This window comes from Hypomesus transpacificus, chromosome 6 (assembly GCF_021917145.1).
Source record: "Hypomesus transpacificus isolate Combined female chromosome 6, fHypTra1, whole genome shotgun sequence".
NCBI lineage: Eukaryota > Metazoa > Chordata > Actinopteri > Osmeriformes > Osmeridae > Hypomesus > Hypomesus transpacificus.
Window position 1 is genome coordinate 9515986 of NC_061065.1, and position 72089 is coordinate 9588074.

Sequence of the window (72089 nt, forward strand, 5' to 3'; positions counted from 1 at the left end):
TATCTCAAGTATTTCTCTTTTGCATCTGCACATGGGCACACACACCTGGTACCAAAACAATATATTCATGCGGTGGGATTTGAAGCCTCCACCAGCAGTTAGGATTAGTTATGTACCTGGCCTGGGCTGTATATTCTGTCAGGAAGGAAAACGGTAATATTTGAAAGTGCTCTGAGGTGATGAAATCCAAGGTTACTAAAGCAGTAAATAAGCAGTACAGGGGGAAAAAACACTCGTTTCCTCTGGTAAAGTAAACGTCCGTTCTACATTCAGACTCTAAAACTTTGAGAAAATATTGAATAAACCCAATAAATTGCAGTCATTTCCACAAGGCGTTAAGAAAAAGAAAAAAGGAGAAAAGCTAGCTCTAAATCAAACCCTCCCGATGATTATCCCGGGGCATGCTGATGAATGTCTCTCTCTGTGAGGCTGTGTGCTTGCAGTGCATTACAGAGGGCATGCAGGAACACAGAGACACACGTCTCAGAGCAGCTCCATGTCGGTGGCTTCTTGATTTCCCTGACTGTGGCCTTGCTCCAAGGAAATAGAGTTCAGTGACAAACACACACCCGCACTTACACGCGCACACACACATTCTCACACACACCCCACCTCGGGGGACCTGCGTGTCTTCATATCCGAGGTTGGCTTGTGGTGTGTGTCTGTGTGTGTGTGTGTGTGTGTGAGTTTGTCACTTTACTCCCAGGGTTGACACTGTCCTGGTTACAGCCAAAACACCCTCACCCCTGCTGGGTGTCGCCTTGCCCCTCCTCCTCTCACCTCTCCTCCTCTCCCTTCTTGCAGATGAATTTTAATAATTCAAGGTGATCTTAATCTCAGCCGGCCCAGCAACTGTCGCCACCATTACCCCCGGAGGAGCTGAAATTGCTTTTGCATGAAAAGACCACCGACAGGCGTCCAGAGTCAGTAGCTGTGAGGCAGCCCTGGGGGGAATGGAGATCTCTGGCCTGGTTGTGACAGGAACACATCGCCCTGACACCCAGCCTGGAGGCCTGGGGAGGGGGAGGAGTCCCGGGCAGCCCGCGGCACGCCACAGCTTCATTCCTCATTCAGAACGTTTTCACACACTCGCGAGCAAAGGGTCTAACGATGCAAATCTGTTGTGATGACAGCCTGAAGCTGCTGGGGAGCACACTGCCCTGGCGACCCATCAGACTCTTGCCACTTCACTTCTCTCTGCAGCTTTTCTGTCGCACGGCGGAAGACATTTTGCGAAGAGAAACTCTGCAACTGCCGGGTAAAAAACGTTTTGAGCGTGTGGGAGGTAGCGTGTGTGAGGGTGTGTGTGTGTGAGGTTGCGTGTGTGTGTGTGCACCTGCTTGTATGTGTATATGAATGTACGTATAAGGGTGTGCGTGTGTTTGCGCATTTGTGTGTGAGGGTGCGTGTGCATGCGTGCGTGTAGCACCCACTGTGAGGGGAAATGGAGGGTAAAAGGTTGGTCTGCCCTGACTCTCTCTGGATGTTCATGTTGGTCCCTGTGGGGGAACTGTGAAGGCTAATCTAACACCCACAGCTAACTCATGCATCTGTATTGACCTGCACACACAGGAAGTCGCTTCCAGCGGGGTGACAGATTGCATCAGGCCTCAGATACAACGAGTTCACCAAGATGACCGCTATGGACAACCGTAAAATCATAACAGTTGTTAACAGAAAATGTGTTTTTTTACCTTCTGGCAGATGGGAGAGATGTAAAACTGTTATTGAAGTTGTAGGTTAGGATTTAGGTTTATGCTACTGCCACTTTGGTGAAATCAGCAGAGGTCGCAGGTGCTTCTGGCTGCAGCTGTTTCTCAAGGAATCTTCAAAGACAAAAATGTTAAACCTTTCAACCTGATGAAGAGGTCAGAGCGCTAGCCAGTCCAGTGGTCATTAGTTCCTTCCTGCAACCTGATTTAAAGTGACAGACTGACCTGAACGAGTTGAATCTGTCACGTTCGATCACTTAACAGGCTTGGTTTCATGACTGTACTTTTTAACCATCTGCTTGTTGAGTCTTAAACAAAGGCATGTTGGCACATCGTTAATTCAGCTTTACAATCTGAGGGAGAGACGCAGCCGATTTTAAGTTGGTAAATGATCTCATTCAGGATAAACAATAATAACTCAATATAATATACATTAAAATAGCTGTGTAATTGCAAAAATATTGCACTGGGTGTTGTACAGAAGAGTTAACTACTGTAAAGGTCTAAACCGATTTTCTTTGGCTCAATGAGCAGCCAACCCCCCCCACATCCTCCCACCCCCTCGCAGAATGAAATGCTGTCTCCTAGAAACCATGGCAGTTCTGTTGGATAGCAGCACGTGCAGGTGTGCTGTCCCAGTAATCAGAGCAAGGCCTGAGTCATCATTCATCCCTCCAGTAGGAGATCACCTGGAGCAGCTTGCCATAAACTTGGCTTTCTGTACCCATCTCTCTGTACCCATCTCTCTCTCCCTCTCTTTCTCTCTTCCTCCACCCCTCTTTCCTCCTCTCTCTCCCTCTCTTTCTCTCTTCCTCCCCCCTCTCTCATTCTCTCTCTCTCCCCCTCTCTCCTTCTCTTTCTCTCCTTCTCTATCTCTCTCAATTCATCTCTTTCTCCCTGCTTTTGTCTCCTTTCTCATTTTCCCGTTTTCTTTCAAAGACCGAATTCCAGTCATGAATTTGTAGAAGTTCACACCTGCCCCCCCCCCCCCCCTCTAGTAGAGATGAGAGTTGAGGTGTTAAATATTAATGGCGAGGCCAGCTGCCTGGCAGGCCGCTGGCGTTTATCTGGTGGGACCAGCAGGACTCTGCCCTGGCAGGTCCATCCGCAACCGGGAGGGTCTCTACTCCTCTGCATGGTTTGGACCTGTTAAATGATTACATCAGCACTGAACCACAGCAGATCCATGGCGCCTGGGGAGGATAGCGGGGTGGGGGTGGGTTGGGGTGGGGGTAGGTTGGTTAATGGTGGGAGAGATATGTTGGGAGATGGGGAACGGAGGAGGGGAACAGACAGTAAAACAGCGGGAGAAGGGGAGGAAGCTCTCAGATGGACGCTCCGTGTGCTTGGGAAAACATTTCCTGCTGTTTACCTCCCTCTGTGTCTCTCCCAAGGGCAAACGTCTGCCTGCCTGCCTGCCTGCCTGCCTGCCTGCCTGCCTGCCTGCCTGCCTGCCTGCCTGCCTGTCTGTCTGTCTGTCTGTCTGTCTGTCTGTGTCTGTGTGTCTGTCTTTCTGTGTGTCTGTCTGTGTTAGTCTGTCTGTCTGCCTGTCTGCCTGCCTGCCTGCCTGTTTGTGTGCAGATGATGACCTCCCTTGGCCTACATAAGTGGTGATAAATCCCACTGGCTCCTTGAGGGCCTCAGACTCCCTGGACCCCGACCTCCATCAGGCCTCCACAGGGGCCCTGGTCACAGCCCCACTCGTCTCCATCTCCTTCAGCAGCAGGGCCAGATAATGAGAGCCCTTTTGGAGGACGATGGGCTTACACTGCCAGCCGCTGAGGGACAAACACTGTACCTTGTTCTTCCTTCGCTCCCCAATTCCTTCTTTCCCTCCATCCCTTACACCCTACCTCCCTCGCTTTACTCACGCCCTTCATTCCATCCCTCCACCCCTCCCTCTCTACTTTCCTCCCTCCCTCCTTCCCTCTCTTCCTTCGCTCCCTTTTTTCGCACCATCCCTTCCTTTGCTCCATTCCTTCCTCCCTCGTTCCATCCCTCCCACCCTCTACGTGCTTTTTTTTCCGGCTACAGGAAGGAAGAAGGCCATCCATCATCGTGTTAGCATCTGTGCGGATAGCATGATGTTTCAGATCAGCTGGACAAGCTGTTGACAATGAGGGTGAGGGTGTGGGGGGTGAGCTGAAATGAGCCAACCAACTCATAATGTAAAGTGTGTGGAAGGTCGTAGGTACATAGGCATATCACTGGCCCAGTGACTCGAGTGTTGATGATCCAGGAATGTGTTTGTCTTTTCATCGTCTGCTGGAAAGAACACAGACGTCACACCTGATCATTTTAACTCCACCTTCAGGGACCAGAAGATGAATTGCCTGTGCGATTTCAGGGTGGGCAGAATGAGGGGTTGTCTCCAGAGTGCTCTGGTCAGTCCAGCCGGCAGAATGTGGATAGGAGGATATTCCCTAATCTCTGATCTCAGTGCTTTGGCAAAGAAAACCTTTTCTTACCGAAAATGTTTTGTTGTTGCAATATCTGAAATCCAAGTATGGATTATTTTATGGACTGTTTCCTCATTGTGAAGCAAATGGAAATTATGGAGAAGTGGGATGCATCAGCTTGGGGTGCATTCATACCTACACAACAATGTCAAGGCTTCTCTCATCCTCCACAGACCACAGACCTCACTAAGCGTGCGCGGGGTCAGCACCGGAGGCAGGTGAAGGTCGTGACGGATGAATCTCCATGTTGCAGCATACAGCAGATGGGCGTTCCCAGTGAGTGATGGCCTTTTGAAACATAAAGGTGTTGTGTCAATAAACGATGTTCCGCGCAATCCATCACTGCTCTGACAGAAACATGTGCACATTTTTATCGGCTGCACCTTGCACATTTCTCTCCAGGGTTATACATGCGTAACCCCCTCCTCCCTCACACACACACACACACACACGCACGCACGCTCACACAGATGGATACACAAACAAGTAGGTCCTATTACCGTTGAAGCTGGCCACATGCAGTGACGTGCTCTGCTGTCTTTGCTTGTCTCTGTTCTACAGGTTACTCCGAGGGGAAGGTGCTGATAGATGGGAAATATACAGCCGAGAAATCAATCTTGGGAACCAGAGCGTGAAGGTACTGAGTCAGACCCATGTGTTGACCTGGGTTACTGGTTTCAAAGATTTACCAGTGGTGTTATATAAGATCTGACCGACAGCATACTGCTCAGCGGTTTCGAGGAAAAAGCAGAGAAGTACTTGTTTCTCACTAGTTAATTTATCTACTATGTTTTTTGTCTTTTGTGTCTTTTCTCCATTGTCTTTTCTCCATTCTGCCTGGAGAAAGGAAAGTGAAAACCACATTTAATTCCAGAAGGTATTCCAGTATATTACAGTAAATCAAATTGACATCCACAAGGTTTTCTCTTGTTTTCTATCTGTGTGGCAAAGTTGAATGCCAGACATGCATCCCGTGCTCACCGAGCAAGATACGACTATCCCAGAACACTATATCAGAATCAGAATCCACCTCCAGAGGTGAGACTCTGAGGAATCAGACCTTGGGTTTAAAACTAAACGAGGGTTTATTTGTCCACGGTACACATGGCCTTCCAGTGCTGGTGAAGGACAGTCAAGGGTGAACTGTTGGATGAAAAATGTACCTATTCAGTCCCCAGACTTGGAACCCAGGGAAGATAACTGCTGGGCTTTATTTGCTCACATGTTCTGGTTCGATACAAGGAGTGCAGTTGTGGGATTTCTGTCTGTAAATCTATTCAAACTGCTATGTTTTGCTATTTTTTTCTTCCTGTTTTCTGTGTGTGTGTGTGTCAATGTGTGGTGCTTGGAATGCTTGTAAACATTTGTTTAGCCTTGAGTTGTCCACTTTGATATTTAGGACATGTCTTTTACTTGATGCCTCTCAGGGAAAACGTTTACTTTATTCATAAAAAAATGTAAGATATGGTTTGACTAAAATAGGAAAGAGCAGCCTTTTGGGTTTTCTTCGCTTTGTTTGTTTATCCATGTATTAGCTCATTTTAATGCTCACAAAAGATCGGAATGCAAGGGTTGTAAGAATAAACATTTGCAGTTGAAAAATGCTCTGGAATGCTATAAATGCAACAAACACTAAATAAATGGCCACACATATTACGATAAGTATGTGAATCCGTATGTGAATCCGTATTTCCTGTCTGAGCCTGTGAGTTAGACCATGGTTCTAATGTATTAAACAGACTGTACGCCATCATGCTGGACTGGTGTGTGTGTGAGTGTGTGTGTGTGTGTGTGAGAGTGATGGATGTATGTCATTCCATATCTATGTAACTACTGTACTATATCATACTGTGTGTGTACAGTATAAATGTGTGTATATACTCTACTGTATGTGTGTGTACATCTCTGTGTACAGTATATGAGTGTGTGTGTGTGTGTGTGTAGTTTAAAGTGTGTGTGTGTGTGTGTGTGAGTGTGACCTGGTAGTAAAGGGACTGTCCGTCTGAGGTGATGCAAGACGCCTCACCTTCGGCAGCCGTTAATCTAGAAGGCAGTTTCAACTCTGTGCGCAATCTGTTTATATCCATAATGATGAAGGACTGGCGGTGGGGAGTACACACTGGCTGGTGCTAGCCGTGCCAGGCAGCCACACTGGGCCACGCACCCAGGAGAACATCCCCTCTGTCTACCATGAAACATGCTTGTACTGACTGAAGAATCGGTGTGTTTGTCTGTGTATGTTTATTGATCGAGTGGTCTGTTTATTTGTGTAGATATTGTGTGTGAGTGTGCGTGTGTTTATTGCTGGGCTAATGTGAGTGCGTCCGTGTGTCTGTGCATGTTGATCAGTACATCTGTGTATATGTCGGTGTGTGTGTTTCTTTCAAATGTGTGCTGTTTTACTGATCTGTTTTGATCAGAAAGTTCAATCGTATAATTGTGTTTATCTATTTGTGTGTGTGTGTGTATATTGATAGAGAATGTGAGCACAGAGAGAGACAGATAAAGTAGGCAGGGAGTGATAGTGGTTGTCTGTGTGTGAGTGGGGTACACTTTGGGTGTGTGTGTGGCTGAAAATAACTGAATATCTATCTAATGGACTGATAATATTAATGAGAGCCCATTAATCACAAGGTAGAATCCCTTACTTTGATTGATACAAGCACTCTAAAAGTAGGACTGAATTGAAATGAGGCTCCCTGTGCAGAACTGACATTTCAACCCACCAACAGTTTTTCTACAGCATGTCCAGCATCAACCGAAATCAACAAAGAGAACATACAAGAAAAAAAACTCTTATTGTAAAAATAAAAGCACAGTCTCTGGTGAATCCTTTACAGATATGATCAAGACGTAGGAGTCATCTTGATCCCGCTTTTAAGTTTAGGAAACACGTTTTAATTAGAAACAGTTAATGAATTGGTCCCACAGTGGTCCTTTCTTCCTAATGATCAGAGCAGATATGTTCATTACTATGGGGGGACGATAAATAGATGCGTGCATAAACTAGGGAGGAAGTGATAGAAATCAAATGAGAGAAGGCTAAGCTAATTAAAGGGATGTAACATTAGCTGATTAGTCAGTTGAGGCCTTAGAAGAAGCAAACCTCCCTGAAAATAAATTGACAAAAAAAAAAGAAAAACACAATTAATTAGTCGAGAAGATTCCAAAGCTTGGCTTTCGGAAATAGATGCAAAATGTGCCCACAGCAATCAAGCCAATAGCTGATGAATAATCTGCCTATTAGGACTTTGTTTACTACTTCTTTTGGGGATTTAAGGTATTTTAAAATGAGTATTTCCCCTTAATTAACCATCACAACATTAAGTTGGGGAACTAATAGAATGTCCACAGATGTTAGTTACTGTAGAAGTAACAGTGGAATCAGTTGATGTTTAGTTAGGAGTGCTTGTGCAAGGCACACTATCTTTATCTCACATATATATATATATATTATTATTTATTATTATTATTATATACACCTTAAGTCTTCCCTCAGTTTTTGCAGTACATTGACATGAAAGGTGTCAAAATGTGTGTCTTGTTCCAGAATGAGTTGCTATTACTTTCTAGAAGGTCACGTTGCAAGGTTTAGGAACATTTCAGCAACAAGGACTGTACAACACAATATTGGTTTAGGGGAGAGTAAAGACTAAGGTAGTGAATGATAATCTAAGTCTCAAGCCTTTAGCTTCCAAAAGATAGCTGGCTAGCTAGACCTGCAGACTAGCTGCTGAACCATTCTCCAAATATTTGGACATTTGATATTAGTTTAAACAATAGGTTTGGTGGTGATGTAGTTAAACACACTGTCCCCAGCTCTCCAGTTAGTGATTCATGCAAACTGCCCAGTACATTTCCCAAATGAAGTTTCCTAAAACACTTTTTTATGCATAACCTAGAATGTACTGGATTTCCACAGCAGTTGTACCCTCTCTACTTAGTGATTCATACAAACTGCTCGGCAGCCTGGCTGTATGTCTGGAAGGTACAAGACCCTTTCTGACTCAGTTGGAGATTGAGGACGTTTCCCAATTGAAGTATACTAAAAAGCTATGTCACTCCAAGGTACCCCCTCATGCGATACATCGTCAAATTCTCCCTTAAACCATAAAAATTGCTGTTTTTTCCAACAAAGTGACGTACAAAAGGGGAAGTTAACCTGCATCCTTTTGATTTGACGTCAAATGTCCTAACTCTGACCCATGCCCACCCCCGTCCTCTCTCCTGCCTTCAGACAAGAATCCATCAGACTGTCTGAACGTCTAGGCTTGGTGATGTAGCAACAGGTGGGAAACCATTCTCAAGACGGAGGTGATATTTCAGCGTTGGAGCGTATAATTACAGAGTGGGAAGAATGCATGCTTAAATCATTCTACACCCCGGGGATTAAGGGTTTCGAGCATATAAGTGCAACAAGCTAATTTTTCTTTTGAAAAATATGTCAGACGTTTGTTCGCCTCTCTCCCAGCCACTTTGATTCTGGCCGACAGACAGACAGCTCGGAGGAATAGTGGCGGGACAGAGGCGAGAAACAAAGGCTGTGAGAGGATCCTGGAGTCTGGGTAGCAGGCCACAGGACTTGACAATTCAGCAGCTTTCCAGGAGAAACAATCCTCCCGTCAAACTGACTTAGCTGATGACTGAGACTCTCTCTCTCTCTCTCTCTCTCTCTCTCTCTCTCTCTCTCTCTCTCTGTTCACACATCATGTATTTTAGCACCTAGTGTTCTTCCTGTTGGAAGATAGGAGGACATGCCGCTGGTCCTTCACCTCCTCGGTATGGAGTGGTGACAAATAGGAATGTCCCGCCGGGAGCGTGTGTGTGTGTGTGTGTGTAAATATGTGAGTGTGAGGATGTATGTGTGTTTGTATGTGTGTGTAAATATGTGAGTGTGAGGATGTATGTGTGTTTGTATGTGTGTGTAAATATGTGAGTGTGAGGATGTATGTGTGTTTGTATGTGTGTGTAAATATGTGAGTGTGAGGATGTATGTGTGTTTGTATGTGTGCGGGTGCATGGACGTGCATATATACTATGTGTGTACACTATGTGCATGTTTGTGTGTGTGTGTACTGCTTACAGTAATGTCTGTATGTGTGTGTGTACATGTTTGTGTGTATATGTATGCGTGTGCACATGCGTTTATATTTGTATGTGTGAGAGAGAGACAGAGATCGGCCACCCTGAGGGGATGATTCCAGCCTCTCAGAGGTGCAGGTTAGAGCTGGGGTCAGGAGGCTGAGAGTGGAGGCTCAGAGCCTCCTGTCCCCATGCACCTCCACCTTCATCACTCTTTGAAGAGGTGGAATCATCCTCGCCATGTTCAGACACATCCACCTGCTCCATAACTCACCCCCTGACAGCCCCAGTGTGTGGTATGTGAGCGTGTTCATGTCTGTGTGTCGGTGTGTGTGTGGTATGTGTGTATGTCCATGCTTGTGTGTGTATGACGTGTGTGTGTGTTGATGTGTGTGTGGTATTTGAGTGTGTTCAGGCCATTGTATCTGTGTGTGGTATGTGTGTATGTTCATGTCTGTGTGTGTGTAGCGTGTGCGTGTGTGGATGCGTGTGTGGTCTGTGTGTATGTAGCCAGTGGCAGGTGTGTTCTTGCCTGTGTGTGTGGGTGTGCCCCCCCTCCACACACACACACACAATGTGCTCTCTGTTCTTAACAGAAATGTTTCACAGTTTCCTCCTGTGGACATGACAGGACAGGTGTGAGGGGGGTGAGGGAGGGGGGTGACGGTGAGGGGGTTGACGGGAGGAGGGGGGGGGGGGCGTCGGGGGAGCTCAGGCTGTGACAGAAGGAAATGTAAACATGGAAGAATGTGATCCACATCACAGGCTCCGCCCGGGGAGGGGGTCAACCCCCGCCCCCCAACCCCCATTCCCACCATGCCCTCCCTGCCCCCCCCCATGCCCCTGACATAACCCCCTCTCTAGCAAAAGAGATGAAACATTATCCGTGTGGCAATCCGACCCAACTGAAGTTGCCCTTTTCACGCAATTGCCAACGTCTGTCAACTTGTGCTCGCTAATGGAGTATTAGTCCCAGTGGTGATTAATATGGGCGTTATCAGGCCTTACTTTGAATAGTTGACATTCTTGGAAACGGTAGACTCAGCATGTGTCCAAGTGAGTATGTTGAGCTGTTGAAGGGCTAGAATGATGGAGAAGACATGCTGGAAGGTTTGCAAGCAGAAACACAAACTAAATAAGTGGTTTCAAGTTATATATGTTAGGAAAGGAGACACAAGCTTGGCCACGATGTTACAGTTTAATCAATGCAAAATTTGAACTTGAGTTTTCTTTTTGGCCTGATGAAGTGATGAAGTGATGTGAAACAAATCATGAATGGGAGGGTGGTTTTCATCCCCACTTATTACATTGGCATTTTATTGAAACTTTTGGTAACGCTTTATTTCCCCTTGGGATTAATAAAGAACCTACTGATCTACAATACCTACCTGCCGACCGACCAATCGACCGAGGTGTCAAGACAGAGAATGTCCTGGAGGAAGAGGTCTTGATTGATGAGCCTCCCTGTCTGAAAGCTCATCTGTTTGGTCCGACAGACAGGAAAGCCGTTGGGGATTACACTCTTATGAAACAGGCAATCCCTCTCCTTAATTACAGGTGTTGTTGTGGAGACAGGATACCGTAGCCATCATCTCAACCAAGATATCGCCGCACAGATAATTTACTCCAATGACAGAAGAAGATGATGAGAAGGAAGAGCGAGAACAGTGGGAGGTGACCTTTGGGAGCTCCACACGTTTCTAATCATCTTCATCATTTGTTTGATCTCATTTCTGAGAACTCGTTTCATTTTGTCCTCACCAAAAGCGAGCCGAGTGTTCAACAAATATATGAACAACAAGTAGAAAAGAATCATTCTCCTAAATGATACCTGATTTGTTTGACGCTTCCATAGCGATGGATCTGCACAATCTTTTCACAATATTCTTTATCCTACCATAGTTTATAGGATGGCTGTAGTACCGTGAACAATACTTTGGATGTCAGTTGTACAATGCAATGCTTCTCCTTTTACGATCCAAAGTGGTGGAATCATCTCCCCATTGAACTAAGCACCTCTCCCTCCCTGTCGCTCCTCTGACGAGATCTCAAGAGGCTCCTCGTCGTCACCATCTACTCTTCGCTTGGCCTCAGGGAACCGAAAGCGGCACTTAGCAATGCCCTAACTCCCTTCTTTTCTCTGTATTTTGCATTTGAGATCCGGCTGTACCACTCTGCTGTCAGAGACGACACTGTACCACGCTGCGTCAGAGACAACCCCCACAAAATAGTTTCATGTTGCACATCAGATATAACGTTCTGCTGCACTATGCTGTGCTTGAGATGGTAAGTGTTGCTTTGTAACTTAGATATTATTTATATTGTTCACCATGCCTGGTATTTCAGATGTGGTTACTTTGCACTCTGTTGGGTAAATACAGATGTGGCAACCTTTCCTGGACTCTAACCACCTAAATACAGTTGGAACTATACACTTCTTTATACTTGATCTCCTGCTGTGCTATTAAAATGTACTATCTATTTGTCACTTTGGAGATCAGATCGGAAACCTAGTGAGTAACAGCATATCCAAAGTACATAAGAAAGTACATAAGAGTATTGGTCAATCTTGAGCACGGCGTTTATGAGAGAGGGCTCCTCCAGTGGGTGCTTGTACGCCCTACGAGTCTCAGGTGATGGTCCTGTGGGATCCCAGCATGAAGTCCCAGGTGATGGTCCTGTAGGGTCCCAGCATGGAGTCTCCTTTGGAAACGGACTCACAAGGTCGAGCTAGGCTGAGTCTTGGTTGAGAAGATATCGTCTCTGTATGCATGACACTACTGTTCGCTGTAAACTACTTGAACACCCTCCGACACTCCCACAACCTATAACCTAATTTGTATTTGATTACATATTACCTGTCAAAATGCCTATGATGTGTTGCTCAGTTCGTGCTTCACTTCATAGCAATCAGGTTTATTGGGCACATGGAGAAGAAGGTTGCCAAACACATTGCTACTTGTCTCCCACTATCCTGTTTCCAGAAGCGTGACAACACAAGCCTGCACTCGTCATGACATGTCAAATGTGTCCTTTTGACTTTGTCTTTGAAGCTGTTGATGCAGCAGCTGATGAACAGCAGCGCGCCAAACTGAATTGCAGAACGGGGCAACAGCCGATTTGCTGAGTGATGCTTCCACAGTGGGACTCGCAGTACGCTCTGTAGCGCAGGCAGCTCGCGATGTTGAGATGTTACTGGATGTTTTGTGAGTGTGATGGTTGGCACAGCCACGGCTGGAACAGGGAAGGGAAACAGCACATCAAAGGGCAGGTGAAGAGTGAGAATGATAGGGGCCGACCCCAGACACGGGCTCACATCTCCAGATAAAAGGGACGGGTGTCGCAGACACCAAAACAAACCCTCTGCTCTTTCCTTGCTTGGGGGTTCACCTTGTACAATATTGCCATCAAAACATTCCATTTCATCTTTGGCATCAATGTCTGTGTGTGTGTGTGTGTGTGAGTGTGAGTGTGAGTTGTGCGTCTGTGCCTCTAAAGAGGTTTGTGTGTCTGTGTGTGTGTGAGAGTCTGTATTTGTGTGAATTGTATTATGTACCTCTGTATGACTAATCATGATAATAATTTGTGTATGTGTGTACAATAATAGTATGTGTGTGTAAGTGTGTTGCATGTGTGTGTTATCTGTGCATGTCTTTATCAGGGCTCTGATCCTTCGTGGTGGCTGCAGTAGAAGCTGCTTGTCTGCCTGCCCATCTGTCTGTCTGTCTGTCTGTCTGTGTGTCTGCTCATCTGTCTGCCCATCTGCCTGCCTGCCTGTCTGCCTGCCTGTCTGTCTGCCTGCCTGCCTGCCTGGTGTCCTTTAACCTGTCTGTTTCTCCTCTCTGCTCCTCATCTGTCTGTCTGACAGCGGGACATCTGAGCTTCAGAGAAGTGTTCCCTTGTTCATGATCAGCCTGAGGACCAGAAACTGTTATACTTTTCACTCTTCCGTCATTAGTAATCCCAATAGAAAGCCTCGCTGGTAAGAAAGTTGAATATGAGTTGGTGTTATAAAGACTGAAGTGGATCTGGCAGAACAATAAAAGAATGATGATTTCAAACAGTGTGCAAAACAAGAGAAGTGGGCCTGCAGGGAACTAATGAAAACTCAAACTGTTCAGTATCTATGGAGGGGTACGCTATCTATAGACATTATACATCTTTGAACCTGCATCAACTACATATATTTATAGACATATTGCATTCATAGATATGCTTCATCTGTAGACATCTATGACATCCTTAGACATGCTACACCCATAGACCTGCTGCATCTTTAGACATGCAACATGGAGATCCCAGAGAACTCTGGTGTCAGGACATCGTCAGAAGTTTTTTTTTTTTTCATCCCAGTTCCTCTTCCTACACCAGAAGGAGTTCACAGTCAAAAACACCATCTGGCCCCTTCCCTTAGGCTTCAGATCCGTGTAGGATTTTCTCTGAAACACCATCTCACAACTGTTGCAAGCGAGCTGAAAACCCATGCCTGGTAGCCACAGAGACAAAGGAACTGCAGCAATCGTTCAACACCCGGTGACATATTACAGGTCAACATTGATGAAAAGGCAAGTTTTTCTGCTGTTGTTTTTTGTTGTTTTGTCTGTGTTGTTCCATTTCCCCTCTAGCACAAAAACAAACCCTACTGGTGTGTGTTTCCAGCCTTCCGACTGACACCCCTCTCAGATCCATGTAATGGCCGCCAAGCTCCCTCCAGCCAGCCCTTGAGAAGCCCCTGGGTGGGGGTTTTAATGATGCTCATCCTGGAGCAATTCTGTCCACTCTCTGAACCCCCCTAACTTAGCTTTTCTCTCTGCTAACTGCAGGACGTGGTCAACATCACCTGCCAGGATCCCGTTGGCTGGGCCGAGACAGGAGGGAGAGAGACAGAGCAGAGAGGGGAGGGCGGGGAGAGAGCAGGGAGAAAGGAGGGAGAAAGGATGGGGAAGAGAGAGGAGGGAGGGAGGATAGAGGAGGGAGAAAGAGTCAGGGGAGATGAAGAAGAGAGAGAATTAAAGGGCCGGAAGAGAGAGAGCACAGAGAGAGAGCAGATCCCCCCAAAGTCAAAGCCTGTTTAAGAAGGAGTTTTCTGCAAGTCCCAGACCTAACTAATCACAGTGAGGTGAATGAGATCATCTCAGTGGGACCTGTGAGCGTTGATGGGCTGCCATGCCTTCACCACAACACAGTGTCAGAATCACAATGGCTCATCGAACACACAAATACAATCTTTTGCACACTCAAAAAGAGGGTCCGGGCATATTGTGACAGTCACCTTTTCATCCGTTCTGGTACACCTTGTACTGTATCTCTCCCCGTCCAGGACAAAGGAAGACACGCTGTGCTTCACTCTGAAAACCTTCTTTCTGAATCCCTGTGTTCTGTCCGAGTACGGAGGTTTCTTGTGTTCCATTATGCATCACTGCAGAGAGACAGAACAATGGCACAGAACAGTGTTGTCCTACGGATGGAGTGACAGCTGTCATACTGGGTCTGGTCCTTTCCAACTGACACTGATATCTATACTGATATCAGTGTCTGTAAAAGTGAAAGTATCATCTGATACTTTCTATGAAAGTGCACAAGTTTCTCATAGTTACTTTGCTATCGAGATTTTTATTATTTTGGAATACACTTTGGTATTGACTAACTGTAAGTAAGTGGTATTGACTAACTGTAAGTAAGTAAACCACTCAAACATAACTGATGTGATCCCAGTGTTGTGCAGGCAAGTGAGAACCACAAATGTTCTCCTTTCCACACTTTTTACAACAATTGCAAGGCTAACAGTTTTCCAGTATGACTTTATGTGTCACCGATGGCTTAACAGTTGAAACAATTTTTCAAACCAGATCTCAAATCAAAACATTTCTAGAAAATTGAGAAAATGTGTTTACTACGGAGCAGTGTAATGTGCCCTATTAAACTGCACCCACACCCTCAGCATGTGATATGTTCTCTGTAGCTTATCAAGGTTAGTAAATTGTTTATTCAAGTGCAATAGCACAAACGCTTGATACAATTTGAGCGGGGACATGATAAGCCAATGAAGTGTGACTCACAATACAGCCTGCAAGAACTGGGCCCCAACGATCAAAAGCTCTGAGAAACTCAAAGCACTTGTCAAGGAAAACCAAAATAAGCAGCTTGAGAACAATAATGTTGCCTCTCAACAGACAAAATTACACTTTGCTCGTTTTACAAAGCTGGAATCCCCAAACTCATTTCCTGTTTATGTTGATTGTTGAGATCCAAACAGTTAAGGGGAGGATGTCAATACATTTTTTATTATTTGGTTGAAAACTAAACATCTACTGTAATTACACTGTGGTCACACGTACGCCTCCTCACACACACACACACACACACACACGCACACACACACACACACACACACATGCACAGACACACACATGGACGGGCACACACACACACAAATACACACACTCACTTAAATGTGTCACCAACACGTGTATGTGAGAGCCAACAAAAAAGCCTTCAGGGTAGTTCCCATGGTCCAGGTCTTGAGTTGCAGTGACAGACCAGGAAGTAAGAATAGGTACTTGGCATGGAACTGATATCTGTGTCTTTCGCCTGGAGAGGGTTCACGTTCACAGTTGAATGATGTGTTCACATGATAACAGCCTAGTTCAAGTTGATGATTACCAAGATCTACAGCACTGTGGCATTGAATATCACCTTTTCAAAATAGCTCCATGTGAACTTCTAAAAGTATGGAGTTTGCACACACACCCTATTTCCCAAACATTCCCTTTTCTGAAAAGGGTTCTTACTGTAAAATAATCTCTAATCCCACAAGATCCAATTTAGCTGGAGGGGATCCAACCCAATTCCCCAATTGGATGCCCTCCAGCTAAAATAAATATATTTTGTGTTTCCTTATTTCATTTTTCACAAATGCATGTTTTAAGTCATGAATCTGAATCCAAAGGACGTCATTGATAAGACTTCAGCTGCCGCAGGTGTTTGTATGAAACAGATCTCAAGCCTCATGTTCACGCGAACCCAACCTGTCAGTCAGAACGGACCAAGAGAAACGTTGATTACTCTTCTGCACACAGCAGCCTTTGTTGTACCTCTGGAGTTTACGCAATCAGACAGCGTTGCCGCCTGCACTGAGGAGTTGAGTTCACCCCGGGCTGTGTTTGACAGCTTTAACCCTCCCTATCAAACTACAGTTTGTCATATTTTCCTGAGCATTCACTGGTGGCGAAATACCCCAGCACTCACCAGCCTCTGGTGTGAAACATGATACAAAAGCCTGTAAAGTTTGAATTTAACCCATGGCCTTATAAACTAAAACACACACGTAAGCTAAACTCACAGTTGTGAAAACACAGTTTCGGTGCAAAGACAACTGGGAATTGTGATGTCAATCAGAAGGAATCCTGAACTTTACACTGTACTGGCATGGTTTTAATCTGCAGATCTCAAAAAAGGAAATGCAGATATTCTTCCCTGACAGATGATTATAATCCACGCTCACAACCAGACTATTCTAACCTGCAGACCTCAAGTACAGCCAACATGCAGCATCAAACATCAACTACCACCACAAAATAACCCTGACACCTGCTAGTACTGGTTGGGTCGTTAGAAAGTATCAGGCCCTCTATAGGAGGGGCATGTGATGAGCCAGGAGCAGCTCATTTGTTGCCACAGGGTAATGGTACACTATCAGACATGGGCACCAGCTGTCTGCTCTGGCCAGCCTCTCTCTCTCTCTCTCTCTCTCTCTCTCTCTCTCTCTCTCTCTCTCTCTCTCTCTCTCTCTCTCTCTCTCTCTCTCTCTCTCTCTCTCTCTCTCTCTTTCTGTCTCTCTCTCTCTCTCTCTCTCTCTCTCTCTCTCTCTCTCTCTCTCTCTCTCTTTCTGTCTCTCAATCTCTCTCTCTTTCTCTCTCTCTCTCTCTCTTTGTTTTTCTCTCTACCTCTCTTTCTATTTCTCTTTCTTTTTGTCTAAATTGCACCTTCTTTGCCTCGTTGTGTCTGACTCTATTTTTCTCTTTTTTATCTTTGTCTCTTTCTTTCTCTTTCTCACCGCCAGCAGCAGCGCAGCAGCCATTTTGGGACTAATGCATTCAACAGCTGGTGCTACAGCCAGGCCCACGGGGAGGAGGAGAGAAGGGGGAGGGGGGGACTGACAGAGGAAAGACAGGACACAGAGCATGTCGGACAACAGGCAGACGGCCAAATGGGAAAACAATGTCTGGGGAGGAAACTCTCCTGCCTCCCTGATCTCTGTACTGTACATACATGAATACAGGACGTGAATACAGGACATGAATACAGGACATGACGACAGTTCACAAAAACAGAGCCTTAGAGTACATTATTACAACACATGCAACAGTACATGAACACAGTACAGTACTGTGTCTCATCATTTCGCCAGCTTTTCTGAGGCCTGTCCTGCCTATGGCTTTGCCCCAGCTTGAGTTAATGTTTCTTACCTGCCCTAGTGTTTCCCTGCATTCTCTCTGTGTGATTTCCTGCACCCGTGTCCTGTTGTGTGTCTGTGTCATGTTTTCTGTTTGCTCGTTCGTTTGTTTCTCCTCTGTGTTGTTTCGTCCTTGTGTGTATATAGTGCCTTTCTAGGTTAGTCTTTTACAGTTCCTTGTCGTGTCATCGTACATGTGAGAAGTCCCTTCGTGATCCCGAGTTTTGTCATTAAATACCTTTTAGTTTTGATCCTGCCTTGCCAGCCTCCCTTTCGCCTTGTATTGACCACTTTCCACACTCACCCTGACAAGGCCTCTGAGAAGCCTAGGAGTAATTGGCTGTGCGCTGCCTGTTTTGGAAGCCTCAGACCAGACTTGGCCATCGTTCACAGGGCAGTGTCGCTCCCAACCAGGTGTGGACACACTGAGACAATGCACCACTTGTGGCTTTTTAGATCCACAAACTGTTCTTTAAAATAGGGTGTGAAAACAGTTGACGCGCACCCTTCTCTGTGTCTTGTTCTGGTGTGTTTACACAGAAACAGCCAAACGGGTTTCAGATGGTGGAAGGAATCTGTCCACTCAGGTGTTTATGGGCACTGGCAGGTTGTGGAACGTTTTTCTTCAAACGGGCATTGTTGAGCCAAACGAGATCCTCCAGTCTTTAAAGCAAACTTCACATCTCATTACCTTTGCTCCAGTGTTCATCTGTAAATGTTTAAGGTCGTTTGTGGACCCTGTGTCTAGCCAGTGTTATATATATATAGGTCTGGATGAGAGAGTATCATAGGTGTGGCTTCATGGGAACATGATTCAAATGCAGACCATTCTTGGGCAGACAATGGGCACGGCTGCTGCATGATTGCCAAGGAAATGACGTGTCTTTGGGTGTGCGGTTTTCAACCCCCCGCCAGCCTCTACCTCCGCGACCAGACCAGGCCACAGATAAGCTTAACAATAGCTTTAATCAAGACCCAGGGTGGACAATCCCGAACCTCCAGACCCTATCAGAGCAGGGAGCAGACCTGGATCTCCAGGACCCTCCAGGACCCAGACTTAATCACTTGAGTGTATTACCCTGTAGGCTGCTATTCACTCACATAGTAGCAGCCCTATACGGAATCACACTGTTTAAGGAAACGAGATAGATTGCAAGAGTTCTGAGAGTGAAGTGACTTCTCACTCGAGAAATCACGGAGCACTTTTAATCAGTCAGATCAGATGGTGGACAGAGTGAGACAATTTGTAATTTCTTATTTTTTTTTGCCTTTTTTCATCATAATGGAAACAAAGCTCCTCTTCATTTAAATTAAATTATGAAACGTGACCTTTTGTATGAGATGCTATTCAATACACACTTCATCTGTGACCTGAGCAGATGAATATTTCCGAGGGTCGAGTGGATCCCATCTCTGAGGGAGACTTTGGTAGAAAAGGTAATAGAGAGGGTATAAAATAAATAGAAATAACCATAGAAAAATACAAAATATGTAATATATACATATACAAGAGAAAAACCACAAAATACAAATATACAACATACTATAAATACCCAATGTAAAAATGCATAGGGCTGTGCATGGGGTAAAGCAGGGTATAATCACGGGATGATAAACAATACAGTAATAAAAAACATTTGAGCACATTTCACCAACCGTCTCTGGAGGAGGGGATCCCTCACTGAATTGCTCCTCCCAAGGTTTCTTACATTTTTATCCTTTGGTGAGTTTTTCTGGGAGTTTTTCCTTGTCCTCCCTGAGGGTTTAGGTTGGTTGAGGGGCAGTTCTATGGGCCTATGTGAAGCTCTCTGTGACATGCTTGCATGTAAAAAGGGCTATACAAATAAATGTTGATTTGATTTGAACACAGGTGACTCACAGGGAAAATATAACCAACCTAAACACTCCAGCCTGGTCATGTTCACCAACCCTCCTCTGTAACAGTAGCAACACAAGGACTGCATCTAGTCACACTAAAACATGCTTGAGAGGTTCCAACTTCTGAGAGTGTTTTATTCAAGAGAATGCACAAAGACGAAACGTGATCCAGTGTTTTATATAAAGCTTTGCAGTGCTGGGCAGGATTAACAAGGGGGAACATTGGGGCTTGGGTACACCGGAGCCAAAATCCAAGACTCTGGAGTCATATGAAGCATCCATTATTTGAATATGAGTGGCAGTACATTATCGCAGGCTGCTAGCTTGAAATCGGAGAGAGACACTTTCAGCTGAGCAGCAATAGAGCCACGAGCGCTATTCACAATATCTGGGCCGTCTCTTTAGATCAACGATCTGTGTTATCAGTCTTCATCACGTTTCATCTCTTTCCTCTGGGATGAAAAACCAAGCGGCATTCGATGATCTCTGCGCTGTGTGAGGGGTGTGGTCCTTCCTTAGTTTTTCCAGAGAGAGCTTGTCAGCCTACGCACTAATAACCCCCTTATCCACCTCTTGTAAATCTGCCCTCTTAAGTAAACACGTCCCCGCCGGCGACATTGCAGAGCGTGTGCCTGTGGCCGTTGTCGCCATGGTACCCGGCCTGTCAGTGGCCGAGCACAGTGTCGCCATGGCACCATGGTTTTGAAGCTTTCCCTTCTGTGGCGACGACAATCTGTAGCAATCCATATTTGGGAACACCTACATTCTGAAGGGTGTGGTGGGGGTGCCAGGCGGCTGATTGTCTGATGGACATCTGCAGCGCACCACACAAAACCATCTGGAAGTTCAGACTTCAGAGGGGCCTTCCAGAATTTCACATTACATCAAAATTCACTGCAAGCACACTGTAAACAGATCTTTATGGAAAACATGGCAGAATGTATGGGTCAGATCAAATGGATCGTTTTCAAAAATATTTTTAATTCTGATAGTGATAGTAGTTCTTGATCTGATAATTCTCTGCAATTCAGTAGTGGTACACTGTGTGAGTAACTTATAAGAGCAACCATTGACCTGTTTATGTGTGTGTGTGTGTGTGAGTATGCATGCATATGTGGGTTGTATAGGGAGTACCAGGATTGCTTTCTCTTTCAGTACCGTACAATATGTTCAGTACAATATATAAAAGTTTATATTGAAGCTATGCCTTCCACTCCGGCCAGGAAACCAGTTTTATTAATACTTTTAGAAGCATGCCAGCCAGAGTGACTTATTGCCCATGAGAGCCAATGTGAAGGTGCTATGTCAAAGACTTTTAACAAATAAAAAGAAGGAGAGAAAAATGAAAGAAAAACAGACTTCCCCTGTGGAGCGAGAGCCTAACTAGCCTCAGGACGGAGGAAAGGGAGAAAGAGTAGGGGAGGAGGAGGAGAGGAGGGGAGGAGGAGAGGAGGGGAGGAGGGTGCTCTAAGCCCAACCTACTGCTGTGTGTTCCAGGTGTTGTTTTTTAATTAGCTATTTCGTGAGCAATAAAGCATTTCAGTAACTTTCTCCCGTAAAGTGCTTTCATGCCATCTCTAAATGATGCAATTACCTAGTCATCCTACTCCAGAGAGGTGAAGGGGTACATGCTGGCTGGACCCTGCCGTGACGGACTGCTGCTAGTTTTTTTTCTTTATTTCTTTCTTTCTCTTTCTCTCCTTTTCTCTCTCTCCAACACTGTCTTTCTTTCTAACTCTCACACTCTTCCTCTCTTTTCCTCCCTCCCTCCCTCCCTCCCTCCCTCCCTCCCTCCCTCCCTCACTAACTCTCTCTCTCTCTCTCTCTCTCTCTCTCTCTCTCTCTCTCTCTCTCTCTCTCTCTCTCTCTCTCTCTCTCTCTCTCTCGCTCTCTCTCACTCTCTTAATCTTTGCTCCTCACTCTCGCTTTCTCTCCTCCCTCCCTCTCTCTCCCTCTCTCTCCCTCTCTCTCTGAGACTGTGGGCTCACAGTAAGAGGCCTGTTGGGGGTTTCCTGGAGTATGTTTTCATTTAGAAATCCAAACACCATAAGAGAGGTAGTAGTTTTACACAATAAACGTTCACTTTAATTTCATTTTCAAACCCCCCTTACCTCTTTCCTTCTACTGTGGTTTGACTGTGTGTGTAACATGTTGGAGTTGGAGAATTTAGGGATGGTAATGTTTTCTTTGATGTGTGGAGTAAGGCAATTTTTACAGTAGTTTTTGGGACATTGATAGCAAGAGAATCTGTTGACATTTCTAACGATTCATGGTTGCGATAAACCTGCTCTATTTAGTTTGCGTCATCGTTTGAAATTTGGTAAAGAATAACTACGGTAATCAAAGCATTGATTAATGAATGTTACTATTTTTGGGGGGATAACGATGAGGCATAGGGTTCGGTTACCATGTCTTGCCATGGCAACCTGTCATTTCTAATAAATGTATTCTCTTACACACCCCTCAAATAGAGATTTATGAAAGGGCAGAAGGCTCCAATTACAAATGCTGATGAGCTGTGTGAACAGAAATTGAGATGCTGTTATTTTGAGGGGAAATGGGAAATGTTTATGTAGTGTGGAAATTCCCCAAAGACTGAGCGAGGTCATGACCGAGCTTGGTGTTGGTAAGCTAAGCGTGTTAAGACGAGTAACACTAACCTCAAGTCATTTGCTTAAATTAGACGTAACAATTCACAGGAGGATTGTGAACCTCAACTACAAGTTTAAAATGTCAAGACGTGGTCTAAAATTAACATAGATCTCTGCTTGATTAGGAGCAGGAAGACCACGGAGCAGTGAATGCTTTACTAAGTAGCTTACGTTAAACTCCATGAAGTTACTTGATTACCAGGCACTTGGAAAAGTCAAGGTGAGTAAGGAATGCGTTTTAATGGGCTACCTGGCTGTGTTTTTATTGCATTTGAGACGTCGTCAGTGCCTGTCAGTATTCCAGCAGAAATATCGCCAGAGAACACTGAAACAAGCTGTTCGCTTTATCGCAGGGGTTCCCATGGGAACTACTGCAAGGGTGTGTCGGCACCAGCTCTCATCGGCACAAACATCAGCAGCTGCAACAGCCTACCTTAACACACACATGCACACACACACAGATACGGCAATAATACAATGCCAGTCTTAGCTACAGTACAGAACCTTTTTCATCCCCCTAGAACAGGCCTCTCAAACACAGGCTATCAACACCAGCGATTACCCCCGTCCCACTTGTGAAAGGGGCCACCAGAGACAGAGGGATCAGGGTTCCTGAGAAGTCGGCCCTGCAGTGCTAGTTTGCACACTTCCTCTCCTTAATGGAGAACACATATTCCCTGAGGCCCCAGTGCAGAGAGGCTGGCAGCAGGACGGAAAGCTGGCAAAGCCATGACGGGAGAAGGTAAACATCGAAGAGGCAACACCCAGCCAATAAACAAACACATATGCAAATACTACATATGCTTGTTGTGGTAAATTAGCTATTAGGAAAAAATAATGTTTTAAATCTCTCAACTCAATCATCTTGTTGCAGGTGACTCTGTAATTCTTCGTGTCGTTTAGTAAGACTCTAGTTTCTGGAACATTCCCCCCCTCTGTCAGTATGAACTGTAAAACATCTACCTCTCAAACGATTTTCACTGAGACGCAGTAGCAGGAGAGATAAATCTTTGTCCAGCGGAGGGTGTAAAATGTAGTGAACACTCTCCCAGTCTTCATGTGCTGCCCTCCAGATCCTAATCTGTCCCGGTCCTCTCAGCGCCCCAAGCGTGCCTGAACCATGACCCCCATAACTCCTCCTTTGTTCTTAGCGATTTCCCTGATCCCTCCTGCCACCTCTGCCCCCCCAACCCATAACCCACCCTCCCATCTTCCCCCTGTCCCCGCTGCGCCATGCCCTTTGACCCCCCCCAGCGCCTCTGCTTCTCTGCGATTTCGACCTTGCATTCCTGTAAGGCACCCGGGCCCTGAAACACGACCCGCTGGTGAGCTCATCGACAGGCGTGGAGGCAGGAGTGAAACGATACGCGAGAAAAAAGAAAAAAGGAAGAAAGAAAGAAAGAAAGAAAGAAAGGAAAAGAAGAGAAAGAAGAAAGGAGACAACCATTGGTGTTGGACAGGCTTGAGCTGGTTCTGTTTGTGTGTGAGTAAGTGTGTGTGTGTGGGGTATCACCAGCAGGGTTTTTCAGAGGTACTGCTACGGTTTCACTGCACAGCGAGGAGAAGACAGGCGAGCAGAGTCTTTCTCTGCCTCGCTGGTCTGACTGCTGCCTGCTGCTTCCTGCAGACACGCGGCAGTCTCCTGCGCCCGCCACCCGCTCCTGAAAGTTAACGAGACGCCTTGTTGTTCTGTGCATCCGGGAGCTGTCCTGGGATGTGTGTGTGCTTTCAGGAGGTCACAACCCTGCGGCCTCGCTGACCCCGCGCTGACCAGCAGCTGCCTTCAGAGGGTAAGTGCCTCGCACTTCATAACTGTCTGACAAGAGATAGGGGGAGGGGGGAGGAGGGAAAGATAGAGGATATGGTCAAATTAAGCAACTGACAACATGAGAGAGGATGAGTGACAGTGACTGAGTGAGAGAGAGTGAGAAAGAGATGGAGAGAGAGAGAAATAAAGAAAGAGATGTGAATTCTCCCCAGATCATTGAGATTCAGCAGATGAGGTGTATGAGATCCACCAAGACGCATCTTAATCACTGCAATCATAATTAAACCAATCAGTGTGTCTCCTTCTGGGGTAGATTCAGAGTTTTGCCTCACCACAGATTGCAAATAGACTGTCGGGAGTGATGGATCCACCTTTTAAAAGTTTAACAGGACTATTAGATGGAGTTCGTCAACATATATATTATTCAAGACTATGTCATGTCTTTTTCCAGTTCACTGACTACAGTTCACTGTTCTTCTCTTCGACACACAATGTATAATATTGACTAGTACACTTAGAAATTCATGAGGTAGGATAACATGAAAGAAAACTGAAAACTCAAGTGGCTAAAATTAATAAGATGTAATGACACTTAAAAACATTTGATAATTTTCGTTATTACTGAAATTACACTACTTAATCAGATTCGAACATTTGTGTGGATTCTAAAACTGTAATGAGGCAGTCACAATTATCTATTTTTCTACACAATTAACTAATTATCTATTCAGAGTTAGGGTGTAATTGGTTTGAAGTGATTCTTATTGCTAGATTATGTATATTTTTAAATGATGACGTGATACATGATAATGATCAATTATTTAGATACTTCAGTCCCAGTGCAGTTACCCACAGTGTAACTACTCAAAAATACAGGGATTTATTATGCATGGATGAAAGTCAAAAGTTCATATGAGCCTGTCTTCATAGAGACCTTTGTGCTTCAGTTTTTCTAAATTGCGCTTTTTATCCCGTTGTCGGATTAATTCTAAACAAACATGCCAAGACTCAGTGTGTGGCTACTGACACACACAGTTTGATTGATGAACACTTTCCTTTAAAAGCATGGCTCGTTTTAGTGGATGGATCCATGCACTTGATGTTGTATTCACCCCGTCTGAATAACATTGAACTGCTTTGCTTCACACTCACACAGCAAAGAATTAAGATGTTTTCATTTTATTTTGTCTCGTGAATGTCATAAGCATTACTCACATTTACAGACATGGCCGTGCTTGCCAAGGGCAATGAAACTGTTGAAACAGCCCCAGAACCCACACAGCAAGCCAGATCAATCTAATCAATCCAATGACCCAAAAAAAAAAGATTATTCCTGCTCATTTGAAACTCTACTTCAGCTCAGGTGCATGGTGCAGAGTGATCTTTGTCTCTGAATAATACGGGTCTCTGCTCTCGGACGCCTGGGTATGGGACAGTCCCTACTACTGTCACATGACCAGCAGGAAACGTGAGCCATGGATGACACTTTGACCAAAGCTCTATTTGGCCCAAAGGCACAGCTTAGATATGCTAAGAGAGAGGGAGTGTGGGGGAAGACAAAGGGTAGAGGGCATGGAGACAGAGACAGGCAGAGAGCCAGAAAAAGAGAGAAAGTCAGACAGAGAAAGAGAGAGAGAAACTGATGTACTGTTAACTAAAAGAACCAGCACAAGGAGATGACTGTTCTTCTCAACTTCCCCTGCTCTCTCCTCTGGGCTGGGGGAGAGAAACGGAGATGGCCTGCTCTGGAGGAAACATAAATAGAACTAAATACCAGCACATAATACAATTACAGTTTAAGTGGTGGGCAAGGGTTCATTGAACTAAAATTTCAATAAAAATATATCATATTTGCAAGCTTACCAAGATCTCGGACTTGGGTCTATTTTTTCGATTCCAAATAAACATTCAAAGTATTGTAATAATAGCAAAACTATAATGTAGTGCAGAAATTTAAAACCGTGTTTCAATGATACATAATTATCTGTACGGTACACAACACAACACACTGTTTGAGCACAGCCACTTATATTCTCACATTATCTCAGAATCCACTTTCCACAGATCAGCACACTGTCACACATTCAAAAGAGCAGAATAATATAAATAAATAAGGCTTTAATCGATTAAAAGACGTATGCTGGATGCGAAATCTACAACAACAAAAAACCACTGCATTTGTGCGAGTGGCCTGCTGTCAGGTAGTCCCTGCTCCAGGGTCTTGGTACACACGACTGACTAAAGGCTTCAGAGAATCGTTTTATGGTCTGTGAGCAGACCAGCTCTGGAGAGACCGTTGTTGTTTGTTTTGGAGCTTTCAGAAGGCGTTCAGGAGAGAACCATGGAGAAGCCAGACGCTTGCCAGCGAGCCTAGCCGTGCCTGTCAGAAAAGCTCCAGTGGTGAAGCTCTGCTCTAGCCCTGGTGAAGCTTGCTCCATGCTGCTGACCTGTGACTCTCCCGCTTGTGCTTGGAGCCTCTCCCAGCTCCTCAGCCAAAGACGCCAGACATCGCTCACATTAGCTGACAACACAGACTCCCCAGAATTATGATTCAGGGAAGGAGGTCGAGAGATAGTTTATTCACTATCACTTAATAGCTGAGCACACATCCAAAATAAACTTTGTAGACTTTGTGCAGCCCTGTGCTGGGTGATGCAGTACCCAGAGGGTGCTAATGATGACAGTGTTTCTGCACGCCTGTCCAGGCTTAGCTACCTGTCGTTCTCCGGTTTCACCCCGACTAGCTCAGTTTGCAAAAAGCAGGCTTCAGATAGAGGCTTGGCCGTGACAGAACTCACTTGAGGAGAAATCTGTTAACCCCCTGACCCCTGTTCTGAGAGGTGTGTGTGTGTGTTAGTGTGTGAGTGTGTTCATGTATGTGTGAGCGTGTAAGTGTGTGTGTTGGTGTGTGTGTTAGGGTGTATTGGTGTGTGTGTGTGTGTGTAAGTGGGACTCAACATATCACAAGAGGGATGAACATGCTCTCTCTTTCTGACTGTCTTCTCCTCCAGAGTCAGAAAGCGCTGGCCTTTCTGCCTCACAAAACCCAGCTAGCAACACTTTCACATGACCCCCAGACCCGGCCTGGAGCGACGCTACACGAGACCCTGACACACACCTCGGTTTGGCAGACTGATTCCCAGCAAGCCCTCCAGCCAAAGAGCTACTTACTTCCTGGCTTCCACAACTTTCCTGCAGCCTGAAAAGAAAAGAAACGTTCCTGATTTCTCAGCCTCGTCTATATTCTGTCACCACCAAGACCTGCCAGACTTGACCAGGAGACTTTACATTTTTTTTGTTTGTCTTGTTTTCCAACGTCTTTCTCTCAAAGCAAGAGAGAGAATTGCCTTTCAGGCTGCAAGGATGGTTATTACTAAGGAGAGCGAGGAGACAGAGATCCACACAGTATGTGAATCTCATCAATAACGGTGAGAGGGCATCTGTTTGAATAATCCACATCAAACAAGACGCCGTGTCAGAGGAGGGTTATGCATATATTTTCCTGGTTATTCCTGTCCAACACCAATAAGCAGGTTGGATAGGCGATGAAAGCAGAGCAGAGGAGGAAGGAGGGATTGTTTTGATCAGCGAAAGAGAGGAGGACGCAAGGAGAAGAGGAGAGAGCAGAAGCCAGGATGTTGTTTCCTAGCCTCGCCAGGTCATATGGAGGATATTAGGCTTGTCTGTTGTTTTTCTCCCCCCCCTCCTCCTCTCTTTTTCATTCTCCTAAAGTCTGACACTGCAGCCCCAGTGAAACATGACTCAGGATGAATGGAGCTTTTAGAGCTTGTCGTCCCACACATTGTTCTGGTATCTGGTACTTTTTTATTTGTCCGTCACCCAATAAAACACGCACTCGGCCATTTGATACCACTTGCTGACCCAGCCTCGCTTCCCCCCTCCTCCTTACAGACAACCAGGCCTTTTTAGGATACTTTTCTTTTCACTGTTACTTGTAATTCATAAATGAAGAGCTTGCCTCATCATGTTTGGCTTCTAACCTTGTAAAGCTTACATTCCCTTACTCCTTCTGTCTCTGTTTCCAAAGCTCCGTGTGTACCAGGACTTGGTGAATCACAGAATCTGAATGTGATTGAAACAGCGAATGTTTCTGTAAAGTGTAATGGACCGCTTCCATCCCAACCCAGGCTGAGAAAGCATAAGTGGAACAAGAGAACGCAATGTCATGTAACAGAATAACGCGGTGTGTTAGCGTTTTTCATAGCGAGACCCAGCAGAGACCAAATTACCTGTGAGAACCCCATACTCAGAGCTCTTGTTTTGATTCTGTCTACTGTTCCTGAGGGTCGGACTCTTATTAGATTCTGTCTGCGTATCCACCCGCCGCTCAGACGAGCCCTCTGACAGCCTTACTCCAGTCGACTTTGGCCTGGACCCATCAGCTTCACATTCTCTCTGGTTATCCTGCCTGGGGGGTGGGGGGGCCAGGAGAGGGTGTAATTTATGTTCTCTGCACCACCTGGATCTGGAGCAAACAAGCTTGTGCCTCCACGCAATTGGGGGACCAGCGATGCGAGTAACGCCATTAAAATCCCCAAACCATCTTTTTCGTAATTTTGAGTGTGTGATTAGGCAGACAGACTATTTTCTGCTGTGCTTGTTTTTGTGTTCCTGCGTGTGTTAATGTGTGTTTTTGTGTGGGTTGGTGTGTGTGCGTGTGTTGGTGTGTACAAGGCGTCTGGCTCCTGCGGTTCTGAGGCAGTATCGGCTCCATTTGTTCAGCTGGTCCGATACAGGATCAGGTGGCCGAGGTATCCCCCGAATCCCTCGAGTCCCTCTCCTTGAGGTGCCCCAACCCCCCTTACCCCCCTTACCCCCCCCCCCCCCCCCACTCCAGACGGATCCCGTTTCCACCCCCTCAGCACACCAGCCCCTGCAATCATCCCCTACTGTCATTTATTATGGCAAAATGAAAGATTCCAAGCTGTGAGTTCGTTTGCGTTGGCACCGACGAAGGCTCTGGTCATTCAAATTCCCCACATTTTACGACTGAGGACTGCTGCAAGATTATACACACAAATACACGCACATAGAAGTACCAATGCACACGCCCACACACACAAGTACACACACAGGCACACACACACACACAGGCACACACACACAGACAAAAAGCCGTAGCCTTTATCACTTTTCCAAAACAATATCCTGGAGCAGGAGATGGCAGTATGCCATTTGGTTTGACCCCCGTCAGGCCTCCCACCTCTACCCACCTATCCAGCACCAAGTCCCTGTGGTGGGGCAGTAGAGGGCCCACTGGGACCTGGAACACCATGGGACACAGCACCAACTGCTGTCATTATGCAAATCCCCTTAGAACACCTGGCTTTAATCAATTATCCACAAGATATCTGTGTCTTTGCCTCCCACATGTTGAGACACGCATCCTGATAGCGAGAGTCACAGAGAGAGAGAGGAAAGAGAGGTTGAGAGAGAATGGAGAGAGAGAGGCAGAGAGAGGGTGGAAAGAGAGAGAGAGAAACAGAGTGGAGAGAGGGGGAGAGAGATATGAGTGAGGCAGAGAGAGAAAAAATATATATATATTGACAGGCACAGTTGGAATCAGCCAGAACAATCCCAGAGGGAATGTGAACAAGAAAAAGCAATACGAGTTGAAAATAAAACGATTGTGTTTTAAGCACTTCTGTAAAATTGTCAAAAATACTGCCACAAAGAGAGGCACTGAATGACTGCAGAAAGAAAAAAAAAGGTGCTTATAATCTGTTGCTAAAATGGTTGCTCTCCATGAAACCCAAAGTCTATGAATACCAAAATAGTGCATCTGTCTAAAGCAATCTGAAAGGTGGAGTATTATATTGGCATGCATTATCAGAAAGGTATTTTCACATCCATAGAACTGTGCACATCCCTTTACACAACTGTTTCGCACGGCACAATTTTAAGAGCGCCCGGGATTGGAAAGTGTTTTGCTTCAGTTAAATGTCACACAACACAAAATGTCAAGGGAGGAATGGGATTAGAACCCCTCACGTCCTGGTTTTATGCGTTGATCAAAAGAGTGGCAGCTTCGGTTTTCTTATCTGCAGATGAGAGAAGAAAAAAAAATCATTATATGGCAGAGGGGGGGAATGGGGCGCAAGCTTGACTGGGGTCACTGTGACTGTGTATGGTACAGGATGTAAAAACTGTGTTTGTCTGAGCATGTGTGTGTGTGTGTGTGTGTGTGTGTGTGGGCTGTTCACCCTCTCAAAACAGCTAAATGTGCATGAACATGGAGACCAGTGGCGATTTTAGACCTTTTTTAGGGGTGCTCAAGCATTTCATATCAGCACCCCTAAAACAAAACAAACAAAAAAAAAATATATATATATAATTATAATTTGATGTTGGTAGTTCATGAAGAAAGGCAAATCCTTAGTTTTTTCATCCATTCAATATTTTGCATAATAATACACAAATGTATTAATTGTTATCCAGTGAAATTGGAGATTTATTAGCAAGGGGGTTTTTCACTTTTCCAAGGCACTATATTCATCTCACATTCTCATTGGGGGCTGAGCACCCCTAAATGTCTGATCCTAGAATCGCCCCTGATGGAGACAATACGTGGTCAGGTGTTCACTTCTCCCCCCAGACTAATTCTCTGACGGAGAAATGAGGCCAGTGACCTTATGAAGGATTCTTCCCTGTCTCCTTCTGGCAGGCACTGGAACCTCCAAACATCTTACCAGCTGAAAATATGACCATGAGACTTGATGGAGTATCAAATGAAATATGGAGATTGTTATTAATTCATGGGGAAGTATGGCAGTGAGAAATATTTTTCAAAATTGTCTAGCGTAGTAGAGAGCAAATTCAAAGGAGTCTGAATTTTTGTTCTTTCAAACAGTGGAAGAATATGGAGAAAAGTGCTGCAGCACAAAAGAACCAGGCATACATTCAAATATAAGTGTGACTTTTGGATAGATAGTAACAACAGTTCCAAAATAAATATGCAATTTACAGTACCAAACAATTGTCTCACTTTCTCAAATTGTATTGTACACACACACACACACACACACACACACGTGCAATAGTAAACTTTTTTCTTTTAGTTCTTTCACGGAAATATTTAATGACCTTGTCAGTTTATTTAATTCCAGAGCATAAATAGGACTAATTATCCAATCAATTACAGAGAAATAGTTACCTTGTTTGACAACCCATATGTGGGAGAACATTATTCATACCCTGCATTACTGTAACATGAACAAGCACAGTAAATTAGACTGGAAAAGGATGGGTCCTCTCCAACACCTTCACTGCAGATGTTCTTCACCAAAAAACCATAGGCCTTCAGACAAAGCCAAATACACTACTGTTGGATGTGAGCATCTTTATAAGTAATCGCAATGATATTTCGGTTTGTTGGACGAACGCAAGACACCCCTTTTTGGTGGTTGTGAAAGGGAGACTGGTATTAAGGTTTCCCATCTGCTAACATTCGAAGCTCAGTAGCGGCTAGCCTGGTTTCCCGTCTCGGTATCCTGTGGAGAGTTATGTGAACGCTGATGAGTCGGGAGCACGGAACTGGAAAGACCTTGTCTGGCGAGAGGCCTTGAGCCGCTAATGGAAGACTGTCAGAGTGCCGAGTCATTAGAAATGCCTCATTTTCACTACGCTGTGTAAACGGCCGAATGGCCTCCGTCTAAATTAGCCCAAGTCTCCGTAGGGGAAATTGAATCGGGTAGCTAATAGGAGGGAGGGCTTCAGGTGAAGTTAGCATATCTGTATGTTTACTGACTGCTGGCCCATTGAACTTCATTTAGGAAGAACAGGAACTGTGAGCTTTTGGAAAGGTGACAAGTTGCCTCTGTAAAACGTTTAAATGGCAAGGAAACGCTCATGTTACCGCAATTGCAATTGCCACCATCATAGCCCTAGTCAACTCCGTGTCTTGGAGTGGAACAAAGGTTGTGCTGATCCATGGCGCTTGACAAACATTGGAAAGAGGATCACTCCCTCCATAAATATGGCCTGAAAGACTTGAATTGCTCAATCAGCCTCAGTCAGCTTGCTTCATAGCTGCGATAAAGAGATCACCAATATAAATGGTTTATGCTCTTAAAATGTCAAATTAAAACCTAAATGGAAGTGTCCTTTTTTCAGCCAAATAAATTCAGATAACATGTAGACCTAACTGGAAAATAATTTGAATGAAGTGAAATCCCACGGTTGATGTGTCTTCTGCCACAAGTCTGGGTAACAGTCAGTCAGGTCAGAAGGCTCGCATTCACAAAATGGATCTGTACGTAGCATCCATGGGGTTATTTATAATTGTATAATGTTATTCACATATTGGGACATAATCTTTTTTTCTGGCATACTAAATAGTATGGCAGCATGGGTATTGGAATAGTATGGTAGATACCATATGCCAGTATGGGTATTGGGGCATTCTACTGTAGATTGTAGATGCATACTTTATGAGTCTGGGGAAACACTGTTTCCCCTTCATATACTGACACTTTTGATCTTTCCTCATGTTGCTAAGACACTCATAACCTTTGAGTAATGGAGCAATTTTGCCTTTGTGTGGGTGTGTTAGTGTGTGTGTGTGTGTGTGTGTGAGAGATAGAGAGAGAGAGAGAGAGAGAGAGAGAGAGAGAGAGAGAGAGAGAGTGAGAGAGTGTGTGTGAGGTACTCGGGCTAATATCAGAGCTGGAAAAATGGCACAGCGATGACACGAGTGAAATGCTGTAATCGCAGGGAAGAGGTAGTGTGAGAGTGAGAGCGAGAGTTACCTGACAGTTGCCTGTTTGTAATTAACTGCTGTCAGAAATCTTTGGCCACGTTGAAAGATTAGTGGGCTGACGTGTGCTGGGTCTCTCTGTTTGCTCTGCCTCAGCACTACCGGCACACGAGCCAAAAACAACCACCACCACCCCGGTTACAGCACTCTCTTCCCCTCTATCACTACTTAGATCTCTCTCTTTCCTCCTCTCTCAGTCCAACTCAAAAACCCTCTCACCTTTCACCCCCCTATCCCCATATATACAGCACCCTCTCTCTCTGTCTCTCTATTTCTCCCTTCCTCCCTCCCTTTCTCTCTTCCTCTCTCCATGTCTTTCCCTCCCTCTCTCTCACTCTGTATAGCTCTGCCTGTCTGCCTCTTGTGTTGTGCTTGGAATAAATAACAACAATGACTTGCCGGTTGTGTGTCTGAGGTGCTGGATGAACCCAGAGGAGCTTGAAGGGCTTTTCTGGTGTCAGCACTCCTATGACTCCTGCGAGCTACGTGTGTGTGTGTGTGTGTGTGTGTGGTGCGTCTGCATGTGTGTGTGTCTGTGTGTACAGACAACATAAAGAGCCCCATTGATAAGAACAAGTTCTTCTTGTTAACCTATCAGGGGAGCTGAGCCGATGCCAGCTCTTGAGTCCCGAGGCAGATTTCTACTCTACCCCAGTGTGACACAGCCGAGCCCCAGCCCAGACTTGCACACGGTAGGAGGAGCACACGTGGAAACACTCACATGCCAGGAGATCCAGCGAGCGAGGAGGGTCTGGAGCTCTGTCTGACCCTCCCGCAGGCCTGCACCTCTCAGGGCTGGGCCCTCTGTTTCACACTGAAGAACACTTGCATGTGGCATTTGTGGCATTTCTAAAGTGTCTTTCTGATGCATTCCACTTCACGAAGATACCTGATCCAGTGCTCAGGGGAAAACAGATACTCATGAGAAATACCTGCTGGCCTCAGTTGCCATAACAGGTTTCAGTAACGCAGAGGGGAATTTTAATAAGTCCTCACACGTGTTTTGCTGTTATTTTCATTTTCTCCGAGGTTAAAGGCACTCAGTTTGTTTTATTACCGCTGTGACTACAGACTGGACATCAGCTGCAGCCAACAGTTGTTGAGCACACCCGTTGTCAAATAAAAGTGACAGGATGAAGGTCAGGGATGAAACAAAGCAGGGTACTGTGGAGAGGCCTGCCAGGCAGACTTGTCTGCCCACCAACAAATTAGCTTGTTTTCACTCTTTTTCTGTTTGTTTAACAATCACAAGGCTGTGAATGTGAGACCAACTGCTGGTGAAATCGACATTCTCTCTCCGACACTTACACAAATACACACAAGCTTTGACTATTGGGTAAATCCAACCCCAAACCACATAATTAATCACAACAACAGCCACAACAAGTGGCTCAAAATGACAGATTACTGTGGGCAGTACACACTAAGGGGGAAAAAGCTGTGTTCTGTAAGCACATCAACATTACCTCCAACCCCAGCGTGTGTGTATTCAAAACTGGAGGATATAGCAGAATGAAAAAACATATACATCGGCTGAACATTACAAAATCTTAAAGGGATGATTCTCTCATAGCCATGTGTTTCTACAGATAGATTGTGCAAATTGTAAGGGCTTAAACCGCAGTTGCAAAGAATGTAGCACCCAAACCACGATGATGGCTAAGAGTTTAGTTTTCCATCTCTAAATATAACTTGACATAGCCTGCAATTCCTTTGATGTAAAAGAGCATTGGATATTTGCATGATGGCTGTCAACAGAAGAACTTGAGTGAAAATTATATCAAAAGGATAAAAAAATATATAAATACCCAGACAAGCGTAAATCAGCATAGATTATTTGACGTTTAGCTTCTACACCATCTTTGAAACCAATTGCAAACTGTATATCCTAACCCAGGCAAACGTCTAAATGTAGTAATAGCTAAATGTATGCCTCAACTTCTCTTAAAGTACATTTGATGCGACAAAAGCCTAAGAAGTCCAGCCTTGCCTCAGAAAAGAAGGGAAAAGTCCACTGCCCGGAATTGTACCCCTGGGCAAACTAAATAACACTCACATCAACTCGAATAGATGTACCACATACATTTCTAACCGTGCAATCAGGGACTTTGCCAAGTCAGTGAACGTAGCTGATCAGTCTGATGATACGATAGGCCTGCTGCAGTGAGGCTTGTTCCTGCACTATGAAGTTATTTGATGTTCATGACTCTGCTGGTCCCTCATTAGTTATTTTCAGACATTCTTGTGATTCTGTTTAGAAAATTGTCTGTCTGCGGAAAAAAATGGAAACCCAGAAATATCTAATCCGCCATCCCCTAATCAATCCCAGGAATGAGAGTGTCTATCCCGTGAGATTACAGTCCATCTATCTCATAGGCACCAATTACAGTATAGCATCTCTGAGGGAAAGTAAAAGATGAGTCCTTTACAGTTTTACCAGCCTAGTGTTTGTGTGTTGACATGAAAACACAACTATATCAATATGACACCATAGCCTTGGGGGTTGCCAGCTAGTACAAACATGTACTTGATGATCTTACGGCGTCCTCAATCATCTTTTACTGCAGTTTTACATGCCTTCCCAGTGAGAATTTGCACCATTCACCCATGACTATTACAGGCCTTTCTCCACTTCTCCAACACTGTAATTCACACACAGGGGCCTTTATAAATAACTAATGGTGGCTAAAACAAAGATCTCTATATCTTAACGTGAGGTGGCAGTGGGACAGGTGTGCTGGCTACGCTGGCTCTCCCAGACTAATGTAATTAATCTACTTTGTGCCATGTTAAAGGCACAGAGGCACACTGGAGAAAGAAAAATGAAAAGGGAAAGTCATGAATTATACAGTGATACTAGCTGCACAGCAACTGACCTTAGCTACTTTTCCAATTTTTTATTAGATTTCCTTACTTTTTTCTTTGTCATTCTTCTTCACTTTCTCTCGTGGTAGGCATTTTTTTTTATGAGAGGGCACCTGACACAAAGCCCCATGCACTCTGTCCCCATGAAGGAGCAGGGAGGTGATTTTGCCATCTCTCTGAGAAACTGAGAGGAGACATATTAGCCATATGTGATTCATTTATGATGCCATGCTTCAAATAATCTGCGCAGGGTGACAGACGCCAGAGCTGGGCCCGGTGCCACCTGAAAGAAAGAGCGATGCACCAGGGTGTCGTCACCGCTCCGTGAGGGATGAAGGGATTAGACAGATCCCTTTCATCAATACATCTGAGGTCATCACTCAGCGCCGTGACCAACCCCATCTCTCCTATCCTCCATCTTTCCCCCCTGACCGTCTCCGTCATCGCTTCTCTTCCTCCTTTCTCTTCGTATTCCTTCTCACTCTCTCTCCTCTTGTGGGGAGATGAAAGAATAGAAAGAATAGGCTAGTTAAATGGAAATCTGGACCAAGGTTCTGCTATTCATCTACACCCTGAGTGGGATGTTGAGTGATTGGGAGTGGGGACTAGATGTGGAGATCTGGGGGAGACAGCCCAGGGATGTTTCCTAAACTATTTCTAACTGGGGAAACTAGCCGTGGCGGTGAGCGGACGCTGGAGGGAAGCGGGATGGTGAGGGTTTAGCCGCGGAGAGCAGATGGAGGTACAGATTGGTATGCACATGGTTATTGCCTTAGTGGAGCCATATGGGGAGAAAATTATATTTCCAAATATCTGTTGTGTTTTTGTCAACAGAACTAGAAGAACATGGTCTTTTAAATGAAGGATCAGCACATACAACCAACATCGCTAGACACTGAGGTAATTTTTTCCACATCAGTACAAGACTACAGTATGACTGTTATTATTTCGTTTTTTTTACAGTTACAATTTTAGAATCAATGAACAAAACAGATATTCTGGACTTTTATATTGATGAAATCCACACATCTTCAGGAAGACTGGGTTATTGTTATTAGTTAAGGTCTTGTTTTAGTCAAGTCAGTAAGGCTGAGCAAGGGAACCGAGAACAAGAACAAGACAGTCAAGCTACTGGTCAAAGGAAGTGGAATCACTTGAGCTTCCAGATCACGACAACAACAACAACAACAACAACAGCATCAAACTTCTGTAATCAGAGGATTAGACAACGCCTGACAGCCTCAAGCACAATTTCACCTGTGATCTGGAATTATCCACAATCCTCTTGTAGTGAATATCAGACTAATATTTAGTCTGAGGACAAGACAACATATCCAATGCCCATACCCTGTGAAATAATAATTGTGCATCTCCCCAATCAGACTTTTGACAGTTTTAGTTATAACCTTCCACAAGGAATTAGCAGATTAACAACAAGCGTGCTAATCCACTCTCACTGTCTCACTAATTCTGAATGAGAGCCAGACCAGCAGAAAGCTTCATTGGTAATGAGGAGAATCTCTTTGCTACAGATGTTCTCCAGGGGTAGAGAGTGAAGCGATAAACAGTGAATTTGGCCAGGCAAATTAAATCGCTTGTCTAATTGATGTCCCAACTTTCTTTTTTGTCTACATTGCTTAAGTACGCGTCTTTCCCCTATCTTCTTAAAGTGAGCATCATCCGTCATATAAGTACCGTGGATGTCTAATAAATAAGCAAATCCCAGACGAGGTTGCAAATTCACATTAATTATAATACAACAATTTTATAACTCTTTGGGGTCATTCAGCTGTCGATTGGGTTGCGGCATTCTTCACCCTTTTTTAATTAGTGGACAGTCTGATAATGAATGTTCCTGTGAGCAGTAAACACTGAAGAAAGGACGTACTTTATGTGAGTGTGATAGTGTTATAAAATGACCTTAAATAAACATAACTCATGATGTGAAAGTTGATAAGAGACAATCAAAACAAACACCAGACCACAATCTAACAAAGCATTGACTTATCGGTTCTTGGGTCCTACCTAGTAGTACTCTCGGGCCCACATCTGATTCAACTAACACAACGTCGATGGTAGTTGTGTTTATTTCCTAGTCTGCATCGGTCGGAGTACACAACTCGGTTACTCTTCAGTTTCTCTAAAAACAGACACACTGCAAACAGAGTGGCAGTCCTTTTTCCTGCTCTTTTCAACTTGTTTTGTCCAATCGTGCTCCTCAGAGTAGCCCAGCAGGAGAAATCAAAACACAAGCTGTGCATACAATGAAAATGCAAAAAAACATAAATGGCTCATTTAAAACCATTGCCATTATGTTCAGGAACTGCTTAAAAGTCAATCATACTGTATGAGTTAGGGGCTGGTCTGGAACTACAACCTGCAGTTATCTCGGTGTTCAGGAGAGATGGTTTGCTTTATGTTTTACATTTTGCATTTTCATTCTTTTAGCATGCACTTTTATCCAAAGCAACCGACAAATAGCATACGTAAGTAAAGTGGAAGGTGAAAAATCTGAAGTGCATTGCTCTAACAGTACTGAACTCTATTTGATGAACTTTTTTTTTCATGCAGTCTCTTCAAATCACTGACTCGTCAAATCATAGATAGCCAGCTCGCATTGTTCAGCGTATGGGTAAGGGTTGGTGAAGGACGATCTGGACAATAGCCCTTCAGGACAGAGAAACCCTCACACAGTCTCAGTATGAAGTGTCTAGCCTTCAGGGTAGAAGCTAGAGCCCACATCCTCACCAGTACAGCCAGGCAAAGACTTCCTCTCCCTTCAGTTCAGAGGGGGAAATTCAGCCCAGATGTGACTTCAAACAGAGGGAAAAGCTTCAGGGATTGGAGAAGGGATAAGGCCCATCCTTTGCGTGACCCTCAGACCTGTTCCTGGCGTGTATCTCTTTTTCTATCCCTCTCCCCTTTCTTTCTTCTTTCTTTCTTTCTGCCTTTTATTTTCACACCCTCTCTGTCCATCTCTCTTGTTCGATGTTTTGTTCTTGTCTTTTCTGTTCCAACAAAATCCTTCTTTACTTACTGTTTCTCGGTTGTCTTTTCTCTCTCTTTTGCTCTCTCTCTCTCTTTTGCTCTCTCTCTCTTTTGCTCTCTCTCTCTCTCTCTCTCTCTCTCTCTCTCTCTCTCTCTCTCTCTCTCTTGTCTACTTCTTCTCTCACTGCCTTTACTCCTTAAATCTTTTTTCTCAGTGATCCTCTCTCTCTATCTCCTCGCCTGATACAGGGCCGGGCCCGTCAGTGGTTGTAAAGCCTGACATTAGCATTGGGCTGCAGTGGAAGAGATGAAGCCATAGCATTCATGTAGCCTCACAATTCACATCTGAGAAAACTCACTGAACACTGATTGAGCACTTTCGGCCTCCTAACAGTGTGACAAGAGCTTTCATCTTTAAAACAGACGCCGGTAACTTCTCGTCTCTTTAACTGGACAGAACAAAAAACATAACAACCCCCATGACTGAGCATATCAGGGTAAAAAAGGGTAGCAGGAACGTTTAATAATATTCATATTGCGCTCTTGGAAGTGACAGTTGGAAATTGGACTTGCCTCTCATGAGACTTTACATTACGAATGCAGGTATAGAAGGTTGATTGGGATTGAACTGACACACTTAAACATGATTACCGCGCGAAGATTAATGAACATATTGATCAGCTGTGAGCTAAAAACGTAATCAGCTTCCCTGCTCCCTCTGAAGGAGCCTGTGGTTGGTCTCAGTCCATCTCTCCCTGCCATAATCACACAAACACCAAGCAAAACAGGAATGTCATACCACAGTCATCATACTGCTATCTTACCAATCACATTCCACGTGTTAAACAGGGATGTGGAGTTGCTTTGAAGTGTCCAGATGTAAACATACCAGGAGAAACACGCTAAGCTAATGATGTCTCCTGGGCCTGCTGTGTGAATGTGGGTGAAGTAAACACCAGGGCCAAGGGCCCGTATCTGTGGCCTCACTGTAAGCTCTCAAACAGGGTTACTCTCTAACGTCCAGTCAGAAACAGACACCATGTTGGACTTTGATCTGATCTCAGGAGCGGGCAACACCGGTTCTCCAGTTTCAGCAGAACAGTGCCCCTGTAAACATCACTCGCAACGCTGAGAGAGAGAGAAAGAGAGAGAGAGAAATAGAGAGAGAGAGAGAGAGAGAGAGAGAGAGAGAGAGAGAGAGAGAGAGAGAGAGAGAGAGAGAGAGAGAGAGAGAGAGAGAGAGAGAGAGAGAGAAAGAAGGAATGAAGAGGAGAGGAGAGGAGAGGAGAGAGAAGGAGAGAGAAGGAGAGAAAAATGTATTGACAGAGACAGAGAAAGGAGAGAAATGGAAGATTGGTCCCAGGTCTGATGCAAAAATAATATTTGGATTTATAAAAGATGTGTAAAATTGGTATCCCTTTGAAATCAATACATAAAGCATGACTTGTAATTCAGTGATTCAAGATTAGATCAGGAATTTATCTTTAAGTTTGCTCAAGTGACGAAACGGAAAAACCTAAATATTTAACTGGAGTAACTGGAGTCCATGTTTGCATTTCTTTGAGATTATTCTATTTTACATTTATATTCCATTACTGATGACTACAATATGCCAATCTCTCAAGTAAAGCACAGGAAAGCAACTTTTTTGTAATACAAATTACCTACTTGCTGCATAAAGAATTCAGTTTGAATCCGACACGGTATGTAGTGTCATAGTTTGTCAGACCAGGAAACAATGCCTTAAACATCCCTGGACTTCAGACAATTATTGTAATAATGTTGAAATGTGCAATAGAACATGTTCATCCACTGCAAAGAAAAACTGCACTGTTGCCTCTGCATTCTTCACATGTCCAATATACTGTATAATTCATGCTGTGTACAGCGACCTGATTTATGAAGAAATTAAATATTTTAGACCGGGCACGGCAAGGCAGTCCATCTTTGTGGCATGGCAGCCACAATTAAACATGAAAGGGTGAATGAAACCAACCAAGCTGAGGAGAGATGTTGATGTAGTGGCAGATTGGTATGGCATTGGGTGGATTCCTGTCCTTGGGAGGGAAGGAGAGGGATTTGAGATGTGGCCATGTCACAGTGTCAGTTGTCAGGGGACCTGTAACATCTGTTTAAAAGTTGTCCATAGTTTACATTTGTTAATCAATCTGCTACACCAATAACAATGAGTGGGTGGCTTGTGTTTGTTTTGTTTTTAAGATGTGCAATTTGGGTGAATCTGTACCTAACATGTACCTAAATAGTCATGGAGTAGACTCCAGAATGTAAAATAAAGAGATCTGTGATACACACATGCCATTTCAAACTCTCCTCCTCTAGTAGTAGGCTGTGTCTGTGTATGTGTGAGAGAATATGTGTATTTGTTTGTGTATATGTGAGAGAGAGAGAGAGGGCGGGGGGGGGGGGGAGAGAGAGTGTAGGGCAAAAGTATGCTGAATCTGAACTTTGTCGGATGGCTGAATAGTCAAAAGACGCTTCTTCGGTTGACAGTGCATCTGAAAGCTTTACATTAGGTGAAAATGACGCTGACAGGAATATCAATCCTTAAGTGCCCTCGGCCTCATAGGAAAAGTTGTTAACCACAAAAATGACATTAAACGAAAGACTACCAGGGGACCCATGTTCACTTCATCAGCGCATTTATAATTATTAGTTGGAGAAACAAATTAGACCCGGTATAGCCTATGCCTATATCTATAGACAATACAAAACAATTTATAATATAAATACGCCCCAGATATGGCCAAATACCTGGAATACAACTTGCTATTCTATGTTAACACCGGTGTGCGGGCAGCAGCAGCGGGGCGGATCTGTGGCTTAAAGCCACCCCTGAGCTGCTCCGGGAGATGCATTCTTTAGCAGGGAAGGGAAGGGAAGGAGGGACCAACAGAGCCGAAGAGAGCGAGACTGAGAAAGAAAGAGCAAGCGAGTGAGCGAGCGAGGGAGGAGAGAACGAAGTGGTCGGTGCACCGACATCACTATCAACTGAACTTATCTAACGTAACAACTCTCCGGGATTCGTAGCATTGAAGGCAATTTTTATCATCCCAAAAAACGCAAGCCGTCATGGCTGGGGCATCAAGCGGATACCATGGCAAGTGCGCTTTCTCTGTTCCAGGGGATTCTAACGTGGAAACTCTTCGCTGTTGTTCTGGTCCCACTGTAGTTGTAATGCATTACCGAAGATTTTGAAGGAATCGTGGCCGTAGGTTGAGCTGCGGCTGAACATAAAAGTGCGGACAGTGTTGTGGACTCTCTACTGGGCTCGGGCAGTATGCCGACTGATAGACTCATGGGTGGCAGAGCGCTCGGAACCGATTCGCACAAACAGTACCAAATGGCACTGGATCGTTGCGCACTGTCACATTCCAGGATTGCATGAAGGACAAAGCAATAGAGAAAAAGTTTAAACGTTATTATGGGGTTCACAATGGATGTGGATATAGCGCCGTCTAAGGTATGGTGAACTTGAAGGCATCTTAACAATCGTTATTCATATAAAGCAACGATACCGAAATAAATGGTATGGGTACACACATATAGGCTACACCATGTTGGGTATAAACATAGTACTTTAGCGAACGACTGCTTTTGCAATGTAAATAGTTTTTGTTCAAGTGTAATTTCGCAAAAGTGCGGATTCTAGGCTACGTATTTATCTGCACTTGCCGTAGCCAGCAGGTTATGCTTTACATAGGCCATGTAAGACTTTTGCTATGAATTAATTTTTAATCTAGGTTCAATCGTAGATCTGCAGTTTGTCATCCAGGCAGGAAAGGTGACCAAGTTGACGTAGGCCTATCAGAGAGATCAGATAATGTTTTAAATAAATGTTTTATTTATGTATTCGTGCGTTAACTAATTTAATCGTGTCTGGGATCAATGCGCTACAAAGCACTTTAATTTTTTCCTCCATTGCCAGCAAATAAAAAAAAATGAAAAAACTCGATATACGCTTGAGGTTTCAACGCACGGTACGGCTCTCAATCCCTCTTTGTAATAATTCATTCAAATGAACACCCCTTGCTGGGTAGGCTTTGATGTGTACCTGATATGCTTCTTATCGCCTTTTAAATACCCTATCAACTTAAAACTTTTAATTGCATTTCTGTCGTTAAATCTCCAGTACTTGGCTAATCGGATTTTGTCCTGGTGTGATATCACTTTGTTCATCTGTAAACTGCTCTCAATAAAATACAACACCTTCAATTTTCATTTTAAGCGTCTAAGGGTATGTTCTGCCATTCAGTTCCGTTTTTACAACTGACATTACATTTAGTGGTCCCTGGCCCTTAAATACGTACAGCGAAAATCATTTTAGATGCTGCTGCCGTGGCACATTTTTTTTGCGGTATGTGCTTGCATATTTTCCCGGTATCTTATTTGATTAAATGTTGTCTTTTCAATTTAGAAAAGTAGATCGCAGATGTATTTTATGTTTCTTTTGTTTAATGTTCCATAGAATCCAACAACAAACCAATTCACGTGAGAGCCGAGGCCCTTCTAACCCATGGTTATCCTGCCCGTTTAAAATTCTAGACATTCACGCCGTTATTTATTAAAAGTATATGGGCCTATTGAGCATTGACTAGGGGTGGCGCTCCTGTTAAGTTGAAAGCACAGGATGACAAGCAGTATCTTTCAATCATCAGGGAAGAAAATGTGTTATGGGCTATAAAACCTGACTACTGCACGAGGGGATCCAACGCATTCGCATGGCCTTGTGGTGACGACTCCCGACATCTCATTGAAAAATAGCCCATATCGATCATTTATTGCAGGTTGAAGGACTAAATTATTTTCCAATCCCATTTCATTTGACAAGCTGCGTATGTCATTCTAGCTTGATGGAGAAGCTCAACTGGACTACTCCACCCCACCTTACAAAACACACACACACACACAGTGCTGTGTGTAATATCATGAGCTGGAAGTGTACAAACATCTTGTACAGTTAAGAAAAGACAGACTCAATTTACAGTAAGCACGTGTAGCAACATCGACATCAAACTCTTCAAAATTACAAAGACAGAAAATTGCTTTTCACATTTGAGAAAGGGCTTGCCATATGGTGTAATGTTCCTTGACTTGTCTTTGACTTTTTATGTTTCAAACAAACTCGACTTCTTCCTTGGTGTTCTTGTTGTTTTGTAGTATCACCGTGCTGTTGGAAGTACAGAGTGAACATGGTGTGCTAGCAGTGCTATTTTCTCCTCGGATAGCGTAAAGGAGCCATGAAAGACTCCATTATATCTCTTAAACCGGATGTGCCAGAGCTGTCCTGCATTTTTATCAGATGGTTTGCCATTTTTGAAAGAAATAGCCTGTGCATAATTTCAAAGCTGTGGGAATCCGTGTGTGTCTGTGTGGGAGGGGGCAGGGGGTATAGATGTGTGTGAGACTGTGTGTAAATGGTGTGTGCATTAATCTTGAGTCAAAGTGTGTGTGGTGGGGGGTGGGGTACGGGGCAGGAGAGGGTTCTGTGCCTGGGCAAGAGAGCGAAGCTCTTTTGACTGAGAACAGACCACCCCTGAAAATACTAATCCAGCCATTCTTTTGTTGGAACAGGTCTCTGGATCCAAATGTCACCCCCCTTGGACACTACCTCAGGAGGGGAGCAGGAGAGTGTGACGGGTGGGCGAGTGAAGCCTACGAAGGCTCACCGCTGCCAGGCTACTTACTGGTCCAGACTGGGCCCGCTGCAGTGAGACAGGACCCCTGCTACGGTCTGATATCTCAGCATGGATGGAGCCAGTCAGTGGAGAGGCTACAGCAGCAGCTAATGAGACCATTGCTCTTCAGCTGAGCACTGGCAATTACAGGGGGATTACCCTTGCGCCTTCCTCCCTTCTCCACCCTGTGAACTGACGCTTTATCAAACTCTCTTAAAGGACTCTGTCTTTATAGTGGATATTCTCCATTGCCTTTTTCAACCCTACTCGTACAGGGAGGTGTGACAATTTTTTTTTTTCCTTTGCTCAACTTTGTTTGTTTTTTGGTTTCACTATGGAGTTTTTACAGGCCAGACTGTGGAATAAAGACTGGGCCTCATTTGTGAGATTCTGGCTGACGGTCCTCCTGAGTCTCAACATGCAGTTTAGCTCTGGTGCTTCCTGCCCTGTGGAGTGCCGCTGCGACAAAACGTACGTTTACTGCAATGAGCGGAGCCTGACTTCAGTACCCCTGGGTGTTCAGGAGGGCCACAAGATCCTCTTCCTCCACAACAACCAGATCAACAACGCCGGCTTCCCGCTGGAGCTTCACAATGTCGGCTCGGTCGAAACCGTGTATCTCTACGGCAACCAGCTGGACGAGTTCCCCCTTAACCTGCCCAAGAACATCCGGGTTCTCCACCTCCAGGAGAACAACATCCAGACTATCTCGAGGGCTGCCCTGGCCCAGCTGCCCAAGCTGGAGGAGCTCCACCTGGACGACAACTCCATATCGACGGTGGGGGTGGAGGAAGGGGCCTTCAGGGAGGCCCTCAGCCTCAAGATGCTCTTCCTCACCAAGAACCACCTGAGCAGCGTGCCCATCGGTCTGCCGGAGGACCTGACTGAGCTGCGATTGGACGAGAACCGTATTGCAGTCATCGCCGAAGAGGCCTTCCAGAACGTGACGCGTCTGCAGCGCCTCCTGCTGGATGGGAACCTGCTGACGGACGAGGGAATCGCACCCGGAACCTTCCAGGAGCTCACCAACCTCCGTGACTTGGCGCTGGCCCGAAACTCACTCACATTCCCCCCGCCCCTCCTCCCCAGCCAGGCCCTGGTCCGGCTCAGCCTGCAGGATAACCAGATTGACCAGATTCCTGTGGACACCTTCTCCCAGCTCCAGGGGCTGGAGAAGCTGGACATCTCCAACAACCAGCTGCAGATCCTCACGCAGGGAGTCTTTGACGGACTTGTCAGCCTAAGGCAGCTCACTGTTCGTAACAACCCGTGGCGCTGTGACTGTGCCGTCAAATGGGTGGTGGTGTGGCTCAAGTCGTTGTCGGCCTCGCTCAATGTCCGGGGCTTCATGTGCCAGAGTCCGGAGAAGGTGCGTGGTATGGCAATCAGAGAGCTGACCCTGGATGTAATTGAGTGCCCGTCTGGCTCCGACGTCCTGCCCTGGCCCACCTTGCGCTCCACTCCCCCTCCAACCACCACCACCGCCATGACCACCAAGCTCACCTCCACCCCCATCCCCACGTCCACCCCCTCCTCCCTCGCCTCCCCCTCCCCTCTCCCGGCCCTGCCGCCTCACCCCTCTGGCCCCTTGCCGCCGTATGAGGACCCTCTTCGCATCTCTTTCCACGTGGTCAACTCCAGCTGCATCGAGGTAAGCTGGGACTCCTACTACACTGTCACGGCCTACAAGGTCACCTGGGTGAAGATGGGCCAGAGCCTGATGAGCGACGTCACACGAGAGAAAACGGTCAGCGGAGACCGGCGCCGGCTGAGTCTGACGGGCCTGGAGCCTCGCTCTCTCTACCGGGTCTGCGTGTACGTCCTGGACACACTCAACTCCTACCGGCCTGGGGAGGATACCATCTGTTCCGAGGCCAGGACCAAGTCTGCCTCGACCAACTCCAACAACAAGGCCGCCGGGTCGGAGCAGGCTGCCCCTCAGGACATCAATTCCACGCTCCTATTGGCTGGGGTGATCGGAGGGGCGGTGCTTGTCGTCCTGGTTACGCTGCTTGGCCTTTTCTGTTGGTACATGCACAAGAAGAGCCGTTCGTCATCGACTCAGTGGAAATACAACCGGGGACGCAGAAAAGATGATTACTGCGAGGCGGGCACCAAAAAGGATAACTCCATCCTGGAGATGACTGAGACTAGCTTCCAAATAGTCTCCCTGAACAATGAGCAGCTGCTCAAAGGGGATTTCAGGATCCAGCCCATATACACACCCAATGGGGGAATAGGCTTCAGAGACTGTCACCTTAGTAACAATAGCTTAGCCTACTGCAAGAGCAGCAATGTTCCCAGCACCGAGTTCTGCCTCACGTGATATTGCACTGTTCAGGACAGACGCACTGCGTCCTCATTCACCACCCTTTGTTTGAACCGAAAGCAGACAAACACACACAAAACAATCTTAGTTAAAATATACTGTACCATATATATATTTCCTAGTTCTGTCTTACATGTAATTTATATATGGACAATAATGTGGAATCTGATATCTTTTTTATTCTTAGTAAAAGAGATACAAATGGTTTTATAATCAGCTGGGGTTTGAAAGTTGTTTTATGCTCAAGTAGTGAACATGAGAATTTGTACAATCACTGCACGCTGGTGTAGTTCTGACGAACACGGTCAGGTCTAGACGGTTGGACTCATGAGGGCTGGGATTCTTTGCTAACCACAGAAGTGAAAATAAGGCCTTTGTGCAGAAACGAAGCAACCCCTTGCAGCCAGAACGGCAGTTAAGATAACACAGCGGTCAAGCAATACAAACACTGCTGATTAGACGACCATGGAAAAATAGCACTGGTGGTATTTTCTGAAAAGAATTGAAGTGCACTTTTCTCAATGCATCAGAGAGCATAAGCAGCCATTCAGGAAATTGGCATTTTTTTCAGAGGAAAACAAATCAGACAACAAACACTTTTCAACACCCCTTGGCCCGCGTAGGATTAAGTAGACAATTTTGAATGTGGTAGGTGTTGGAGTAGGAAGAAGTACAACGTCGGTGTTGAGCTGAACAGCCTCACCTCAGTGAACTTGCAATGTTATGACAGCTGTGACCACTAGGGGGCAGTTCTTCTCATTCAGCAAGGAGGTTGCCTGAAAGGTGTGTGTGTGTGAGACAGAGAAAGAGAGAGAGGGAGAGAGAGAGAGAGAGATCTTACCACCCCAGAATCCATTACCTCAGCTGCATGGGTATTGTTTGAAGTGTTGTTTAGCTCATCGAGCTACTTAAAGGTGTGGAATAATTTAAAACTAACTGTGGGATCTCTGTTCAGGGGGCCAATAATCCAGATTTTCTTCTACTCTGGGCTTGTATCGTGGTGACATCTTTGCCCCTGTGGGGGTGGTGTCTTGTCTGCAGAGTTTGTGAGGAAGTGATGGATTTGTTGTACCGTAGGAGATTAACTGACATCACTCTCCATACACTCATCCATCCTGTCTTTTTTGTCGTTTCTTTTGATGGTTAGACAAATGATTCACTCACAGCAAACATATTCTTATGTTTTCATTGGCCTCACAGTAGTTTGATGAAGGAGCTGTCCCTCATAATTGTTCTCTTCATTGTCTGGTCAGTCTGAGGGACTGGCTATTTTGTTTACTGATTGATGGTCCAAAACAAAGCGGGGGCTCAAAATGGTGTTAGATTGATTCAGAGGGAGAAAAAAAAAATCTAAACAAAGACTATTGACCTCTACTGATGGATTTACCCCAACTGATCCCCTTTGCTGTCCCGGCCCTCAGATCCCTGTGGGAGCTCAATTAAAACCCAGTCTGGTGTGGCTGCTGCAGCTCTGAGCATGTGGAATGTGGTGTGCCAGTGAGAAGTCTTCATTATACATTTCTTACTCAGACTTCATTTGCTTTGACAAGATTTTGTTTTGCGGAGACGAGTTCAAAGAATTCCTTCACCCCTGCCCTTCTCCCTCAACCCCTCTTCCCTCTCCCCTCTCCCCTCCCCCTTATCCCATTCCCCTCTGCCCACCCAACCCCATCTCATAATCCTCATCCAAAAAAGGGAGAAAAATATGCAGACGTTATTTTCACTTGGCTGTATGAATCACACGCAGAGAGGGGGATGAAAGCCAAATGACAGACTGCACTCTTTGTAGGGTGCTAAGAGTCAGTGGCACCGACACAGCAACGACACCAATTTTAGCAACCCACTGAGAATGTATGGTTTGAAGGTGCAGGCTAAGGAAGTGATTGTAATGACCGTGCTTGGTGTTTGTGCTTGAGTATTCACTCTTAGGAATCTCCTGTGAGGATTTACCATGAGGCAGTTGGTGTTGTGGAGTTACAAATACATACTCCTGGTTTTAGATTGTGTTCTATTGAAGATCATTTCGAGTTATGCTAACTACAGGCTCTCCCAGGTTTTCCGTGTAACACCCAAAAGACAACTTCTCCAAATGGTCTCATTCCCTTTATATAGCAGATATACATTACATTTACAATTAGTCATTTAGCAGACGCTCTTATCCAGAGCGACTTACAGTAAGTACAGGGACATTCCCCCCGAGGCAAGTAGGGTGAAGTGCCTTGCCCAAAGACACAATGTCATTTTGCACGGTGGGGAATCGATCCGACAACCTTCTGATTACTAGCCCGACTCCCTCACCACTCAGCCATCTGACTACCGTATGTACCATATATCGAGCTACTGAAAAACATTCAACATGGCAGTTGGTGTTCTGTGGTTGTCAAAGTATCTAAATTGTTCGACCGATACACACGTGTTAGCACACACAAAACTACACACTACACACACTGTTACTACTACTGTTCTCTTTATCACACACCTGAGTTCACCTGGGTTTACCTGGGTCCACCTGACTTCACCTTGGTTTACCTGGGTCCACCTGGGTTCACCTTGGTTTACCTGGGTCCACCTGGGTTTACCTAGGTTCACCTAGGTTTGCTCCTTGGTCCATTTACAACTGCTTTGTGGTCCTCAACACTTGCTTGTGACACACATTAATAATCTGACCAATTATCCCATTACAGGCCTTGAATCCTTCATTTCTGTTGTCTGTATTAGCCTTGCCGAGACCCAGAGTCAAACATTAGCACGTTAGTCATTCTCTCACATCACATATCCTAAGTATAAGAATGTTGTAAGAAGAAAAAAAAGAGGTCCAGTTATTGCCTTACCTTTATGCAGCACTGTATAACTAACCCCAGACAGTTCATGACTTTTTAGAGATGGCTTAGAATCAAGAGGTGTGATACAGATGAGAGCAAGCTAATCGAATGGTCCTTGAGTGGAAAGCACACTTTTTTTCATAATTACGGCAGTGAAAATAGACTTTGAACTAATGAGAGAGAGGGGTCATCCATACAGGAGGAGGGGAGGTGGAAGATAGGAGGACTGGGGCTGGGTGCCACACTAGCGCCTGGGAGGCCTCCCCTGTCCCCTCTCTCTGTGTGATGAAAGAACACAGACTTCATGACGTGACCAATAGAATTATATGAACCGCATTACAGACTGAGATGGAATGCAAAGTCCAGTTCATTACTATTTCAGGCTTTGGAGTAATTTTCTTAAAGCTCATTGATTCACTTCGGAATAATTATGCCGAATTAGAGAGAGGTCAATTCAAACAAAGCACCCAAATGGATGAAATGTAATACGTTTAAGTTGTCTTTTCCTCCACTACCAAGTTTTTCATTTGAGGGAAAACCCCAAATTGCAAGTATTTATTTGTGCTCTCACTCTGTGTCATATGCAGTTTAATTGATTGAATTACAAAATATCTGGATATAACACTTATCATACAGCAACCGGGTTGAAAGATGCATTTCAGCTAAGAACAATAACACAGACTGTTCATATACTGTAATATTTGAAAGAATAAGTGTGCTGAAAATCAACAATGCATGTCATTTGGCTATTTAGGGAATACCTGATATTATGGCTTTTCATTTAGACATTGCATACAGTTAATGACATAAACCAACATGCTACTTAGGAACCAAAGTTACATTTCTGTTCTCATGTTGAAATATTGTTGTTGTCCCATGTATGTGCCTTGAGGTTAACTTACAATGTAAAGTCCTTGAAAAACCTTTAAATGTTTTTGCACAAAAAAATGTATATAAAAGTAAAGCTTTTTGCAAATAAAAAATCCATGGGATTTGATCATTAATTATCATTATTGTCTCAAAAGTAAAACTTTTTTTTCTTTCATATCCAAAACCCATGCACTTCTGCAATGCTATTCTAATGACCGTTACAGTAATAATAGTTGCTGAATTTAGTTTTAAGCATAACATTCTGACCTTCAGTTAGTTATAGAAACACAGTGAGTTTGATGTGTCTTTTTGATTGTGTAGCATGTGGGACAATATGGTAAAGCATGGCCATAGGTTTAACTCAGAGGTTAAACATTTGACTCCAAATCAAGAGATTGTAGGTCTAGATTTCTTTCTGTCTGATTTCTTTTTTGTGCCGAGTTGTGTTCTTATTCCCACGATTTATGGAGCAGAAATTTGTGGGAGCTCTAAAAACGTCAGCTACCGTAGAGCTTTGCTAAAGAAAATCCCATCAATACTTTCAATTTTTGTCTGTGTATCAAAGGCAAGGAGGCTACATGTATTTTGAAGAATACTCACAGTCCAGTTGCAGGCTGTTTGTCCTAATGCTCAGGGGCGTGTCCAGGGAGTGGTCCGGGAGTGCATGTGCCATCTCTGGAATCTGATTGGCCACCCCAGGTGCCACCTTGCTATTGTTACCTATTATCACTAGGCAGGGCCGGTCCAGGGCATAAGCAAACTAAGCGAATGCTTAGGGCCCCTGTGGCCACCACGGGGCCCCCAAGAGCACATGAAATTACAGTTTAATATTTTTTCAAATATATATATATATATTAACAATGCACAGTCTGATGACGACATGTGTCACCTTTTGTTTCCAGGTATAAATCTTAACCAGATGGGTGATCTTCTTCAGGTTGTACATGTCAAAATAATTTAATTTAATTAAAAGAAGTTAATAAGAACAAGTTTAGAAACTTTATTTTCTGAAAATATTTGTAATCTTTTGAAAATATATTTTCTACCTGACGACAGCGATGGAAATATTTTTACAGCTCAATTTTTTCCGCTCCAATTTTTGAGATCTGAATTTCACCATTTGAATTTGGGCAGCCTGATTTTTTTCTAGTATTTCAATTTCTGCAGCTTGAATTTTTGTTTAGTTATTTACATTGAAATACATTTATATCTCAATTTTAGAGTGAAGCGGTGAACTTAAAACCAACAAATTCGGTGGTGTTTAAATTGCTATATTACGTAGGTATACAATGCCTTTTAAAATTCCATAGTATCAGGCTCTCGTTGAAGCTAAATCTTCAGACACTGAACATGTACACATTAACACCCTTCCATGCCAAGCAACATGCTAATATAGAACGCATACAGCACAAGATCAAGGATCATCGAAATATTCAACCAGGAATTGGCTTTGAATTTGTCAGCCTGCCAAAAACTGTGGTTGTGGTCCAACCTTGCGCTGCCCTCAGTCTGCTTTAATGAGAGTACACGGTGAGGGCTTGCTGCACTCAGGGATAACGAGAGTTAGGCCGGGTCTTTGGTTTGCTGCTCATTCACATCCGCAGAACAGGATTATAATAATTAAGTACAGAGAGAGTAGATCTATTGAGGATCATCACCTTGCCCCTGCGCTCTGAAATCATAAGGAAATGTTAAATGGGTGGAGCCTTGGTTGCATTGACTGCTTTCCCTGAAAGGTTGGGGATTTTGCTGTGGAAAATCTTTACATTTTTGATAGCGGAAGGAGAAATGGGTTGATGCCTATATTTCCCTTTCCATTCGAGGCATCACAATCCTTCTAAAGGAGTATGCTGCTTTGATCCTCTTCATGAAAAAAAGATGTGTAGAGGAGCAGAAACAAAACCAAAAATATCTGAGAAATCCCAGAGATGCCACTTTGCACAGTTCAGGCACAACAACAATACATTTTTGAACTACAAATACAGGTATGTACGTTCAGTATGTGTAGAGAGACAAAGGTTTGCTTTTACCTCAAATTAATCTTCTTAGAACCACAGAAAACACACACACAAATGATACTCCTTAGGAGTTAAAAATACAGGATTACCTCACTGACCTGACATGTCCTTTAAATTATGGAACATTATCAGTATAATTTTCAGTGAACAAAACAAACCCAACAGGCTTCCAGTCACTCAGTGGAACCTCTCTCGCTCCTGAAACCTACCCCCTGCATTCCCAAACACACAATTTTTGAAAACACATTTTGTGTTTTTCCTTTCAAAACTTCACACGAATACAGAGCAGAGACCTGTCATCAGGTACTCCTAAGCCTAATTTGTGACAAAAATGTGTTTCAGTGTAAAATTGTCGTCTAAAAGCCATCCTGGCTGGAGCAGTCCCCAGAGACAGGCATGGTGGATCTGAGACTGACAGCAGCTCATATTTCTCTGCCTTCACAGCAATATCAACACCAGACTTCTACGCACCACAGACCTTTTCTCTCCAGACCCCCTAACCCTCACTTCTACACTACCAACACTTCCAACTTTAACCTAAATATTCAGTTTGGTCGGTTGGTTCATGTCTTATTGTTGTTGATATGAGACCCAACGTTAGGGAAGGTTATACATCACATTTTCACATGGACTGCTTAAAACACAGTGCATAATGACTGTTAGTAGCAATATTCTTCACCAGATTTGTGAGTGCAGTGTTAACTGTAGACAAATCCTTGTGGTGTTTCAAGCACAAGAGACTGGTTTTACCATGGGAATAGAAGCATTAGGAAATAATTGGAATAAATTGGGCACAAAGTCATACAGTGCTACTTGGTGTGAAGTAAACAGCCCTCTGAATTGCAGCTTTGAGTTACATTTACATTTAGTCATTTAGTAGACGCTCTTATCCAGAGCGACTTACAGTAAGTACAGGGACATTCCCCCGAGGCAAGTAGGGTGAAGTGCCTTGCCCAAGGACACAACGTAATTTGGCACGGCCAGGAATCAAACCAGCAACCTTCTGATTACTAGCCCAATTCCCTAACTGCTCAGCCACCTGAATCCCTCACTTGTGTTAAAGAAGGGACCAAAAAAATAAACACAAACAGCAGATGTTTAATGATTATGATATCTTTATGCATGGCTCAAATGTGTCAATGGAAAACAAGCTAAAATGCGAAAAAAGTGTAAGATTTACCTTTCAAACTTCAGGCTTCAATTAATCTCTCCCAATGAAAAAGTCATCCATTGCTAAACTAAATGTGAACCAACCATTTAAATCATTAAAACTCCACCTGTCTAGAAAACTTAGAGGATACAAATGTGTTAACAAGTGATAATATATACTTATTTATAAATATATCACTGAATATACTTACAGATGACACAATGTACAACAAATTGACTATTGGTAAACTGTCATCTAATCATTTTTCAACTTTTGAAGTTGCTAATGAATCCTGCTATTGATGGACATGAATGTTGAATTGGAAAAGAGGATTGAGGAGAAAAGTCTTGAATTAAACACAAAATGTCACCACTCTCTTTACTGTCCTGCAAGTAGACATAACAAAACCCTTCCCAGTCACAACACAATCCCATGGGGAAGCTAAGAGACCGGGGCTTGGTGTTGGGTAGAGGTGGCATCGAGATCGCAGAGCGCGGAAGAGATACGCGGACAGAACGGAGATCTCTTGTCTCACAGCTGGTGAAAGCGTGTCTCGCGGCGGCTCGAATCTAATGACAGGCACGCTCCCTGTCGCACGGCTCTGGTGTGGGGTGCACATTACATGTTAATGAGTTGGAACGCAGACAACAAAGTGGAGAATCCAACTGCCAATTAAGCATATGCTGCAGACGCCACTGTTGCTCCCATAAAAGCATCTGATAGGCTTCCGCTTGGCCCTCACTTCTGACTCCCTCTACGGGATGTGGAGGCGCTCCAAGAGTGATCCATTAAACTCACAGACATCCCCAGAAACCACTTAAAAAAAGAAGGGCCACTGATTGGATGCCACTCAAAAAAAAATCTCTCCATGTCTTTGTCGCCATGCCTCTCTCCCTCTCGCAATGAATCTGTAATGCAAACACACAAACACTTACAGTAATGTGTGATTCAAAATATATATGCTTCTTTCCTTTGCATAAATATTCCGTAGGTCAGTGTTGCACAGAATGACAGATGGAATTTGAAGAAATTGAAGTAAAAAGCATCTGAACTCAAGTGTTGTGTGTTTCGGTGCATTAAGGCAAACCTGAACTTAAGTCTACTAACACCTAGTTATTTTGTCGACTAAGAAAGCATTGAACTGAAATCCAAACTCTGTATGCACTCTCTGTTGAACAAGCAGTCCTGGACCTCATATCGCTGCAATGTTAGAAGTTCATTTTCTCCTCAATATGCAAACACAAAAATCAATAGTGACAACTCAATCTTCCCCAGTCTACGACGGCACATCGTCCCCGCTCTATCCGAACCGCGCACATCTGCAGATAACCGACTGGACGCCTCTCTGAACGTTGACGAAAAGTTGATGCCAAAAGCAGTTTACTCTGCATCCATTTGACCTTGGCATGATTGCCTGTGAGGCAGTTTAATTTAATCAGTTTCATCCCTGGGCTTGGGGGCTGCTGTGCTCATTGTTAAAGGGAGCGGGACTGAGAGCCGGGCCGAGCCACACACCTCCCAGTTCTGAGGAGAGGTTAGCGATAGACCAAGGCTCAGGGGAGTCCAGCCCCTGATCCACACAAAGGCCGCCAGACAGAGGAATTAGCTTCTCGGCAGGCATCTCCATCAAACAGCATCGTCATTAATTATGCTATCAATCACAGGCCCGCCGTGACGGGCAGATACTCAATTAATGGGCATTGGAATGCAGCTCCGGGTCTGTGGGCACAGTGCCAACGGTGTCCAGGAATGAGGAAGGGCGGTATGAACATGAGGAGATGGGCGGATCTGTAGATGGAGCGGTTGAAACTACAGGCTACAGGGGGCAAAAGGGAAGGGCAGCATGTGCATCTTGCATTTTTCCTGACAGTTTTCCTGGGAGCCGAATCAGAATTTGGTTTATTCGCCATATATGTTATACAAACATGGAATTTACTGGAGGTGCAAACACGAAACATACACAAATCTTAAATTAAGTAAAAGTACAAAAGTTTAACAATTCCTAAGAACTAAACAATCTAAGAATAAAACAAGATGGTTGAGGGCTGAGGTTCATAGAGGGGTTGAGGTTGTTTTAGGTGCAGTTCTATGAGCCCTGTCTGTGAAGCCCTCTGTGCTATTGCTTGTGAAATGGGCTATAAAGAGAACATTTAATTTGATTTGATGTACATCATGAGGCTAGAGGCAGGTATATCTGTAGATCAGATGGTTCAAAACTACAGTTTTAAGATTTTTGATTGAAGTGACCCCTGCCTTTAAAAAGAAAGCTGGAATCATAACATACAATCATATATGAAACGGAATTCATGAAACATTGGTAGAATTCAGAGATATTAATGCAGTAATAGCATGTATCATCCTCAAACTTTTGAAGAAAAATATCTTCAGGGCATGGCTATGATGAGGGATTGTTGTTACAGATTTAATCTGACCCAAATAAAATGTAAATGGTGTTAGAGGATGAATATGGCGGATGTCAGGGGCGAATCTAGGTTCCCACTTTTGGTGGGGCTAAGCCCCTAGATAAAACTTATTATTTTTCCTGTGACCCAGCAAAACTAGGGGGGGTCTGGGGGCGTGTTCCCCAGAATACATTTTTTGAAAATATCATTTTAAATAGTCTCCTCTAGTGGCTTTTAGGAAGAGAAATGAACACATTTAGATTTAAAATATGAAAGAAAAAAATAAATGTAAAGAGTGTTTTATTTTTTCATATAAAACATTTGGGGGGGCAAATGAAAGTTTTGGAGGGGCTCAAGCCCCCCCATAATAGGGCTAGATACGCCCATGGCTGATGTCCAGCACACACGAAAATGCTTAGCCCTGTCGTTGGGCGTGTATGAGACGAGTCACAGGCCACACGTCGATGCCCCTCCTGCCTCAGCATGTGCACGGCACAGCATAACGGCAGCCGTATAGATAGACCCAGCTGATAAATGAGAGGGTTGACTTGCACACAGACTGATTCATTAGATTAGTATTGAATGTGTTTTGTCTCTGCAAGGCACCACTCATGATGGGTGGGGGAGGGGGAGGACATGGGGGAGGAAGGGGAGGGAAGCATGGAGACAACTGCATATTGAGTCACTGAAACCTCCCCTGCAGTGAATAAATATGGAGCCAATATGGATGCTGACTGGGACTGGATTATTCAGGATGGCTTGGTCAATACAACAAGACTCTATGGTGCTTTGATATTTATATAACAACTATTTTTATGTATTCTCAGCCATGGCCATATTAAAATGGATGGCCTCAATGAAAAATACATGATGAGGCTGGTGAAAAGAAGTTTAAAGACAAAATAAATATATTGATCAGATTCAATTTCAGACCGAAAACGGCCCCTTTAGGCAGTTTACAAATGGAGAATGTCTTCAATAGTAGATTGTATAGAAATCAGAGGTGTTTTATCACAATTCACCCATTTGACCAAGGAATAAACTGGTGGAGAAGACACTTACTGGAGCACAATTGAGGAGCTTTACAGTAAAACTACAGCACGAGCTAACCGTTGCACTGTAAGACAACACAATACATTGTTGACCCTAACAGCAACTGAAAACAAGAGAATACTGTGCTTGAAGAGGGATAAAAGCGAGGTTGATGATTACACACATGAACGAGGCGTCATCCTTGTATCTATTGACAGTTGAAACAACACTTTAGTTTCAAGGGCTTTTAGATACGGTGTACATTACTTTATAACACGGTGTATATTACTACACCCCAGTACAAATGTCCTCAATGCCTCTGAGATACTAAAAAAATTGTGGCCTCAAGTAAAAGGCTGTGAGTATGAATAATGATGCTTTTGTCCATTCAGAAGCTAACAAAATGGATGCAAAACCCTTCTAGCACTCTCCATGGTTCCATTTGTCTGCCAGCAAAGAAGGGTTTGGATGATGTCCAAGAGGCCTTCATCATAATTTTCCACCGTTTTCTCTGTCAGACAGCAGAGGGTCCAAACCTTTGCTGCTTCTGTATTGTAAGCCTGTGACCAGATGTATGGACAGAACAAGAAGTGTCAGTGTCTACAAAATGACTAGAGACAAACAGTCCTTTATGGCCTTGTTATAGGTTACTATCGGACTGTTTTACAGTAGGCTAGTTACTGCAAGACAGTCTTACAGTAGGCTACAGGTCACTAGAAGTCTGTGTTACAGTAGGCTGCAGAATACTACAAGACTGCATTACAGTAGACTACTTGATACTAAAAGACTGTAATACAGTTAGGTATTAGTATACTACAGGAATGCATAACAGTGGTCGCCAGGAAGGCCAAGGAGAGGCTAATGAAGTCTGATTATGTGGAAGGGCCCAGGGGCTAGCAGGGAGCTTGTCAAGGCAGGAGAGAACAAGAGGGGAGAAGAGGGAGGATAGAGTGGAGGGGAAAGTAGAGAGGAGGAAAGGGGGTGAAAGGAGATAAGGAGGGGAAGGGAAGAGAAGAGAAGAGAGGGGAGAAAGGAGAACAGAGGTGAAGGGAGGAGAGGTGAGGAGAGGATAGGAGAAGGGAAAAGAAAGGAGTGGGTGACTGTGCCCTTGGCTGTACCAAGGCCTGAAACCCTTTCAAGTGGGCAGCCATTGTCTGGCTCATGCTCGGTAGCTTGGCAAATTCCACTGGTCAGTCTGAGTCAATGACATGCCAAGAGCCAAGCGAGGCAGAAGGTGCCAGGTTAGAGGCACATATTCACTGCTGCTAAAGACAACATTTGAACGTTCAACTGAAAAATGGACCAGTGGGCAGATTTCTTTACTGCATTATTTTCCGACTTTTTCTGACAGTTGGTTTTGGAATCTCATCTTAAAAGGTGACTGAAAACTGGTGATCAATTACATGAGCTGTAAGTTAAGGTTTTTATGGTGCTTTCAACAGCAGTGACTAATATATCAATGCAAATTATAGCATGAAATTGTAGTTCACAGCCATCACTGATGACATAGAATTTGGAAAATGAGATTGGTCAATTGAAAGAGAATTACTCTCTAGAAAAAAATCTCAAAGCCCAGCTTGATCTGGAACAGTGTAGAACAGCTGTGAGAAAGACTGAGAAGATCTGAATAGCGATATTCGTTTTATGATTATAATAATCAAAGCTGCACATACAGCCATCAGAAGGGACAGACTCGAAAACTCAACCAGAAACATTTATACCTCGAACGGCTGTAGCCACTTGGAACTGCAGCTGATCAGATCTGCATGTTGTCAGTGGGAACTGGCAAGCAATATGTATCCACATATCATTCAATTTCCCATGAACCTTCACAAGCAATCACTCAAAACCTGGACGAGACCCATTGCAAGAGAAATGTCCAAGGCAAAATCACACCAAATGCTGACAGCGAACATTTGGAAATCCCAGTGTATGATACCGAGCCTACTGCACTGTAGCTAACCCCTACATTTCTGTTTTCACTGTGGCCTATTTTTGGATTTCTCTCTGGAGAAAACACAACACACTCCTGAAAACAATCCATCAGCATGAAGATAATTTATGATTTTACTGCTTTCTCCTCTCGTACATATTGCTCTATAGATCTGAGCAGTGTGACACATCCACTAGCCTGTTCTCAGCTTCTGATATGAAACCATATATCCCAGTGTGACAGGAAGACCAGCAGGGTGGTGAACAAAGAGACATTGGCACTGAGAGAAACCAGTGAGGACACACATAAATCGGTTCAGCCACGCTTTAACGTGGAACCCAGAGAAAGGCCATGGACACTTGAAATCAATAAAAACATCTTGTTAAGCATTTCCACCATTCCACTCCAATACCTTACTCACTGTATGACTGTAAAGTTGATCCGCTTTTAGTGCACATCGGAATCGCTAACACAATTAGCCTCCCATTGAAAACATATCTACGGTGTGTACACCCTATAGAACCCATATGAGAATGGACAAAACAAAATGGCTTTAAGGACAATTCACTGAGTAATTGTCTACAAGGAAAATCTACAAAATCTGATGGTTTTCCCAAAAAATTTCTTCTTTGGCCTTTTGGATGATTGTATTTACTACAGCTAAAGGTTGCAGCAGTGAGCCATTCCTAGGATATCAGTTCTTGGTGTCATATTTTTGACCTTTTTTTGTCGCAACATGCTGACAAAATATCACAGTCATGTTTAAACACTACCAGGACAAGAAGTGTGGCAGATGAGTTGTGATCACACACACAAATGTACACACAAACGCACACTGCACGCACACACATTTGTATATAAATATACACAGTATACATGCACAATACATTTATATAAATCCATCATATCTGTACAGTAGATATGTATAAATATACACAAGTAAATGCACACTAAAACCCCTCCACAAGCACACACAGGCTCACACTAACAAACACCTTCTTCTCTTTCTCTGGCAGTGGGACATGACATATCCCCAGTAATCCTGGTGGGGTATCGTGCTAGTCTGAGACTATCAGTCACAACCCACAGACGGTCTCACCTCCCACTGTATCTTCTCCACGCCTGCTACAAACCCCTCACATCTGAGGTGACCTTATGTCTTCCAGTCTCTTCAAACACTCGGCAGACCATCCACGAAAGGCCAGCTCAGACATAAATCAGATGTTGGCAAGTCGACAGAAGCATGTTCTCCTGACAAGCCTGCTGGTGTTTTGACAAGAATGATGGGGATAAAAATATGTTTGTGTAATCTTTCCAATCGGATTAAGTTTCCCCTTCCTGTTACAGGGGCTGGGGTGACAGCAGTATTGTGTGTCACGGCTGAAGGCTCTCATAATGAATATGCTGCCGCCTCCCTGATAAAAAGTGTCATATCCAATCTTCCACTGGATTTCTCTTCTTCTGTTATTTAATCCCAGCATGTCTGCATTTTTGTTGTCTCAGAAAGGCTTCTCCATATCTAATGTCAACTGAAATACACCGACACACTTTATCCTGAGGATATGTTGATCTGGGGCATCGTGCAAAGCTTTCGTTCACAGTCTGTGAGTTTGGGACAAACTCTTTCCCTCACACAGAGGGTCACGAGGAGTCAGCAGCCGTGGTAGGTGACCTTGTGTGGTGAAATAGCCGAAGCTTAATAACGCATTCATGTGCAACATCTAACGTCTTCATGCATAACTTAACCTTTGTCAACGTCCACAGACTGGCTGGATGCAGAACGTTGTCAGTAGAATTGAGAACAGGGAAGAGCTCTGGGCCATATACAACGGAAACCCTGTTACACCTTAGTTCCAGGTGATTCTAGTCAGTGTTAGTAATAGGTAATGAGCTTTCAGTAAGGGCGTTAATACCTATTAATTAACGCATCTTACGACAACACTAACCCTAACCCTAGCCTTAGCCCTACCCCTTTGCTAATATTATTAGCACTTCTTACTTCTAACATTATTAACAGTATTATGAACGCATATTAATGTTAATTAGCATCTTATAAGGGCCTTATTACCTATCACATAACCCTTATTATAAACACCAGGAGCCAAAGTGATACTGAAAACCCTAATGATGTTCTCTTTGGTAAAATGTCGAGGACACAGACTTGTAACTTGACAAATGAACCGATGGTTTGCAGCTGCACGCAAAATCATCCATCTCACCCCCAACCCACCCTTAATACAACGTTTAATTCATCGTTAAAGTCTAACATTTCACAAGATGACAGTAATTACTTTCTATTCAGTGTGATATGCAGCGCACATTAATTTAGCCGTGGCACAAATCATGCTAACTCATCCTCTGTCCTTTCAAACTACACTTGAAATTAATGAATGTCCTGTCCTCACAATTATGCCCCAATTATGCAGCATTACTGTAATGGTCTTTTATATGATGTTGATGTGCAGTGTGGTATGGTTGCACCCATCTAAACATACAGACACACATGTGGAACCAGGGATATTCTTGGCATGCCACCGTCAACATTATTCCAATATGTTGGCAGTGGAGTGTGGAAAGGGTCAATTAGAGATGCTGTTTTGACTGTGAGCCATGAGAAACTAAGCTAGTCGGTGTGGTGATCCTTTTAGCTCTCCTTTAATTGGTTTCATGTTCAACACAAATCCAGAATTGCTGGGCTGCAGGGGTGATTCTGCAGAAGTAAATTAAGAAAAATATTTTGTTTGTGTGTCAGGGTGTGTGTGTGTGTTAGTGTGTTTGCTTAAGTGCCTGGATTTACACACGTTTGTATGTTTCCAAGGTCTCAATTAAGCCTTTTGTTCAGTGACAGTGAATGTTGTCTGGGTGAAAGGCAGAGAGGAAAGTGCTCTGCCTCCTGGTGATGTAACAGAGTATGTTACATCATAAACAGTACCTGTGATCACTGGAGGGTTCCCAGATAGCCCTCACTCCACTCTCCTGTACAACTTAATTACTCTCTGTCCCCACTGACCAGCTATTGGCCGCCACTGTAATCTATCATCCAAATGCACATCTGTTTGGCTCCCTTTTCAGTCCCCAACTAATCTGCTGGACTTGTTTAACACTATATTTTCCAAACTATTTTCAGGTTTACATCAGACCTAATTAAATCAATACATCTAGTTATGTAAAATAAAACAAGTTTATTCAGTTTTTCGGAATTTGATGACGGTCCTTGGGTAATATATTACCAATCTATCTACAGCCCAAATGATTTTGAACAATGTGTTTTTTTTAGAGCAGATTGTGAACAGCCAATGTATTTGTAAACACCATGCCCATTGTTCATATAGCGTTTAAAGACTGTGTTTTTGTTTAAAATGATCATATTAGATAGAAGCAACACTTGCATGTCACAGTCGAAGCATTGAGTAATATAAACGATGCAATCATAACCTTATGAATAAAATATACCATCATTACAAACTTGTAGCATTATGAATGTAATTTACATTTCATTGTGAGGGCACCTAAAAGTTTGCCCAGAGGTACAGAGGATGCTATTTCACTTACAGCTCTCATCATTCATAAACAGCCTTCACCAAAAGTTTGGCATCTATTCGATTCAACAGCAGAACTGTCTCACACTGGGAATTCAGCAGTTACTTTCTATTGATCATATATGTATATAGTCTTGGAAAAAAAGTTTGCGAGAACAAGATATCTGATAGACACAATGCGTGTAAAATATAGCAGATATATCTGGGAGTTTGGTAAACATCAGCGATTTCAGTCCATGTGTGAGGGCTAGGAGATATATGACAGCCTGACAAGTCTGAAATCACACGGGACGTGCCTTCCAAGACCCGACAGGAAATGAAATATGGATTGTCTGGATCCATTCACCGATGACAATCAGATGTTACAGTAGACAGTACCGGTATGTGTGTGTTAGAAACAGAGATAGAAAGAGAGAGGGAGAGAGATAGAGGAATACATAACACAGCTACAATTATAATAGCATTCTATATTTGTGTAGTCTTTCTATTACTTTGTGTGGCTTTGATGTGTTTGTACTGTGTACACAGTATCCGTCAGCTTTACATGCCTCAGTGGATAACATCAGCTCTACCTAACCTATGAAATATCATTTTATATCCCAATATGTTAGACATAGAAGAAAAGGGACTAGGAGGGAAGAGGAGAGGAGAGAGGAGAAGGGAGAGGGGAGAGGGAAGAGGAGAGGAGAGAAGGGGAGGGGAGAGAAGAGGAGAAAAGGAGAAGAGGAGGGGAAAAAGGAAACAGCTGGATGACACATGCAGGGTTTAGCCTGGCTTGCTAAAGAGACAGACAGACAAGATACACTCTCTCCCTGTGGGTAGAGGCTGTCTTCCTGGCCCTATGAAGCTACAAATGAAAGAAAATAACACAATTGAGAGAGGTGACGTCACCACCGCACCTTCTCCATCCACCCCCCCCTCCCCATCTCCACCCTCCATTTCAACATTTTGAGTATTCTGTTGAAGTTAATGGAGGATGGATTATTATTAGTCTACCTACTGGCGAAGCTTATGTTACTGTGTGCAGGCGTGTGCATCTTTAGAGATAGCTGACATTTGTATTCAGAAGCAAATCTAATTTTGTCTGTTAATTCCGTAGATATCAAGGGAGCCAGAGATGGAGGTAAACTACGATTAGTATTCCAACAAACGTTGTTTATATGACTGGGAGTGGAGATGGACAGGGAGGTTTTAGGACAGCGATCCCAAGGCTCACACTTAATTGTTAAATCTTCAGTCGAAAGATGCCGTTCTCAGTGGAAATGTAAACAGAGATGATTGCATTTTCAATTTTGCGCCTGACCGACAGGCCAGTGCCTTCCAGCTTGGCGTCAGAAATCTGTAATTACAATGTGATTGTACTTTCTAAAGCTTTTCCGTCAGTGGCCCAATTGAGGGACTTAGTAATGACATATCACTTCTCAAAGTGACGCTTCTACAAAGCAGCCCAGGTCTCGTCAGACACTTCCCTTCATGAAAGAAAATCTTGACAACTAAAAAGAAAAAATCTCTGCAAAGAAATACGTTCAGCGTAATAAAAGAGGAGTTCTTCAGAGAATGCCAACAGACAGTCAGCCTATGGAGAGTGCTTGGCTGAGACACGAGAGCCACTGAACGATGCCTAGGTGTCTCCATCTTACCATCGTCTCTCACACAATGTGACTCTGTCTTGTCAGCGTTCGCGTCTTTGCTTCTTTCACTCTGCCTGTTCAGGGAGGTTGTGTGGTGAAAAACAACTTCATGGGAAGCTAGTTAAGACCTTCCCGCACAGGACTGTATCCATTGGGTTGGGGTTTAGTAAAGTACACCTGCTTCATGCCTCAGTTGTGGGTGTTCTGTACTCGCCAGCCAAGGGCCCAAGGCAAAGTGATTCACCTTTTTGCTGCTTCTGAAATGCAATTGCAAATGTCAAATCAGAGTGGAAATGTTGTTTTCGCTGTTTAGTTCAAATCTTTAGTGTGACGGAGGCTGCAGTGACAAAAGACATGAAGAGAATATTTTTGCTAGTGTGCTGTCAACACCTGGGAAACAATGTTCCACCTGAAAGAGAGAGGAATAGAAAGAGAAGGGAAAGACAAAAGAGAGAGAGAGAGAGTGCCATCTTTTTTTTTTTCAAATTGAGAATCAATTGCAATATACAGAAAGCGTTGCTAGGCAACACTAAAAAACGCTACCTACCAGCTTCCCCCAAAATTCGGCCACAAATAAATCTTGGCAGTTTTGGTCTTGTTTATCCTGCCTTTTGCAAATCTATGAAGAGGTGGAGGTTGCCAGCTCATAAGCATAGGAAAATATGAAGCCTGGTTTAGACAAACTGGAACCGCAATTCATTGAGTGTTCATAAAAAGGAAACTGTAACAATATAACAAACACAATTAATTTTTATGTCAGGCCCATAAATTTGATCCACTCAACAAGAGTCTGTTGAATTTTATAGTTGTTGAGGCTTGTTTGAATTTCAAGCCTCAAATTAATCAGGCATTGCAGGTGCATTAAAACGAAAACGGCTGTAGCTGCTCGACAACAACAAAAAAAGCTAATTGGATTTTCTATTTTGTTCTTTGTAATTAAACAGTGGAGCTACGGATTCTCACTTTTTCACAATTTGAAATTTGTTTCACAATTTGTTTCATTCACAGCTGGTCTGTCTGTCTCCAATCCATAGGGCTATCATTTCAAGCACCCCAAACTTCATTAAAATCAAGTGAGTAACACAAAGCCACCTGTGTCCCTTTCTGTCTTCTTCTCTCTCTCTCTTTCTCTCACACATACACACTCACATCCTATACTAACAACACATGACAACATAACATGTTTTCCTTTTCAAAATCCACTCATTAGAACTCATCCTAAACTCAGTGATTGCTTGTTTGTGTGATAGGACCCAATCTAGCAACATTACTGTAATTAGCCTGCATTACTGAAAAATCATTGATATATTTTTCTTCTCTAAAGATGCAGAAAAAGGCCCAACAGTATTGTCTAGCGTTCAACTTATTTCTAAAATATACTTTTATTGAATGGGCTCTAATTTGTTTTAGGCTTTTTCTGTAAAAAATTACGAGCTCATACTACAGTAATGTACCTATTCAATGATCTGTTACTCTTACGCTGAGTGATTCTTCACTTGAATGAAATGCAGCTAATCATTTTTTAACAAAGCCAAATTGATTGCATCAGTCTCAATTCTTGCATGTTACTGTAATGTCTTCTATTTTGAGGTCTGGTATTTTGTTGCAATGACTAGAAAAGGAGAAAGTGTGTGTGTGTTAGAGAGAGAGACAGGGAGAAAGAAAATGAGTGAATGAGTGAGTTAGTGAGTGAGAAGACAGAGAAAGAGAGAGAGAACGATTGAGAGTAGGTGTGTCATTACTAAGTGAGTGGGTGAGTCAGTAAGTGAGTGAGTGAGTGAGTGAGTGAGTGAGTGATTGAGAGAGAGAGAGAGAGAGAGAGAGAGAGAGAGAGAGAGAGAGAGAGAGAGAGAGAGAGAGAGAGAGAGAGTGAGCGAGCGAGCGATGGTAAGAGTGAGCGGGCGGTCGAGTGAGTGAGTGAGTGAGAAAGACAGAGAGAGCCTCCACAGTGAGTCTTTACTGAGTGTTTGCAACAACATACCTGCTCCCCAGAGCAGCAGGCCCAAGACTGTCCTGTCAGCCCAGAAACAGCATGAAGATGCTTATCTGGGGAAGGTCATGAGCGGTATCTCATTCTCAGCAGAGATGAGGCAGGAGATTGCCTCCGTCCTGTCTGAAAATCAGCCCTCCTCCCTGCCACGCTGGATCAGTGGGGTCATAATGGGACTGATCCTATCACGGCCAGCCTGCACGCATCACCCTAAAAGTCCATTAAGGAGCCATTTGGCTGAGGTACATGAACAAGTAGTGAAGTGAGTGTGTTCGTGTGTGCATGCGTGTGTGTGTACGTGTGTGTGTGCATGTGTGTTTAGAACAGTCATTCTGAGGTCAAAAGGAGAGAAGGTGCCAGCCAGTCAGACAGCTGTCATCAATGAATGAATGCATCAGCAATTATAACACAAATATCGCTTGGCACAGTCTGTGCTCTATTCAGAAACACTGCAAATATATCAGAGTGATTAAGAAAGAGGAGGATGTCTAAGGCAGCTCTTGGTTACTAAATGTGAAAGACCTTTGAGTAAGGATTAATGGGGTTTAATGCAATGATGTGCTATGAGGGATTATGGCAATGGTTATAAATTGGCAAATGCTGAAATAGAGAAAGGTGTTCATCACTATGAGTGCATTGTGTGGAATTACATTCATCCTTCAGGTTTGGGTTGTCTATGATTTGTGTTTAGTTGCAAAATGGGTTCATTTTGTCTACTGAGTGATGACATCAAAACAGGAGAAAAAAAACATCATCAGAATTTAAACCCTGGGATTGGTTGCTCTTGTTTCCTGAATTAAATTTGATTGGATCAGAAAAAAACCCTGTGAAGGTGGACTCAGTGTGAACCAGAAACAAGACGTTCTTGAGCAGCTTCTCCTCTGGATGCGAGGGCTGGATGCAGAGCCTGCAGTCCTGCTTCTGAACGAGGGCTCTGACCTTTCCCTGCTGACAAAAAAGAACAAACGTGTGTTAATTGTGAGTCTGTGGGAGATTTTCATCAATAGTACGTGACAGGAGCAAGGGGATGAATAATGCATCGAAGTGATAAAAAATACAGGTGCAGTTCTGTTTTACTGTAGAGGAATGTAGCAAAATGAAAAATGTGAGAAATGTTAAAATGGTTTCCCCCCACCCTCCCCTTCCCTCTTTCACAGTGATTAATAGGGCAGACACACTCCACCTTGACCTGTGACCTGAGTTCAAAAGAATCACAGAGACTTTAATCTAATGGGATTACATAGCTGTCCTTTGGCCTTTGTGAGATACATTTCTAAAGGATGAAGACCTTGTTGAACAAAAAAAACATAGCTTGAGCTGTGGCCATTCAGCATCTCTCTCAAAATGATCCCTTTATTGATCTTTGAAGCAGATCTGCCTAGTGAATGGAAAGCTGGAGACAATAGCAACCAAAGAATGTCTCTACAATAACAATGATAATAATTTAAAAACTAATAATAATAATGCAATTAACTGCTTTTGATTTTTCTCTGAAGCCCAACAACTTCTGTTGATGGCTGAAGAGAAAAGTCCATCAAACAAGGACACGTTGTCTATTTTACCAACTTGCCAAAGAAAGACATATTTTGAAGAAAGATCCTCAAATTACTAAGCAGTTAGACAACAGTTCTTCCCCATCCTTCGGTAGCAATTGCAGGTTCATTCACAACACACTGTACGGCATCCTTAACTCTTGTCAGATCATTTGAACAGGTTTGAGAGGAAACCAGAGGTGAATCAAAACATTTTAAAAAGAGAAGGATATATTTGAGGGCATTCCTGCTTCATTGGGATTGAGACGTGTAGAACGACAGAAAATCTATGGAAAGAGAGAGAGAGGGTAGAGGACATGGACATAACAGCCCGGGGTGTATCGAACCCCCTGCGGTAAGTCCTGAGCCTGCACACACTTAACCCCTGAGCTACAGGGCGCACACAAAACATCATCATTTTCACAAGTCAATCCTCAGAGCAGGTGTCTGCAGGTAAGGCCCTCCGTTAGCAGCTTGACAGGCTGACCCACCCCTCTCAGATGAGAGGAGAGCGAGATGCAGGGAGAAGCAGAGGTGTTAGACGGGAGGGGAGGGAGGGAGGTGGAGAGGGAGCCGCCAGATGGAAAAGAGAAGGTAACATGGTGTAAGAGATAAGATCCCTGTTCCTGGAGGAGAGAGACTGGCAGGTTTTCGCAGCACGTTTGAAGAGAGGGTTAGATACTGCACATGCCGGAAGCATTCATGCTGATGTGATTCTTATTCTGTTTGGATAGATAGATGACGTTCATTCAGACGGAAGATAGATAGAAGAGCTCGTTACAAGGGTAAAGAGTGCAATGGATTTGTTAAATTCCATTCCTTTCCTTTCACTTCCATTGAATTCCATTCCATTAACTTCCATTCAATTCCATTCTCATCACCTTCATTCAATCCAATTCATATCCGTTCAATTTAATTAAATATACTTTGATGATCTAAGGAAAATGAATTAACATGAATTGATTACTGAACTGAACACAACTCCGGACCCGGCCTCTTCTTGGCATTGTCATCTACCAGGTCTTATCCCTATACATTTTGATTCAGACAAGAGGATGGTCAAACCAGAGACCAGCACTACATTTGTATGTCCAAAGGATTTCCTTGGAGGGAATGGATGCACGCACACTACCCTGCAAAACAAAGGCATATCAGTAATCAGGAGAGGTTGAAGTCTTTGGACAATAGAGACAAATAATTGAATTTCCCATTTGCTCTCCCAAAAGGAAATCTCAGGTCAGAGGGCTGGCTCCTGTCTCATAAACAGGGTACTGTGCATTTGTTGCATTAGTAAAAAACTAGAGTGAATGAATCAAGTGTTCACAGCTTCTCCAGTGAGTGTGGAGACTGAACATATTACCTCTCTCTTTCTTTCTTTCTCTCTCTCTCTCTCTCTCTCTCTCTCTCTCTCTCTCTCTCTCTCTCTCTCTCTCTCTCTCTCTCTCTCTCTCTCTCTCTCTCTCTCATCCATCTTTTCTAATCTCCATCCCCCTTCCCCACTGCAGAAAGGTATCAATACTCATCCCCAGTGGACAGTTTGTCACGACAGGTAGGAATATAGATGCCAACCTGACAATCAGTTCACTGTGTGATTGTCTCGCCAACGCAATCTATCGACAGTCTTGATTTCAGTTTCTATTTGTGGGCATGTCCTTCACGGCTGCTGTTGCATCTGTCTCAATCAATATAGATGAATGCCAGGAGGTTATGGTGCCCATACACACACACACACACACTTGTATACACACACAAGTACACACACATGCAATAACGCACACATATACACACACTCACTCAAGCACACACAGCCACGCAAAGTGTTTAGCAGTAAGTCCAGAGGCTTGTGGAGAAAACATCTATCGAAGACTTCAAGTGATACGGAAACCGTTTTGCCCCTACACAACACATAACTTACCCTTAGATGCTCTGTCTTGTTACTTTAACAGTTGATGGTTCCCGCATCCCCACAGAGAAACAATTAAAGGTCCCTGACATTACCAAAAGACCTGACTTCAAGCGTCAGGGCAAACAGATTGCTTCCAAAGTGGCCGTGGAGGTCTTGCTCTTTGGGAAGAAGGCTCATCAATCATTATTTACGCCGCTATCAGCGGTTGTGGGACTCCTGGAGGGACTTGGGATTGGTTTCCAAAACCTCACTGTGCTTCTCTACAACTTACAAGCGTGAACTAATCCCCCCTATCCAGCACTCCTTTCCAACCCCTAACGTTCTCCCAAAGTTTCTTACCTGCTTCCTAAGCAGTATCAACACTGTATATTCTCTACACGCTGTTCTCCCCAATCAGAACTTGTTATTAAACATTTGACGTACAATTTTACTTGAAAACTGTAAGAATAGATGTTAATAATGGGTTATTTCTTTGGTTGATTAAGCCAGTATTTTTAGTTCAACCTAACCAATGTCTCGTCAAATGGTCTGAGTGGCTCTCTTGTTGGAACAGGCCATATTGGGCTATTTACAGTAAATTAAGAACAGGTGCTTACCTCTAACGCAGAATCTGGTGATATCGGATTGATTGTTAAACATTTCGATTCATTGGTTACTTTCAGGATATTAATTTTATGTCAACAAATATGACGAAAATTGCATCTCAACAACATCACCAACCCTCCCTTTAAGTCCTGGTGTGTAGTGCTCATCGATGCAAACAATACCACATTATCACTCATTTAAAAAAACTTTGGTGAAACCTGAAAATTACATGTTTAGATTGATCTTGCCAACAGTGGTTTCATGGTAGAGTGACTTTTAAGAATAAATATTAAACAGTCGACCCCCTCTTGTTATAGTAATGGATTTGGGGGCAAACAGGGCAGGATGAGAAGGTATGTATTGATGTTTGTGTACATTTGCTTGCTAAAATGTATGTTTACAAAAATATATAATAAATACATGTAAGAGTGTTACTGTTACTTTAAATAATGAATAGTTAGCTGCGGCATTAGAGTGTGTGTGACACTCAATTAAAGTCAATGAGTTTCCTATTTAAATCCCTGACAATATGCTGAGACAATGAAAATAGGTACAACTAAGTAAAGAATAGATCATCAAAAGACTAGCAAAAGACTATGGTCACAGAAAGGAGGATTGAGCGTGTGTAATGTTAGCCAGATTTGATTAAACTTGAATGTCATCATGCACAGCACAGTGCAACGCCAATAAAATGCAGTTAGCACCTTACCAGAAGTGTAAATAAATATCTTACTTCAAAAAAAGGATACACACACACAGACACATCTTAAACACTCTCTCTCCTCTTCCCACTCTGTTTCTTTCCATCTCCCCCTCCCCTCCCTCTCTCCCATTCTATCTCTCTTCTTTTTTCTCTTTCTCCCTCTCCCCTTTCCTCTCTGCCGCTCCCCCTGTCCCCGTCCCCACAGAGATGGACAGAGTCACCTGTCCCCTCTCAGCAGATATCTGGGTTGTTTTCAGACCCTGACCTGTGCGCTCCAGAGGGGGTGGAGCTGAGGTCTTTGACTGCCAGCCAGTGCTGTTATTTTCTTCATCGCAGAACCGGCTTCGACACAAATAATGGAATTGGCACTGGCTGCTTTTCAGAGAGGGGGGAAAGTGGGCCAATGCCAACTCCAGGCTATGCAAATCCACCCTGCTCTACTGCCTCTGCTGCTGAGTATAGAAATCTAATGATCTGACTGAACTGAAAGGCTTTCTCCCTTTTCCTTTCGTTTATTATTCTTTTCCTGTTTTTCTTTTTCCTCATCGCCCTCTTTCTATGCCACCCTCTCCTGTCTCCTATTGAATTTATCATTTTTTTTCTCTCTCTCTCGTTCACTCTCTCTCTTTCTCTCTATTTCTCTCGTTCTCTCTTTATCTATTTCTCTCTCTCATTCTTTATCTATTTCTCTCCCTTTCCCTCTCTCATCCCTCTCTTCTCTTGTTCTATCTGTGTAACTGGCACTACCATCTGGTGCCAGCGGCCAGGAGATACAGGGGCTCTGCGTCTTGGCCGCAGCTCTCTGTGTGGCTGCCTGGCAGAACTATTTGCATAGCCCGCTGTGATTGGCTCCTTTGTGATTCCAACGACCGCGTGACCACTCAAGCATGTGCCTTTAATTAAGCGCTGTGTTAACTAAAAACTGTAATTTGCAACGCAAGCACGGTAAAGCACTCCAATACAACAAGCTGGGCTTGGTCGATGGAGGGGGATCTATCAATCAATTTATTTTCTGAAACTGTATGGGAGCTTTTGACTTTTTTTGTAAACAAAACTAACGGTTTCTAATACTGTAAAACAAATGCTGAACAAACGATAAATATGAACCTGCAGAGGTTGTTAATGCACTTTGTTTGTGCAAATAGTAAAAAAATGTGTTGTGTATTCGTTCCAGGGACAACATTGTTTTAGAATCCCGCATCATTCTATTCACATTCCCTGCATTCTGTAGTCATTAATCACAGTCTTCTCAGGCTTCTCTTCAACAACCCCGCTCTTCTGAGAGTGTGATAAATACAAAAACTACACTGGCGTTTG

At 44.0% G+C, this 72089-nt stretch overlaps 1 protein-coding gene across 2 annotated transcripts; it reads left to right on the forward strand.

The window, feature by feature from the left end:
- Positions 1 to 23573: 23573 nt before the first annotated feature.
- Positions 23574 to 48534, forward strand: flrt2 (fibronectin leucine rich transmembrane protein 2). Of its 2 annotated transcripts, none has more exons than XM_047021470.1 (2): positions 23574 to 24027; positions 44227 to 48534. In XM_047021470.1, the coding sequence occupies exon 2, from the start codon at positions 44665 to 44667 to the stop codon at positions 46654 to 46656; it is 1992 nt and encodes a 663-aa protein (XP_046877426.1). In that variant the 5' UTR covers positions 23574 to 24027; positions 44227 to 44664; the 3' UTR covers positions 46657 to 48534. The 2 variants fall into 2 exon arrangements, with proteins under 2 accessions (XP_046877426.1, XP_046877424.1); XM_047021468.1 differs by lacking the exon at positions 23574 to 24027 and adding an exon at positions 41538 to 42115.
- Positions 48535 to 72089: the final 23555 nt, after the last annotated feature.

Coding starts and splice junctions, on each gene's coding strand:
- flrt2 (XM_047021470.1), top strand. CDS start 44,665: ATGGAGTTTTTACAGGCCAGACTGTGGAATAAAGACTGGGCCTCATTT.